Source organism: Zingiber officinale, chromosome 8B, assembly GCF_018446385.1.
Source record: "Zingiber officinale cultivar Zhangliang chromosome 8B, Zo_v1.1, whole genome shotgun sequence".
Taxonomy (NCBI): Eukaryota; Viridiplantae; Streptophyta; class Magnoliopsida; order Zingiberales; family Zingiberaceae; genus Zingiber; species Zingiber officinale.
The window spans coordinates 35,650,265-35,722,353 of NC_056001.1; the positions used below are offsets into that span (position 1 = coordinate 35,650,265).

At 39.2% G+C, this 72,089-nt stretch overlaps 4 protein-coding genes and 1 pseudogene across 5 annotated transcripts; 3 read left to right on the forward strand and 2 right to left on the reverse strand.

The window, feature by feature from the left end:
- Positions 1-22,158: 22,158 nt before the first annotated feature.
- Positions 22,159-31,986, reverse strand: LOC122013671 (pectinesterase inhibitor 10-like). Its single transcript, XM_042569911.1, has 2 exons — positions 31,959-31,986; positions 22,159-22,750 (listed from the first exon to the last, which is right to left on the reverse strand). The coding sequence occupies exons 1-2, from the start codon at positions 31,984-31,986 to the stop codon at positions 22,296-22,298; spliced, it is 483 nt and encodes a 160-aa protein (XP_042425845.1). The 3' UTR covers positions 22,159-22,295.
- LOC122015289 (eukaryotic initiation factor 4A-1-like) lies at positions 31,905-35,664 on the forward strand. Its single transcript, XM_042572098.1, has 5 exons — positions 31,905-32,063; positions 32,947-33,016; positions 33,116-33,222; positions 33,324-33,754; positions 34,874-35,664. Exons 2-5 carry the CDS (start codon positions 32,949-32,951, stop codon positions 35,507-35,509), a joined length of 1,242 nt encoding a protein of 413 aa, XP_042428032.1. The 5' UTR covers positions 31,905-32,063; positions 32,947-32,948; the 3' UTR covers positions 35,510-35,664.
- Positions 35,665-42,298: 6,634 nt separating this feature from the next.
- LOC122014860 (serrate RNA effector molecule-like) lies at positions 42,299-48,030 on the forward strand. Its single transcript, XM_042571341.1, has 12 exons — positions 42,299-42,789; positions 42,865-42,956; positions 43,778-43,832; positions 44,824-44,898; positions 45,082-45,156; positions 45,260-45,307; positions 45,500-45,568; positions 45,674-46,480; positions 46,565-46,613; positions 47,003-47,265; positions 47,386-47,565; positions 47,688-48,030. Exons 1-12 carry the CDS (start codon positions 42,389-42,391, stop codon positions 47,746-47,748), a joined length of 2,175 nt encoding a protein of 724 aa, XP_042427275.1. The 5' UTR covers positions 42,299-42,388; the 3' UTR covers positions 47,749-48,030.
- A 313-nt stretch (positions 48,031-48,343) lies between these two features.
- LOC122017092 (pentatricopeptide repeat-containing protein PPR5 homolog, chloroplastic-like) lies at positions 48,344-51,485 on the forward strand. 2 transcript variants are annotated; one of them, XM_042574590.1, is made up of 2 exons: positions 48,344-48,732; positions 50,128-51,485. In XM_042574590.1, exons 1-2 carry the CDS (start codon positions 48,346-48,348, stop codon positions 51,226-51,228), a joined length of 1,488 nt encoding a protein of 495 aa, XP_042430524.1. In that variant the 5' UTR covers positions 48,344-48,345; the 3' UTR covers positions 51,229-51,485. The 2 variants fall into 2 exon arrangements, with proteins under 2 accessions (XP_042430524.1, XP_042430526.1); XM_042574592.1 differs by having other exon boundaries at positions 48,349-48,732; positions 50,146-51,485.
- A 2,167-nt stretch (positions 51,486-53,652) lies between these two features.
- On the reverse strand, positions 53,653-55,923 carry LOC122013673 (annotated as a pseudogene).
- Between the last annotated feature and the right edge of the window lie 16,166 nt (positions 55,924-72,089).

Genomic DNA, 72,089 nt, shown 5'->3' on the forward strand with positions numbered 1-72,089 from the left:
TTTGGGTTGAGTTCTAATCAAGGTCGTATTGCCCTTTACTTTTGGTAAGAAACGCAACCTTAATCTTATATTATAGATAACTGAGGCTCTTTCTTCTTTTTGCAGCTAGGACCATGTAAAAAACCTCCATGGCTAAGACCCTGAAGCTTGACTAGGATGAGCTAAACCGGCCCGGAGAAGCCAAGATGGAAAAACATGGCCATCAGCTGACTAGCTCTATAAGCGGGACTAATGCAAGTAAGGCGGCGGCTAGTGGGACAAGGGGCAATGAGGCGGTAGCAAGTACAAGGAAACTACAGCCACCTCGGCCTTCCATGGTACCTATACAAATATCCTCGGAGTCCACTGAATCTGATGAGCCCATCAATATCAGACACAAGAGACGCAAATCGGTGACCCCCTCTACTCAATCTTCTCTATAGGTTCCCTCGATGCGCTCACCATCCGTTCGAGGAGAAACCTCAATACTAGCTCTAGAAAAGCAGTAGGTAGGCAAATCGGGCCTCACCTCAACCGATCCCTCTAGTAGCCAACTTCTGGTTGAACCATTATTGCTCACACGATAGACTGATCCTATTGACGCTTAACCACTTTCCATCCTTCCACCTCCTCCAATAGGCCTAGTTTCGAGGGCTTCCACGTTCAGGCCCAATACATCCTGTGGGCCCATCTTAACAAAAATAAGTGTGACATTTGGAGTACCATCCCACAAGGGTCAGTTGTGCCCATTTTAGATCCACTAACACTCCAACACCTTATAAGGTTGAGAAATAAACTTGCCGAGGTCTGGGAGGATGACAAGATACGACAAGGCACCCGATCGCCGAGTGGTTTGGCGGATGGATTTGTTGGATCGAGATCGTGCTAGAGGGGGGGTGAATAGCACTCGTGGCTAAAATCGTTCGATTATCGGAATCGTAAAACGTAAGAGTTAATGCAGCGGAAATTAAAAGAGACACAGACACGAAGGAGTTACTTCGTTCGGAGCCTAAGGCGACTCCTACTCGAAGGCCCGCGATCCTTGATCGCTTTCGGTGGGCAACAACTATAAGTTCGAAAGTATACAAAGATGAATTACAAGTAATGCAGTAAATAATCTTATACCGACAATGGAAAATACTAAATTGAAGCTTCGGGTTGTCGGTGTCGAGTTGCAGCACTTCGGGACGAGTTCGTTAGCAGCTAAATGCAGAAGGAAGACTTGGATGTTCTGTCCCTTAGCTGCTGGTCGAATCCCCTTTATAAACAGTGTTCAAGGCGCCTTAAACCCCTCCAAGGCGCCTCCAGGCTGGCCGCATCACCCGCATGGATCAGAACCGACCTGGTCGAATTCTATCCTGTTCAAGGCGCCTCCAACCTCTCCAAGGCGCCTTCATCAACTTGTTCAAGGCGCCTTGAAGCTTGCTTCGCAGCCAGCTTATGTTTTGCACCCGAGGCGCCTCCAAGCCCCATGGAGGCGCCTCGGACACTGTTCATCCGAGAGTAATTGTGCACTTTTGCCCCTGCAAGATATGTTAATCCCAAAAATACCCTGCAGCACAAAGTTAGCACAAAACAATAATAAATATGAAGATGATAAAGAATATTATGACAGTCTCCGGACTGTCCGGGTCTGACTTCGGATTTCCGACCCGAAAACCCTAGGTCGACCCGACGCCTACTGTTCCCTCTACGGGGAACGCGTCCTCACCTACTCCCCTCAGGAGAGATTACCTGATGCCAGTTCGATCCTCCAGATCGACTGGACTTTTGCTCGGTACTCGAGGCTCCCGGACTTTCTGCTGGACATCCGCTTCCCGGCTAGTCCAGTCTTTCACCTGGTTCGTGACACCAGGACTTTCCACCTAGGGTTACCACCCCCTAGGACTTTTGCCTGAAGCCCTCGACCTGCCAAGACTTGCCGCATAGGGTTACCACCCCCTATGACCTAGGGTTACCACCCCCTAGGGTTTTCACCTTGCCTAACCGCAGTTAGGACTTTTCTCCACCTAGGGTTACCACCCCCTAGGACCTAGAGTTACCACCCCCTAGGGTTTTCACCTGCCTAACCGTAGTTAGGACTTTTGCCTAAGTATCACTTAGGACTTTCCTGCAAGCTCCATGAACTTTGTTAGATAACACCACCACTTAACTTTGAGCCCTTTGCCATAATCAAAACTCAGGTTCGATCATCTGGTGCTCACTGCACCAACAATCTCCCCCTTTTTGATTATGGCAATCTTGGTTCAAAGTTAAGTAAAACATAACATTTAAATAAAGGAATAAGTAATGAAAGTTAACCAGAAGCATCAAATGCATAAATAAAATTTAAAGTTTATGCTCCCCCTTTCATTCTTGATTTCTTAACTTTGACTTTTCTCTCCCCCTTTGACATAAATCAAAAAGAATTAAGAAGAGAGAAATAGTCTAGTTAATTTAAGCTCCCCCTAAAGGGTAGCATAGTTAAGTACTTAGATTTTAAAAAAAATTTAGGTGAAGTACTTAGCTCAATTCATAAGGTGTTTGAAAAGAATTGTTGCATAGATAATTTAAATTTTAAATTAATGCCTTAATAAATTCTTTGAGTTTAGGTGTCCAAGCATGAGTCAGATTAAATTATTTAACTTGATTGAGTATCAGAGCCCTAAAGGAATTTGTTTAGCCTTAAAGTACTAGCATGACTCTGTTCATTCCCCCTTAATTAATGCCAAATTAAATTCTTAGGGTCTTAGAGTACAAGCATAAAAAGAACTTTATTTTATCCTAATTCCAGCTCATCCATTCTAGATTATCAAACATGTGCAGCTTATGAATGAGTTTGAGACGAGATTCATATTTGAAAATATTGAAAATTTAAGTTCCAAATGAGAAAATGCTAAACTTTTGAGAATTTATTGAAAATTAATTAGAGTTAACTTTAGCAATCAGAATTTGAGAATTAAATATTTTTAAATCCTTTTAAATTAATATTTTGACAGTAATTGAATTAATTTTAAAAGATTTTGAAAAGAATTTTCAAAAGATTTTTGAAATGAATTTTCAAAGGATTTTTAAATAAGTTTTTCAAAGATTTTTCAAATAATTTTTAAAAAGATTTTTCAAAGATTTTTCAAATAATTTTGAAATGATTTTGAAATGAATAAAAGAATTTTATAAACAATTTTGAAATGAATTTTCAAATGACTTTTAAAAGATTTTCAAACAATTTTTAAAGGATTTTCAAATGACTTTTAAAAGATTTTCAAACAATTTTTAAAAGATTTTCAAATGACTTTTAAAAGAAATTTTCAAATAATTTTTAAAAAGATTTTCAAATAATTTTTGAAAGATTTTCAAATAACTTTTAAGAGATTTTCAAATAATTTTTTTTAAAAGATTTTCAAATGATTTTTTTTTTTTAAAGATTTTCAAATGACTTTTTAAAAGATTTTGAAATTAAGTTTTAAAAGATTTTTTAAATGATTTTTAAATAATTTTGAAATTAATTTTCAAAAGATTTTTGAAATGATTTTTAAATAATTTTGAAATTGATTTTCTAAAATAATTTTGAAATTAATTTTCTAAAATAATTTTGAAATTAATTTTTAAAAGATTTTTGAAATGATTTTTAAGTAATTTTGAAATTGATTTCCAAAAGATTTTTGAAATGATTTTTAAATAATTTTGAAATTGATTTTCTAAAATAATTTTGAAATTAATTTTCTAAAATAATTTTAAAATTAATTTTCAAAAGATTTTTGAAATGATTTTTAAGTAATTTTGAATTAACTTGATTTAAGTTAATTTTAGTTTTAATTTCTTAGTCATCTCACCCGATCTAAATTTTCAATCAGGTAATCCTATAATTGTGGTGAGATGAATTGTGGTTCAGTTTAAGGGGTTGGTTTAACTTTGTGTTAGATTCAGGTTTAGCTTTGGGTTCAACAAGTAAGCATTCTTTGGATAAACTTCTGGGCTATGGTGAGTCACAAGGAACTCATTAAAGTAACCATGCCTTCGAGGTTTTCCAAATAGTCTTACCCATTGAACTTAATACTAAAACTTGGTCTAACTAGTTAGGATCCATTTAAGGGTAGCTTCGGTCAGTTCCACTTGGCCAAATGCACCAGGTCGAAGCCATATCTTCCTAGACATGCGATGCCCAAGCTTCCCTAACGTACTATCATCCAAAAACTTCACCAGTACCGTTAGTAAAGTTAAACCTAGCCCATTTTATCTAACCTTAATTACCCTGCCGGGTAGTCTACTCTTGTTTACCCATTTCAGGTAGATTAAGTTCGGTTACCCAGTCGGGTAATTTAGTTGGGGGTGCCAGCTATTCTGGATCCTCCTTCTATTGAATTTTGAATTTTAAATTTCAAATTTTGAATTTAATTTTGAATTCGAATTTTGAATTTGTAATTTGAATTTTAAATTTTTTAATTTTAATTTAATTTCGAATTTTGAATTTGTAATTTGAATTTAATTTTTGAATTTTGAATTTAATTGTGAATTTTAGATTTATGAATTTTGAATTTAATTTATTAAAATTGTTTTCCTTCTTGCTCCCCCTGGATCATAGCCTCGATATGGTCTATCGAGGTAGTGGACCTGATCTTTGGGGACCCAATATTGTCCAAGTCCAACTTGATTAACGAGGTTGGACTTGGGGACCCATGCTTGAATTATGTTCCTTTTATTTCTATTTACCAACGACATATATGATCTATATTTAGTTTTGGGCTTGAATCCAAGTCCGGATTTGTTGTAAACAGCACGCTGTTTTCCAAGAATCAGATCCAAATTCTTGGAACCCCACGTGAAACGTTCTAACGTATCCTTGAGTTCTTTAATTTGAGTTTTCAAATTGGAATTTTCTTCCTCAAGTTGTTGGACTTGAGTTGAACTTCCAACTTGAACTGACTCAGTTAAAGAACTCGAGTCACCGCTTCCTTAAGGGCTATTACTTCCTTTTGAGCGACTTAACCCGGATGTTGGATTTAGCCAATTTTTAAGCAAATAAGGAACTAAATTTCTTAAGTCATCTTTTTGAGTTTCGAGAAATTTGATGATCTGGCCCTTCGAAATGGATGCGGATCCGTGGCTTCGCTCGGACTGCTTCCTCGTTCTCGGCTTCGGACTCGAGTTCGGACTCGATTCGTCAATTATGTTAGCTCTGCCGAATGCGAGAAAGCTCGTTGGTTCTTCTTCCTTGTCATCTCGGATTCGTCGACGACTCGGACCAGTTGCTTTCAATGCCTTTCTTCTTTTCTTGTTTGGGCAATCGCTCATAGTGACCTTTTGGTTACTGTAGCAGGTGACATCCGATCCGTCCTTTGTGTTCATTTGAGTTGCCTTCTTCGACTTGCACATCTTCCGTACGAGTTTTATCAACTTGGAAATAACTTCGTCTTCTGCGTCTGATTCATCGTCTTCGTCCTCTGATATTTTAGATTTGCGCCTTGACGTCGGTTCACGCGTTCTGCTAGTACCTGCAACCAAAGCAACACCTTTCTCGACCGGGCGTGCATTAGTCTGCTCATGCAATTCTAATTCAGAAAACAATTCATCTAGTTTTATTGAGGATAAATCCTTGAAAACTTTGTAAGCATCAACCATGGATGTCCACAAAGTGTTCCTCGGAAAAGCACTTAGCGCGTACCTTATTACGTCGCGGTTTTCCACCTTTTGGTCGATCGCATGAAGCCCGTTGAGTAGGTCCCGGATGCGTGCGTGAAGCTGGTTCGCCGTCTCACCTTCCTGCATTTTAATATTATATAATTTATTTAAAATTAAATCACGCTTACTTACTTTAGCGTCTGACGTGCCCTCGTGCAGCTCGATTAGTTTGTTCCACAGCTCCTTCGCACTTGAAAATGGTCCGACTCTATTCAGTTCTTCTTTTGTCAACCCGCATTGCAACATACAGGTTGCTTTGGCATCAGCTTCTACCTTCTTTCTTATACTGGTATCCCAGTTAGTGCATGAAACGAGTTCTCCAGCGCCGTCAAGTGGTAGCTCGAGACCGGTCTGGATGATGATCCACATCTCGACTTGCGTCTTGAGATGGTAGATCATCCGGTTCTTCCAATAGGTAAAGTCTTCGCCGGAGAAGAGCGGGGGGCGAGAAGTGCTAAAGCCTTCTTGGAGGGCCATTTAAAAGAACCTTGCCCACAAAAATTAGCAAAAAAATGTACCAGGACTTGATCCTGGATTAGCAGTGCGGTATGGAAGGATAGAAATAGAAGTTCACCAGTTTCGAAAAAAAATAATAAAATATTATTAAAACAATATTTTAAAAAATATTATTTCAAATTTTGCCAAATTCAATATTTTATCAATACTAATAAACCGTGAAATGATGAAAATGAATTTTTCGAAAATAATTTTGGAGGGAAAAAAATGAAAGGCGTAAGGTTTTATTTTTACCCTATACACACGACAAAGCCACGAAAAATGCTTGAATGGTGGTTGCACCAGTTCAAAGCGACCCCGCTCTGATACCAATTGTTGGATCGAGATCGTGCTAGAGGGGGGGTGAATAGCACTCGTGGCTAAAATCGTTCGATTATCGGATTCGTAAAACGTAAGAGTTAATGCAGCGGAAATTAAAAGAGACACAGACACGAAGGAGTTACTTCGTTCGGAGCCTAAGGCGACTCCTACTCGAAGGCCCGCGATCCTTGATCGCTTTCGGTGGGCAACAACTATAAGTTCGAAAGTATACAAAGATGAATTACAAGTAATGCAGTAAATAATCTTATACCGACAATGGAAAATACTAAATTGAAGCTTCGGGTTGTCGGTGTCGAGTTGCAGCACTTCGGGACGAGTTCGTTAGCAGCTAAATGCAGAAGGAAGACTTGGATGTTCTGTCCCTTAGCTGTTGGTCGAATCCCCTTTATAAACAGTGTTCAAGGCGCCTTAAACCCCTCCAAGGCGCCTCCAGGCTGGCCGCATCACCCGCGTGGATCAGAACCGACCTGGTCGAATTCTATCCTGTTCAAGGCGCCTCCAACCTCTCCAAGGCGCCTTCATCAACTTGTTCAAGGCGCCTTGAAGCTTGCTTCGCAGCCAGCTTATGTTTTGCACCCGAGGCGCCTCCAAGCCCCATGGAGGCGCCTCGGACACTGTTCATCCGAGAGTAATTGTGCACTTTTGCCCCTGCAAGATATGTTAATCCCAAAAATACCCTGCAGCACAAAGTTAGCACAAAACAATAATAAATATGAAGATGATAAAGAATATTATGACAGTCTCCGGACTGTCCGGGTCTGACTTCGGATTTCCGACCGGAAACCCTAGGTCGACCCGACGCCTACTGTTCCCTCTACGGGGAACGCGTCCTCACCTACTCCCCTCAGGAGAGATTACCTGATGCCAGTTCGATCCTCCAGATCGACTGGACTTTTGCTCGGCACTCGAGGCTCCCGGACTTTCTGTTGGACATCCGCTTCCCGGCTAGTCCAGTCTTTCACCTGGTTCGTGACACCAGAACTTTCCACCTAGGGTTACCACCCCCTAGGACTTTTGCCTGAAGCCCTCGACCTGCCAAGACTTGCCGCATAGGGTTACCACCCCCTATGACCTAGGGTTACCACCCCCTAGGGTTTTCACCTTGCCTAACCGCAGTTAGGACTTTTCTCCACCTAGGGTTACCACCCCCTAGGGTTTTCACCTGCCTAACCGTAGTTAGGACTTTTGCCTAAGTATCACTTAGGACTTTCCTGCAAGCTCCATGAACTTTGTTAGATAACACCACCACTTAACTTTGAGCCCTTTGCCATAATCAAAACTCAGGTTCGATCATCTGGTGCTCACTGCACCAACAGGATTCACCTAAGACGTGACTAAGGTATGTGCTCAATTTTAGTATAACATCCATGCTTTTAGGACAACCTCCATATTTTATATGTTTTGCCAATTTTGGACCATGGGAATGATCCTCTGTCATAAGTTGGTGAACTTGGATTGGGCAAACCAAATACTGGAAAAATGAGTGGAGAAGATAGAGTCTACCCAGTCTCCTCCCGGTCATGTCCAGGAGGGGGTTAGCTAAGCTAAAAGAGGAGGTTTTGGTTTAGGTGAAGTTGCTGCTAAAAGTCTAGAAGGTCCTCATCAAGGGGAAGAAAAAGGTTGTTATTCAATTAGTAACCATTGAAAGGCTCCAAGCTAATTAGCAGACCTGTGAAACCCAAATCAAGTCTGAGAGCACTGGGAAGGTGAGGGCCCTATCTGATTTGGACAAGAATATTATTGAGGTAAAATCCCTTTCCATCAAGTTGAAAGAGACCACTACTGCTCATATGGTAGAGATGGCAGGGAAGGCGGCTGAACCAGCGGCCAAGGAGGTGCTGGTCCAAGAGAAGCAAAAGGTTTGGGATGCTAAGGGGGCTGAGCTAGAGGCTCTGAAGGCCAAAATGGCAAGCTACAAGGTGGTAGAAGCTGAACACCTTGAGGCCAAGAAGATAGAATAGCTTCGCTCTAAGAATTCACCGGGCTCCTAGGCAGAAGGACGATAAAAATGTCCTCTTATGGGGTTGATTAACCCATAAAGCAGCTCTATGAGGTCGGATATCTGATGGCGGAGCTCTTTGCAAACTTTACAAGCCGCTAGAAGATCTTTGATGGCATCCCAGGTAATGTCTTTCCCAATTTTTGCTTAATTTGCGTTTCTGCTAACCCTTGTAAACCCATGTAATTTTTGGCAATTTTTGTATTTGAGTTTTTTGTAATAGAAAGTTTGAAGGACATTGACACTTCACTTTTCCTTGTTAAGTTAAAATCTTTGAATGTGAATTGTTGCCATTGAGCGAGTGATTTATTATGGTGTTGAGCGAATGACGGAGTGGGTGTCGAGCGGGCTGCGGAGTATGCATCGAGCGGCAGCGAGTCGTTGGGCACGTTGGGACCACTCTTATAATTCGGTTGAGAGATGTGAAAGTCTAGATTTTTTATAGACTAAGAGGTTATTGGGCGTTTGGGGACCACGCTTATAAATATGTCGAAAGACACAAAAGTCTTGATGTTTTTACAGACTCGGAGGTCATTAGGCGCATGGGGACCATGTTTATAACTCGATAAAGAGATAAAAGAGTCTAGCAGTTTTTGTCAACCAAAAGGTCATCATACGTGGGAACTATGCTTATAACTTGGTCAAGAGACATGAGAGTTTGGATGCTTTTGGGTATGTCAAACTAGTATGCTTATGTTTCTACTAAAGGGTGAGAAAAGATACGTGCAACAGTGCATATTTTTTTAGAAACGCAGGAATACCCTTAAGTGTAGTAGAGTTGCAGATAGTCAGCGCTATATGGTCGATTCAACCGCCTGTCATTGGAATCTTGAAGGTAGTAGGTGCAAGAAACAAACTTTTATACAACTTTATAAGGTCCACTCTATTAATTGGAGTTCCAGCTTGCTAACATCTCCAATCGACTTGATCCTTTTCCACACTAAATCACCTTCTTGGAAAATCGAGGGACAACACGTTGACCGTAGTTTTGCCTCATCCTACCGCTCATCCTCTGTCAGTAGGATGTCAGCCAAGCGACCGTCCTTTTCTAGTTTCACTAATAAAGTCAAGCTTCAAGAGACACTAATCAACATTATCCTAATCATACAACAATCTCTGGGTGGATTCTTTGCCTACCTTGATAGGAACTACCGTTTCACTATTGTAGACTAAATGGAAAGGTTTTATCCCAGTGCTCTCCCGAGGGGTAGTTTGGTACGCCCATAAAGTAGTTAGTAGTTCTTCTACCCAGTTGTCGCCCACATGATTAAATTTGGTTTTGAGTTTTCAAATAATTTCTCGGTTTGTAACCTCGGTCTAACCATTACTTTGAGAGTATGCCACGGAAGTAAAAGCTTGGACAATACCAAAATCTTCATAGTGATTCTAAGACAAACTTATGGGGGATTCTGAACTAGCACAGGTTATTGATCCATATGAATTTGATGACTGCGTGCTCAGTGATTCTGGCTAAAGCTTCAGCCTCCATCCATTTTGAAAAATAGTCCACTGCGCAAGTATGAGAATTTTCTAAGCCGAGACAATCAGGAACGAGCCCACTATGTCCATCCCTTACTGATCAAAGGGACAAGAGACTGAGATGTCTTCAAGGGCTCGGTCGGGCGATGATGAATGGTCTGATGCCTTTGACAGGAAGTGCAAGTGGCTACTAGCCAAGCGACATCATCCTACAGCATTGGCTAAAAGTATCCTGCCAATAATATTTTTTGAGTTAGCGTTCGACCTCTCACATGACTACCACAGTAGCTCTGATAAACTTCTTGTAAAAAGTGGCAACACTGTTTGGTCCAATATGTAGGGGATCGGTAGCCGGCTTGAAGGGGGGTTGGATAGACGACGTCCACAAATCGATTGATCTTCCTTCACTTGTTAGTATGCGCAGCGGAATATACAAAACAAATAAGCTAAAGGAAATTAAACTAAAGACAAGAAAGAATGCAAACCAAGCTACACGATCATTTACGTGATTCGGAGATAAAGCTCCTACTCCACGGCGTGTCCTTGAGGTGGATGATCCTTATCCGTCGGTGGATTACTCCCCGGAAGACCTCCGGCTAGCTCACGTAGCTCCTTGTGGGTGGAGAAACCTCACCACAACTCTCACCAAGAACTCTTTACAAGCTAGGGCATAGGTAGACTACTAATAGAGATTAACCACCTCTATTTCGTCAGCTATAACCAAGCTCCCAAGCTTTGGTTATATAGGTCGCGGATTGAAAACTCCACTTACCAGTCGACTGCCAAAACATGAAGTCGACTGCCCTCTATGGAAATTCGACTGTTACATCCCAACGGCTCAATACCAGTCGACTGCTAAAACTTGCAGTCGACTGGTGCAGTCGACTGCCAAAACATATAGTCGACTGATCCACACTGACCGAACGAACAGAACCATTCTGTTCGCACCCAGTCGACCATGCTGTTCGCACCCAGTTGACTGCACCAGTCGACTGCTAAAACATGCAGTTGACTGCTATAGTAGCGCTACAGTACTGCTACAGTAACGCTATAGTAAAACTCTAAAACTAGGATTTTACTCCGAATACAATCTCTCGTGCACTCGTACCCTCACCCTTATGACTCACTTGATGCTTCTTTGCAGCCTTGACCTCTTGCCTTCAAGCCTACTTCCTTTGGCTCTCGTCCCTCGGATGCATTCAAGCCCGCGGCTTGTCCCAATGTCATCCTTCGTGTATGCCTCGAACTCGCTTCCCTCGGCCCTTGTCCTCGCTGCCTTGTCCACGGTCCCTCGGATGATGCATCATTCACCAGACCCGAAGTCATCAACCTGAGTCACATGTGTATCCTGTAAACCTGCACAATTCAAATATACATATGAAATACAAGGGTGAACCTAACTTAACCCCTTTGCCCAAACACCAAAACACATGATCGCACAGACCATTGGGATTGCTCCAACAATCTCCCCCTTTTTAATGTTTTGGCAATACGTTTAAGTTAGGGAAAACAATAGCAAATAAATATGCTAAAACAAATGGACTTACATTACCAAGACTACACACTTGGACTTACACCGCCGAATAGACTTACGATGTCAAGGCTACACACTTGGACTTACAACGCTGAATGGACTTACGATGCCAAGGCTACACACTTGGACTTACAACTTCGAATGGACTTACGATGCCAAGGCTACACACTTAGACTTACAATGCCGAAACAATGCATCATTATTGGAACTTATCCCAAGGCTCCCCCTACACCTATGCTCCCCATTGAGGAAGGAATTTTTCCATAGGGATTTTTAAGAACCTATCCCAAGGCTCCCCCTACGCAAAGACACTAAGGTTTTCCCAACTAAACCTTACTTCTCCCCCTTTGCCTAACATCCAAAAAGCTTTCGAACAATCTCCCAATTATTGAAAACTTATCATCCAACTGACCCTAAACTCATGTATTTATCCCCGATGGATCTCATACATCTATACGAGCTAACCCGGTCAAAATCCAGTGCCGAAAACACTTTCAGACTGGTATCAGTCGACTGCAAGAAGTACCAGTCGACTGCCCCCATGAAAACGAGCTTACAGAGACATTTTGTGCTCAAAAATACTGTTACAGTCGACTGCTAACTGTAGCAGTCGACTGGTACACTATTCATGCAAAAATCAGTCTTTTGAGCCAACTTCAGAAATACACCAGAAATTCCACAGACCTCCAAAAATTCTCAAATTTTGTGGAGAGGTCTATTATATCAATGTCTACTTGAAAAAAAATATATACAAAAATATATTTATCACAAATCCCAAGATTGACACAAAGTACAAAATTAGCTAAAAAGTTCAATTGAACCTTGACCTAAAGTCCTAGTTTTAGCTTCCTCTTGATGTATTTGCCCATACTAACCCACAATGCATCCCTGACATTGGTTTATATGACATCTATACATCCAAAACCAATTTTCATGCTATATAACCCCAATTGTCATATTTCTTGCATGAAACATAAACCAATTGTGTCAAAACCCTAGGTTTGAGACTCAAGTCCGTCTCCAAACCACTTGGCACATTCCATGGCTTGTCTAGACTCCCAAGTAAAACCCCCTTGAGATCCATTAGCCATGAGCCCCAAATTAACTCTTTGAGCTCCCCCTAGAGCTCTTAACCTTAGTCACCTCCCTAGGTGACTCATCCACAATGGCTAGGCCACATCGGTGCACCTCCGGTGACACTTGGCCTACAAATCTAACCTTTTTAACCTTGGCCACCTTGTCCTTGGTTAGTTTCTCCTTACCTTTAAATGACTTTCCCTTGCCATTTATTGGCTTCTCCTTGTTATAGTCATATGCAACCCTAGCATAAGACTTCCCCTTAGCCTTGGAGACACTAGATCGGTATCCCAAACCCGATCTATCATTGTTGGGTCTTTGGCTACCCAACACCACACCTAAACCCTTAGATCCAACATTGAATCCTTCTAGGATTTTCTCTAACTTATCAAGCTTTGCTTTCAAAGCTTGATTTTCCCTTTCTAGGTTCCTAATCCTAGAATCAACATGTCCACCATGGACATTCCTAGACCTACCCTTTCTAGGCATGTGTCTCCCCTTCTTGAGATTAATGTCTTGGATTTCCTTAGGTCTACCATTTCTAGATTTATCATATATAGACACCTTAGGGTTATGATCTACAATTACCATATTCCTATCATGATATTTGAAATCAAAATTTTGCATGGGTAAATAATAAGAATTATTTCTAGCATACATGGAGGAATTTAAATTTGACTTCAAATTTAAATTAGGGTTTACCTTACCCTTTACCTTTGGAGCTCCCCCTTGACATGAGCCTCTATTCTTCCTCCACTTCTTTTTCCACATCCTTAAATGCCCCAACTTTTTGAGCTCTCTCTTCCTTGGGCATTTGGTGTGGTAATGTCCTATTTCACCACAAGTGAAGCATTTAATGTGCTTCTTCTCCTTCTTCTTCTTGGCACCATCATTCCTACAACCCAAATTAGTATCTAAAATAATTTGAGTGGGTTTAGGAGTTACCTTCTTACCCATTAGACATCTACTTTTGTAGTGTCCCCTTTCATTGCATCCGAAACACATAATGTGATCTTTTGACTTTGCTTCGGTGGAGGTGCTCACTAGGTTGACTTCTTCCAAGATTTCTTCTTTTTCTTCTTCACTTGTCTAGGATTCTTCTTCAACCTTTGAGGATGTAGACGCTATATCTTCCTCATCCACACTTGTGGATGGCCTTTCTTCATCCTTTTCCTCAAATGTGACCAAATTCACTTCCTCTTCTTATTTTGATGTTGAATTGGTCTCCACATCCGATTGATCCTTCTCTACTTGAGCTTCTTCATCCGTTTCTTCAGATTTTTCCTCCTCTTGTGTAGACAAAGGTTCTTCCCATGGAACCTTCTTTATCTTTCTCCACAAATCATGAGTGTTCTCATATTCACCTACACGACTCATCATGTCATTAGGTAAAATATCAATTAAAATCGATATTACCTTTGAATTTACCTTTGACCGTGAGGTTTGCTCCTCCGTCCAATGACACGGTCGGAGTCTCTTTCCCTTCTTGTCCTTCGGAACTTCGAACGGCTCTTGGACCACCATCATGGTGTTCCAATTCGTGTTGAAGAAGACCTCCATCTTCATCATCCAATATGTTAAGTCCCATAAGCCTCCGCCTTCAAACTTTGGCGGTTCTATCAAGCCGGTCATCTTTGCTTCCTCGGCGATTAGTCCGACAGAGAGCGGCCTCGCTCTGATACCATTTGTAGGAGATCGGTGGGCGGCTTGAAAGGGGTTGGATAGACGGTGCCCCCAAATCGATTGATCTTCCTTCACTTGTTAGTATACACAGCGGAATATACAAAACAAACAAGCTAAAGGAAATTAAACTAAAGACAAAAAAGAATGCAAACCAAGCTACACAATCATTTACGTGGTTCGGAGATAAAGCTCCTACTCCACGGCATGTCCTTGAGGTGGACGATCCCTATCCGTCAGTGGATTACTCCCCAGAAGACCTCTGGCTAGCTCACGTAGCTCCTTGTGGGTGGAGAAACCTCACCACAACTCTCACCAAGGACTCCTTACAAGTTAGGGCACAGGTAGACTACTAATAGAGATTAACCACTTCTATTTCGTCAGCTATAACCAAGCTCCCAAGCTTTGGTTATATAAGCTGCGGGTTGAAAACTCCGTCTACCAGTCGACTGCCAAAATATGCAGTCGACTGCCAAAATATGCAGTTGACTACCCTCTATGGAAATTCGATCGTTAAATCCCAATGGCTCGATACCAGTCGACTGCTAAAACTTGCAGTCGACTGGTGCAGTTGACTGCCAAAACATGCAATCGATTGATCTACACTGACCGAACGAACAGAACCATTCTGTTCGCACCCAGTCGACTGCGCGGTCGACTGCACCAGTCGACTGCTAAAACATGCAGTCGACTGCTACAGTAGCGCTACAGTAAAACCCTAGAACTAAGATTTTACTTCGAGTATAATCTCTCGTGCACTTGTACCCTCACCCTTATGACTCACTTGATGCTTCTTTGCAGCCTTGACCTCTTGTCTTCAAGCCTACTTCCTTTGGCTCTCATCCCTCGGATGCATTCAAGCCCGCGGCTTGTCCCAAACATCCTTCGCGTATGCCTCGAACTCGCTTCCCTCGGCCCTCGTCCTCGATGCCTTGTCCACGGTCCCTCAGATGCTCCATCCTTCACCGGACCCGAAGTCATCAACCTGAGTCACATGTGTATCCTGTAAACCTGCACAATTCAAATACACATATCAAATACAATGTGGATAACGAGCTGATCGTTTTTGTTAATTCATTTGTTTTCTGATTATCCGCCCAATCTATCTTGTGTAAGGTAACTTCTAAAAATCAACCTTTAATTTTTCATAGACTTCTATGAACATCCTAAGTCACTCACTGTTGACTTCAAAATTTTCTACCAACTGCTGGGCTGTCAACTAAAAATTTGAATAAATGGTCACCAAGTTATGCCCACATGTTTTTGCTACCTAAAGCTCGACTAGTAGGATTTCATATTTAGCCTCATTATTGGAGGCTCGAATGTTTAGCCAAATGGATTACTACATTACATCTTCTTGGGGGATATTAATAAATTCTCATGCCACTATCTTGCTGAGTGAAGAATTCATCCATATAAATTTTTCATACACCCTCGAGCTCTAGATTATGAATCTCAGTTAGAAAATCGACAAGGGCTTGGGCCTTAATAGTCGTTCAGGGTTGATACTGTATGTCATATTTGCTTAGTTCTGTAGTCCACTTGATTAATCTCCCTGAAGCTTCAGGATTAATCATCACTTTGTCCAAGGTACTATTAGTGAGGACTATGATAGGGTGAAAGAGAAAATAAGGTCGTAGGCGGCGAGAGGTCAAAACTAGCCCATAAGCTAGTTTTTCGATAGCAGTATACCAACATTCAACACCTTTTAATAAATGACTCAGAAAATATAGAGATAGTTGTGCATTGTTATCTTACTTAACTAGCATTGATCATAGCTGCTCTCCAGCCATAGGCTTGGAAAGGGATGGCAGTGTCTCTAAGTATTTCTTGAGCTCGCATGGGCTTTGTCACAATCATCACCCCACTGGAATCTTATAGCCTAGCGAAGTACTTTAAAGAATGGAAAAGTCTGGTTAGCTAACCGAGAAATAAACCTGGAGAGTGCAGTGATCCGGCCTACCAGTCGTTGGGCTTCTTTGAGATTTTATAGAACATTCATGTTTTTGAATACTTGGACTTTTTCTAGATTGACCTCAATTACTTGCTCAGTGAGTATATACTCGAGGACTGAGCTTCTCTTGCTCTAAATAAGCACTTGTTTGGATTCAACTTGAGCTCATATTTCTACAGAGTGCTACAAGTTTCTTTAATATCTAAAATAAAGTCTGCGATTCGAGCGGACCTAATCAAGATATCATCCACATATATTTCAATATTTCTTTCGATCATTGTCGAAAATTTTTGTCCATGAGCCTTTAATAGATTGATCCAGCATTCGTTAGTCTGAATGACATAACATTATTCGAATGACATAACATTGTAGCAGAAGGTACAGTTGAAGCTAATAAAGCTAACATTTTCTTGGTATTCCTAGGTGCGAGGGAACTAGTGGTATCCCTTGTAAGCATCTAGCATGCAGATCAGCTCGCTCTCGAAGGTAGAATCAATCATCTAGTCGATACGAGGGAGAGGGTAACAGTCCTTGGGACTTTCTTTATTAAGATCTCGAAAGTTAATGCAGGCTCGCCACTTATCATTGGGTTTGGCCACCAACACCACGTTGGTGAGTCAAACTAGGAATTGAACTTTTCTAATATTTCCAGCTTCCATCAGTTTGTTAACTTCCATTCAGATGATCTTGTTTTGATTCGCCCCAAGTCCCTTTTCTTCTGCTTAACTGGTCAGGCATCGGGAGGGATGTGGAGTTTATACTCCATCACAACTAGAGCGATGCCTATGATTTCCTGCAGTGACCAAGCAAAGACATCCTTGTTATGGGATAAGCACGCCACCAGACTCTCTTTTATTTCCAAAGGAAGATTGGTTGTAATCCGAGTGACTCCTTCTGGCCGATCGAGGTGGATTTGTACCTCCTCACTCCTCAGTCTGCTAGGATATGTGCTCCTCTTGTATGGCGTGCACGTATGCTGCCTGGGTCATTTGGTCTTTTCACACCTTTGTCTTGACCATATCCACATAACACTTTCGTGTCATTAGTTGATCTCCATTCACCTTGCTCACTTGATCTCCCACAGAAAATTTTACCTTTTGGTAGAAGGTGGAGACTGTTGCTCAGAATTCATATAGGGTGGATCTTCCCAAGATAACATTGTAAGCAAACGAGATATCTACCACTATGGAAGTACTTCTCTGAGTCCTCATCAGGGGCTTGGCTACCAACGAAATGCACAATCGAACTTGGTCGAGTAGCTATACTTCATTTCCTGTGAATCTTTATAAGGTGGTGGTCATAGACTAGAGCTCACCTTGGTCAATTTACATCTTGTCAAAGGTTGTCTTGAAAAGGACATTAACAGAGCTTAATGTATCCACAAAAACTCTGGCCACCTCGTAGTTGGCAATGGTAGCTTTGATGATCAAGGCATCATCATGGGGGAGTTCTATCCCTTCAAGGTCATACTTAGGGCCCAAAGCTGATCTAGGGGTATGTTGCTTGCTCCCAGCTAGAGTCGACCAGATTGATCTCGAGTCGGTGACCATGATTTTTTTCATGCACGGTTGGAATCTCTATCGGAGGGGCCTCCAGAAATCATGCCAACCCCTCCTTATAGCAACATTACTTTGATTTTCTTCCTGCCTGATTTAAGTGGGCTTCGTGTCATCATTAGGGGAGGCTTGGTTACCCTGTAGCTGTCGTGTATTGGTTGGTCAACTGGCTGTTTTAGGGCTTGACGCCGAAAGTTCGATCAACTGTAGAGAAATTTGGGGAGGTGACTCACCTTGGTCAACCACTTGGCGATTATCCTGAGCATACTTATAACAATCTTGAGTATTGTGAGTTTTGGTCCTATGGTAGGTATAGAAAATGGGTATCCAATGGCGAGGCTCGGTAAACGAGGTTTATGTCACTTCCACATGTTGTACTATCATCCCATTCCAAGCCGAGGGGTGAGGACTCGGTGGGTGCTCTTTGTGTTGTATGGAAGGTGGAGGGCCTTGCGCTCGACTAGGAAGTGTAGGTCCAATTAGGTTTGTTAGAGGGGAGGGGTGAATAGCCTTGAAGTAAAAGTTATGCAAATTTCGCTTATTTTTACTTTAGCAAGGATGCACAATTAATTAACAAAATCAATTAACATAAAATAAAAGAAATAAAGTAAGAGGATAAAAGAATTTGACTTGGTTACAATCGGGATGATTGTTAACCCAAGACAATGAAAAAGTTTTACCAGAAGTCTCCTTTGTGAAGGCGGAGTAGCTTTTTACAGCCTTTGAAAGGTTAGAAATAGCTAGGAAGATAAATACAGTGATTGATATCCTATTCTTAGCTCCATGGGGCTTTTTATAGTCTCCTAGGATAAGTTACCGTTGTTTGGAGGTGCTTTGCAAGCTATCCAGGGTTCCTTTAAGTGGATAAAGCTTTATTCACATTCCAATGGTTAAGCCAACGACTCTGACTGGTTGAAGGCACCTTCGCGCCTATGCTTGAGGCGCCTTCGCGCTTGCTCGAGGTGCCTTCGCTCATGGTCTTAAATCACCTTCATGCCTAGTGTTTGAGGCACCTTCGTGCCTAGTCTTGGTCAACTCTAGAGTTGACTTCCTTTCCGTGGGTGATACTTCGATCATTCGTCCAGAGTTGAGCTCACCTGAATCTAACTCTGATCTTCTCGTCGAGCAGGCTTCCTCTCGGCTTCTCATCCCTCGAAATTTCCACGCGCATCCTTCTTGTCAACTGATATACTCTTCAGCATCTTTTTTCCCCTCAGATACTCCGAGCCCTTTGACTCGTTTCCTGTATCATCCTTCATGCTCACCACATCTTCCGCTCGACTTCTTATGTTCTTAAGTTCCCGCACACTTAGACACAAAGTATCAAAAGACACAGAACCTAACTTAACTAGGTTGATCACATTAAAACCAATCCGGGATTCTTACAAAAAAGAGAGGGCCAGAGTCGGTACTTTTTTCAAACGGCTTAAGCGTCTTCAATGTTGATGTATTTAATTGTCCACCCTAACAGACTGTCAAAGTCCTTGGGGAGTTTTCTTATCAAAGAGCGAAAAAAGTCTCCATCAACGAGTCCTTGTGAAAAGACACTCACTAATATTTTAGAAGTGGTAGAAGGAACATCCATAGTTATTTGATTGAACCTTCTTATGTAAGCCTTAAGGATTCCTTGGCTCCCTGCTTTAGGGCAAAGATGCTCAAGTTGGTCTTGTGGTACCTACGGCTATTGACAAAATAGTGTAGGAAAATTCTTTTGAAATCTTTGAAACTTGATCGAACTAGCAGAGAGCTGATCGAACCACCACTGTGCCAAGCCTGATAGAGTTGTTAACAATGTTTGGCATTTCCCATCATCCGTGTACTAGTGCAGTAGAACGAAGTTTTTGAATCAGTGGAGATGGTCTTTGGAATTGGTGGAGCCTCCATATTCTTCGACCGACAAGGATAAAAAATGCTTGGGTATCTTATCTTCGAGGATCTGCTAGGAGAAGGGCATGCTCGGTCGTTCAGGTGAATCATTGTCAGCAGTGGCCTTTCCTCGCTTAAGATCACGGGGAGGCGAATCTCCAATAGAGGATGCTTGAGACCGCTCGACTTTAAAGGAATCTTCTACAAGCATTCTAAGCAAGGCTTTGGGGAACTCAATCTGCTGCCTTTGCTTGGATCTTCTGTTAGTGGTATATGGTCTGTCAGACTATGCTACAAGCTCTTTTGAGAGGTCGGCTCTGCTACTTGTTGTTTTTGTATCAGCGCTTGTGCTTTGGTCATTATCAGTAAATCTAAGTCTTCTTATGACAAGGTGATGGTCGTAAAATTTCTAGCATCGTCCATCTTCACATTCCAAATCAGGCGAAGAATTTCCCACAGGCGGTGTTAAATTTGATCCCGTCTGGAAGCGACGAAAGGTGGACTATCGGCTAGCTAGCTTGGAGGTTGATTGGAAGAAAGCTTCAAACTAGGAATGCCTACAAACAATAATGGAAGGAAAAGGAGGAAGAAGATCGTCAGTAAATAGAACAGGGGGCCCCTGGTGCGGCTACTCTGACGATTAAGTCAATATCTAGGGAGGAAGAAGAACAGTGGAAGGAGAAGTAAGTTTGTAGACTCGCGTATCTGTGTCAACGGATAGAGACCTTTTTATAATGTCTTTGTGATCTCTGTATTTTATGCAACATCACATCACTGTTAGATAGCCTGCCTAATCGTCATGTTTTCACTGTATCCAACAGTTTCATCATAAGTATGGGAGGAGTATTTCGTATCTATGCAAAGATACAGTCCCTCTCTCTTACAAACTCATGTGTCGTATTAATGGTGAAATGATGTTATGGGTTGAAAGGCCTATTGGGATGCTAGTGATTTGACTAATCTATAAGAGGATGGGTTGAAAACCGAGAGTCCAGCCTCTCATGAGGGGTGATTGGACCATGGTAGCCACCTAGTGGAGAGTTGGGCCCTATGGCGTTCAATTAGAGATATCCGATCAGCATGTGATGGGGAGCAAAGCCCTGAAAACATTTGATTGGAGAACTGGGCTCCTGAGACATTCGATCGGAGGTATCCGATAGGTGAGTGATGGGGAGCAAAGCTCTATTAGTAGCTGAGCGGCGAGCTGAACCCCTTGACATGTCCAATCGGAGATAAGAGCCTTGTAAGTAGCTGAACGGGGAGTTGAACCCCTAAGATGCCGATCAACGGTATTTGATCGATGAGTGATGAGAAGCAAAGTCTCGTAAGCATCTGAGTAAGGAGCTGGATCCTTGAGATGTTTGATCGACCTCGGCCGATCGGCATGGTGAGATTTCATTGGGCAAGTTACTCGGGTTTAATCAACTTTCGACTTTGATTGTCACCTACGTCGTTCTGTTGATTTTTAGACTCCACCTAGGGACTCCTCATCATTCGTCGTATCACTGATCAAGGCGATTTTCATCAAAATACACTGAGGGATCCAAGAGTTTGCGATGACTAAAATGGGGCCATAGAGAAGTTAACGGAAGCATCAAGAAATGTATTGATTACTTATTGAATAATTGAGTTATGATTACTTATGCCCACTTGGCAATGTAAGGTTTTACTTGATGCCTAGTGTTTGGATCTCTTTGCCTATGCTGAAGATATACAAGCCAAAGCAAAATCCCGTTAAACATGCAATGTCTTATTTTTGTCACATAACGAAGCAAAATCAAGTTAACTAACTTTTACGGAAAGCCTTCTTTAATCCCTCGTTTTATGAAATGCTTCATCTTTCTGCAAAAGAGACATGAGCATGTGAAATTGCTTTGCGAGGAGTGAGTAGTGATTGGTGTAGTGACGCGTCACTAACAAAGCTGGCTGGTGCGCTTGAGATGTTGCGTTATCAAAGAATGTTTCAGAACCGAAGACTCTGAGAACTTGGAATCGATTCCTTTCTCTTCCTTTAACAACATCCACTATTTGTTCTTAATCACATAAAAGTTCCAGGAATCATGAGTCACACTGCACTTGTAATCTTAGAATAAATGCAAATATTCAATAATTGACCGAGAGGGCATTTAAAATTGTAAAATTTTCAAAAGATGAATTTTCAGATTTCTCAAAATGCATTGTTATTTTCTAACATTGTGATTTTTTTTGAATATGTGACTCAAGGATCAGCTCATAACATTGTGATTTTTTTTTCCTTTGTTTTTTTGAGCAAATTTGTCCCGAGAAATGTGAACTTTTTTGAGCATTTATTTTGAAATGGAGGACAGGAAATTATAACTTATGGTATCTTGTGAATGCATTTCAACACTGCGATGGGAAATTCTGTTTAGCTCCTCCTCCTCCATTTCTAATTCTAGTTATTGAAGAGCGAGACTGCCTTGTGGTGTTCCGATAAGGTGGGCGTGGGCGAGAGCGAGACAGCAGCGCTGCATTCCTCCTCGCGGAGAAACCTAGTTTGCTTCGCGATGAACGCCTCGACAACTCGCCGGAACTCCTCCGCGTCTGATGCCTCCGCCGCCTTCTCGTCTTCGTGATCCTGGACTAACTTCGTCCCCTTCGCCAGTCCTAAATCCGTCGCAGCCCGCCGGAGCCCAGGCCGCGCCCCCCGTCGCCGCCTCATTCTCTCAGACCGGCTCCTTTGGTACGCCGCCGTCTCGATGCAAACCTCCTTGTCATCGTAGATCGCTTCTTCATGCGGCGACGACGACGGCGCCTGGGAGCAGGGTAGGTGGCCGCCGCTACCGCGGCTCTCGAGGAACTCTTGGTAGATATCGGCGGCGGAAGCGGAGAGGGAGTGCGAAGAGTACCGTTGGTGGGATTTGGAAAAGAGGAGGAGAACGATGGCGTTGCCGATGAGGAAGACGAATCGGGGACTGAGGAGGACGGCGGCGAGGCGGCGGAAAAAGTCGGCGGTGAGGCGAGCTGCAGCAGGAGCGCGGTCGGAAGACCAGGAGAGGAGGAGGACGGCAGAGGCAGCCTCGAAGCAGCGGAGCAGAATGCCGATCTGGCGGAGCCAGCGGTGTCGCCGCATCGCCGTCTCCTTTTCCTCTCGCCCCTTCCACATCGGACGACTCGCAATCAATCAATCCAGATCAGGAGAAGAGGAAGAGAAGGGATTATCACAGAGGTTGATGAAAATTTCAGTTAGGGCACTCCGGTAGTGGTCGATTTGGGAGAGTTTTATAGCACGCAAAGCTCATTTATAGGTGCAATTGTTATAAGGATTTATTTTACATGACATAATTTTGCTTTTATTTTTAAAAATATTTTCTTAACCATCTCGTTTCGATACTATTACCTAATTGTTGAGAAATTTTCATTAGATAGAAATAGTCATTTAAAATTAGTTGAATCAAAAAATTAGATATCTACTATCAACTAAAAAAATAATAAAAAAGAACATTTATAATTGCCCTTGCGCTCACACCATTGCAATCAAAGGAGAGAATTATAAAGAAAAGAGAGAAAAGTTGTTGTTAGACTATTTTTTGCAGATCGTTACGGATTGCCTTCGTGTACCTATCATGTCATTTTTAAAAATTTTTTAAATATAATTTTTTTCTCAGCTCCATTTTATTTTCCCTTGTTCTCCTCTCCTCGTCAAAACCACTCGCCCGTGTGCCAATCGTTCTTGCCTCACCGTTGGCCACCCACTGACCGCCCGCCCACTATGCCTACCTCGCTAGGATTCCAGCCGGATCACATCCAGAACCCGGCCACAATCCAGCCAAAATATGGTGCGATCGCGGCAATTGGATCGCGGTCGGATTTTGGTCGGATTCCGGTCACGAATCGGTCGAGGTTTGGCAGCGATTGGATTTCGGTCGTGATCGGGTCAAATTTCGACTGTGATTACGTCGAATCGCTGCTAGAATCCAACAGCGATCATGTCGGAACGTGACCGGAATCCATGTTGCGATCCCCCCAAGGGTTCACCTTCCCCTCAGGCTATAGCTGGGGTGGGTCCAAGCGGCCGGAGGCCACCGATGGTGGGCAGGCAGTCGACACCCGGTGGGCAAGGAGGCATGGTGAGCACGGTGCAAGCAGTTTTGGCTATATATATATATCTCGCAAAAACTGTTTGCGTCTTTTTTTCTTCTTTCTCGCCAAAATATATATATATAGGTAAAACAAATCGAGCTTGGGCTTTTTACTATTCGACTCAGCTCGATTTGATTACACCCCTAATTATAAGCATTTGGATTACATAATTTAGAGAAGTATCAGTTTTATGGCATTAAACAGTGTACTATTATTTGATACTAGCCATCACACACACATACATTGTGTGTATAAAATAAATGCATGAATACGTGTAAATTATATAAAATGAATATTTACTATCAACTAATTAAACAACATTATTCAATATTAGTATGATTTATTCTATAAAAATATTAATTTGAAAATAAAGTAAAAATTAAATTATTAATCATACCTCAAGTTATATAGTGAGAATGATTTATATCATCCTAAGAACCAATGAAATGATCAATGAGATATAAAGATGGATAGATGCGGTTGTGATTTTTCAATGAAAATCGATAAGATACGGATGGATTGATACGACTATATCAATATGTAGAATAGTCGAAACAAATGGATTGATGTGTTGTGATATACAAAGGATAAGAAAAAGAAAGTTGTAATAAAAATTAGAGAGAGAGAGGGGAGGAGAGAACGATGAAGAACGATAATTGAGGCGGTAAGAAGAAGCCTTGAAATTAGGTTATGTGTTGTGCTTTCAGAATGATAAGTTGAAAATACTAATAAATCTTGAAATTATTTTTTTTTTTTAAAAAAAAAAGACATTAACTTAACTTAATTTTGGATTTCACTAAATCAATTGAGAGTTGATTATTAACAAATCCAAATTCTTAATTAAATAGTAAATACACCTCAAGAAAATAATAAGTGTCTAATGCACTTAATCGTAAATAAGTGTATTCAAAATTATTTTAAAATATAAAAGATAAAAATATATCTAATTATTCAAATAAAGAGAAATAACTTTTAAAAAAGAAATAAAATTGAGTAAATAAGAATAATGAAATATGATAATAATATAAAGAATTATACTCTCGTCCTTAACTTATCATCGTCCACAAAAGCAAAAAAAAAAAACAAATAAATAAATAAAAAATACATATACAAAATGACTAAACTCAATACTGTCCTTAAAAATGTGGATCGGATCACATCAATAATTATCATTTATCAAGAACTAAATGAGCTTTTTTTGGCACATAATAAAAGAAAAACAAATGATATTTAATTTTCATCTCCTAAACCAGAATAGTTGTAAATGATAGAATGAAGACAAACGAAAAATAAAAAATTTATGACGGTAAATACATCTAAATAAAAACTAAACTTAATATCTGTCAGAAGCGAAATGATAGAGGAATCTAACTCGCTATTGCTAAACAATAATAAAATTATCCATTTAGATCAAACACACAACGGACGAATGCATCGACATTTGAACTTAATCAAAGGTGGCAAAAGGCGAATACGCTCTCCCCAGCGCCCCCGCCAACTCGTCCCAGAGTTAACACGAAGGAGGTAAATCACGGACGGCTACTAACTTTTGGAATAATGACTAGCACATAAGGGAGACATTTGAACTTAATCAAGCAAGGAGCATAATAATACCAATCGGATCAATGTGACAACATTAGGTACAATTTCTCTTCTCTAATCTCAACAAGTGAGAGAAACACAGAGAGGAGAAGATGGAAAAAGGGAAGAGGGATAATTAAGAAAGATCAGTATTTTTATTTTACATTGTATGGATAAAAAATTTCTAATTCATGTTCTTATCGATAAGAGAAGAAATGTTAAAACCAAAAGAATTAAGATATCTCTAGCATAATATGATATTGTCTACTTTGGGCCTAAACCCTCATAGTTTTATTTTTTGACTCTACCCAAAAGTCTTTATACTAATGAAGATATCTTTCTCTTATAAAAAGATGATATTTCTCGTATGTTTTCAATGTGAGATTATATTTGCAACCTTACGAAATGATCTTTCCCTCCCTCTCCCTCCGATTCTCGACCCACCAGGTCTTCCTGCCTCTTGGTCCAACCAATTAACCTACTAGGATTTCCTTACTTAGCCGCAACTAGGACTTCCTTCCCCACGATCCTGTTGGTTGCTACTCGGAAAGCCTATAGGTTCCACTGTACAAAAATTTTGTACAAAGATCTGAACCTTTTCCTAGCTACCATGTGTTCTTTTAAATTAAATTTTGGATCTCCTGCGGAACTTAACACGTTTGATCCAAAACTTAATCTATTTGTTCTTTTAGGTTTTGACTTGGATCTCCTGCGGAACTTAACACGTTTGACCCAAGTCTCCTTAAGTTATTAATTCCATTAAATATTAATTTCCATAAAAGGTTCCCAGTACTGACGTGGCGAGGCACATGGCCTTCTTGGATATGGGAGCAACCACCACCGACTAGACAAAACCTTTAATAGAAAGCTAATATTTAATTTCCTAAAATAACTTTAGGTTAACCAAAGAGAACAATCAAATCACAAGGAAAAGAAAGAAACAAAAGAACACAACTTCGAAAAACATATTCAAATACTAGAACGTAAGCCTCTTGTATTTGGTATTATTTCCATAAATAACTAGCAGGATGCGGAAATAGAACTTACTAGTTATACCTTGTAGAAAAACCTCTTGATCTTCTACCGGATTCCTCTTCTAACCGCGGACGTTGTGTGGGCAACGATCTTCCAAGATGAGAAACCACCAACCACCTTCTTCTCCTCCAAGCAAGGTTCGGCCACAAAAGAAAAGCTTCACCAAAGAAGAAAACCAAAATACTAACCAAGCTCCAAGAGATGCTAGCTTTCTCCTTCTTCTTCTTCTTCTCCGAGTAGTATCCGGCCACCACAAGAACGCCAAGGGAGAGGGAGAGGTTCGGCCACCACAAGAGGAAGAGAAGGAGATGATGGCCGGCCACACCAAGGAACAAAAGAGGGAGAGGAATAATAGATGTTCTGTCTCATGAAGGCACCCTCACCTTCTTTTATATTCCTTGGCCTAGGTAAATTAGGAAATTTAATTACAATAAATTTTCCTTAATTTCCTTGACATGATTTAATTGAGAAAATAAAATAATATTTCCCCAATTAAACAATGATGGTCGGCCAAAACAATAGGAAGCAAATTGGACAAGTTTCAATCAACAATTAAAACTTTCCTTATTTGTTTCCGGAAATTTTAAAAATAAAATTTCTTTAAAATCTCTTCATGGTTAATAAAAGGAAATATCTATAATTTTAATTTTATTAACATGTGAATAATTTTAAAGAGAAAATAAAACATCTCTCCAATCTATAAATAAGGAAAGAGATCTAATCTCTTTCTTTAATCTTTTGTAAATTTTACAAGAGAGATATTTTAATTTTAATTCTCTTTAAATTAAATCTTCCACATAATAATAAACATTAAAATTAAATTTTCTTTTAATTAATTATGGCCGGCCCTACTAGCTTGGGTTCTGTTAGGGCCGCCACCTCAAGCTTAGGCCGGCCCTAGCTTGGTTCCCAAGCTAGCTTGGCTGGCCCCCTTTAGGTGGGTATAAAAGGTGGGTATATGTGGGTATAGTACTCTATAAATAAGAGGCTACGATAGGGACCGAGAGGAGGAATTGGTTTTGGTCTCCGATAAAATTAAGCATCCCATGTTCGCCCGAACACACAACTTAATTTTATCAATGATAATTCATTCCACTAGAGAACTATCATTGAACTACCGCACCAATCCCAAATTACATTTTGGGCTCCTTCTTATTATGAGTGTGTTAGTCTCCCTGTGTTTAAGATATCGAATGTCCACTAATTAAGTGAGTTACTGACAACTCATTTAATTAATATCTAAGTCCAAGAGTAGTACCACTCAACCTTATTATCATGTCGGACTAAGTCCACCTGCAGGGTTTAACATGACAATCTTTATGAGCTCCTCTTGAGGACATTACCAACCTAGTATCACTAGGACACAGTTTCCTTCTATAATCAACAACACACACTATGAGTGATACCATTTCCCAATTTATCGGGTTTATTGATTCATCGAACTAAATCTCACCCATTGATAAATTAAAGAAATAAATATCAAACATATGTGCTTGTTATTATATTAGGATTAAGAGCACACACTTCCATAATAACTGAGGTCTTTGTTCCTTTATAAAGTCAGTATAAAAGGAACGACATCAAATGGTCCTACTCAATACACTCTAAGTGTACTAGTGTAATTATATAGTCAAGATAAACTAATACCTAATTACACTACGACCTTCTAATGGTTTGTTCCTTTCCATTCTGGTCGTGAGCTACTGTTTATAATTTATAAGGTACTGATAACATCATCTTCTGTATGTGACACCACATACTATGTTATCTACAATATAAATTAAATGAACAACTACAAAACAAATGTAGATAATTAGACCAAATGTGATTCTTTATTCATAATGAATGTTTACAAAGCTTAGGCTTTCAGTATACACTCCAACAGATCCAACTGACTTACTAGGACTTCTTTCCTCTCGGTCTAACCGACCTACTAGAACTTTCAGGAGATATCTTTCTCTTATAAAGACATGATCTTTTTATATGTTTTCAATGTGGAAATATATTTACAACCTTGCAACCCTAACAAGAAAGTGTCAAAGGAGAAACGTAACGAGAGAAAGTTAGGGTTGAAAGATATTGAAGAGAAATAAATTAGATATTATAAAATAACACATATAATTAAAAAATAAATAAAATGTTAAAAAGAGAGATCCTGTATGACTCTATGTCTCTATCTATTGAAATAATAATGAAATTTTTAAAAAATCTGAAGCTTTATCGAGATCATGCAAATCCATTATCACACGGGCCCTATCCTTTTCTATTATATTAAAAAATATATATATAAAAATATGTTTAATATCTTAAAAATAATGAGCTTCAATAAAATTGAGGTCATAGGTATAATGATCCATGCTTAAAGCCAACTTTAAAGGTAAATCATAAGAGTTTCGTTCAACATAATGATTTTTTACATGGAGTTAGGTGACCTACGATGTATTTTACACCTGTTAAAAATTAATCTCATGATCTATTATACTAACACTATATACAAGTATTTACTGTGAGAACCATTGTAAAATTTAATATGAGTATATAGTAGATCAAATACCCAATAAATTAATTGAATATGAATACAAAGGTAAATCATAGGTACTTAAAGAATATCAGGGCTGATGGAAGGTAGAGTACCCGATAAGAATTTTTAAAAATAAATCAATGGCATTATTATTATACAAGAAGGTAGAGTAGCTTGTACATTTCCAATGCTTGAGCCACAATTTACTACTACTACACCCCATATACACTCGCTAGGTTGGCCATATTAGACTAGCCTGCATTTTAATTTTTGGAGGACTTAAATTTGATCATTATTTTTGTTGAGTTACAACTTAAAAGAGGCATAGTGGAATATAATCAAGTGCAAGTGGACAAGATTAGTCCAATTAAGTTTATTGGGCAAAATAGCCGATGTAGCTGATCAAGTGAGGTAGTAATCAAGTTCATCAAACTAATTGAACCTATCAAGTCAAGCAAGATGATCAGGTTGATTAAGTCGAGTATAATTGGTTTAGCTTATATAGACTATTAATGGACTAGTCTAGTCGATGAAGTTCAGATGATCAATCACGCAAAGCACATCTATTAAGATGGTCAAAATAAAATCAATCAAAATGACCTAATTGAGTGAGCTTAGTGACCGAGTTGTTCACGAGCTAGTAGTCCTACAAGGACAAGGGTCGATCCTAGATTTTACAGGGCCGGTGAAAAAAACAAACTCTATTCAATAAAACGAATCAAGAAAACTAATTAAGTTAAATTATGTTTTATTTAATCATGCAGGAAGCTAAATCAATCAGGATCAAGTGAAAAAAACTCTATCTAAATCTCGAAGAGTTTAAGTATGTGCATTACTATATAGTATCGGTAGGTAACGGTGATGACATGATAATGCGATAATGAAAGTCTTGGAAATCACAATATGGGAATTAGGGAGGTGGAAGTGGTGGTTGTTGACATGGGCAAAGAGTTTGAGGGTGAATAAAAGGGGTTTCGGAATATTATAAAAAAAAAAAATAAACCCAGTTAGTCTTATTGACTAACCCTGGGGATGACTAGTCCAGACCCACTGAATTTTTCCACCGGCTATCAGGATAAATCGGGAAGCGTACGTAACGAAAGCCCAATATCTTGTAGTTGTACGCCTCATTTGGTGAAAAAATTCTTATAAATATGTCATAGCTGGGATCGAACCGTGAATACTTAGATGACAACATAGATATCCTACAGTGATACTATAGTCCCGAGGTGGGGTTTCAAAAGATAAGATGGTGGCAAAGGCGACTACGATCGCCCCAGCGCTCCCACAAATTCATTCTAGGCCAACACGGAGGAGGTAAATCACGAGTGACTATTAGCCTTTGGAATAGTGACTAACGTATAAGAGAGATATTTATCTCGGTTATATCGAGATTTGAATCATAAACTTTATGATGATAATATTTTATGCGTTAACCACTAGACCATTATAAGAAGACGGAGTTTGAGAAGATGAGAGATTTTAAAATTCAGAGAGACAGAAATAGGAAATGAAAGAAAGAAATAATGATTGCTTTTATTTATTTTTTCACGGTAAAAAAATCTATAATATTTTAGATTATAGTCAAATTCTTTTTAATTTAATTTTTTTAATGAACATATGAATTATTTTATTAGTATTTACTTTTACAAATTTTTTTATAAAAACCGACCCAGTTTTTTTATTTAATTATTTTTTCAATGGACACAAAAATTGTCAATTAGCATTTGCTTAAAATAAATATAAAAAATTTTTAAAAAAAGGTGGCCCCCCGCTGAAGATGGGGCTTTGTGTGCCGGCCCATCTTGACCACCTAGGGCTAACTCGGACAAACATAGAGTCAGGAAATTCATATGCAGGGGTGACTACTACGCACCCCTCATATCCACATCACAGATCTCTTGGATCATTTTTTTTTGTCCAGGGGATGTGTCACTCCCATTTACGGTCGGATCATGATCGTGATTCGATCGCAAATGGTTGTGATCCCTTCTAGAGTTTACTGTCCCCATTAGGTTATAGTTTTTATTCGGAACGGGTGGCTGGAGGCCGCCCAAAGGCCTCCGGTGGTGGATAAATTGTCAGATTACTGGGTGTCGAGCGAGAGTGTCCTTCGGACGACCTCCGACCGTCCGCTCCGAACAAAAACTATAACCTGATGGGGACGATGAAGCCAAAAAAGGATCGCCACCATTTACGATCGAATCACGATTATGATCCAACCACAAATAGGAGTGGCACATCCTCTGAACTAAAAAAGTGGCCTAAGAAATCCTGCCTCTCATATCCATACCCATACACCTCTCTTGCACTAAAAAACTTGAAGGGAGATAAGATCCATATGAACGACTAGATGGATCTACATGCTCACCCCACAACATGGCAAGTAAACAATTACCATATTCTTTTATTGGTGAATATGAAACCAAAGATAGATAATAAAAGAGAAGGGCCACTTTATTGTTGAAGAGGATATGAAGATATAATATAGGGGATTAAAGAGGAGTATAGTAATTTAAAGGACGAATATAATTAATTAAGAAGAAATTTATCTTTATCTGTCATTATTTTTTTAATGCTACACAACTTAACTTAGAAGTAGTTTGTTTCTTCCACATTAAATACACTATTATATTTTTTAAAAAATAAATACGTATACTTGACAATTGAATTCGCCATCATAATTTAATTAACCGCTACATAATTCAATCAAATTTAATTTGATAAAGTCCAAAGTAATTTAATTTTGATACAATCTAACTTGATAAAAGCCAAAAGAAATTGACACCTTTTTTATATATATATACATATAGACAGTATCCATGATTTACTTTTACAAAATTAAAATAAAAAAGGAATATAACGAGAAATACTTCTTTTATCTCAATTAAAATAGCTAAATCTCAGGAAGAGTTTCAAGGAGGAGCGTGATTGGCGGATGTGAAGTAGCGCTGGCTCTCACAACGTTGATTGCTTCGTGGGCTCAATTTTCGCACGCCTTCCGGCCCAATTAACTTGGTCCCAACGAAACCCTAAATAAGAACCACCGCCGTCGCCTCTCTCTTCCCTTTTCTACGGCTCTTAATCGCTTGAAGATCGACCTTCCCCGCTGTTGAATCCGTGCTCCATCTCGGATTCATCTGCTAATCCAATCTCTCTCTTTCACTCCATCTCCTCGACGTTCCAGCGATCTCTCTGGCAGGCAGGTGAGTATCGCGTCGCTTTGCATGTTTTGGTTCACGTCCTTTTTTTTCCCCATAGTTTTGGTCCTTCTGAAAGATATCGCGTCGCTTTGCATGTTTTTGATCTACTAGTGAAAAAGACTTTGCTTTTATGGAAATATCGATTCTCGTGTGCCCATCTACTACCTTTTGACCATGGTGTAATTGCCAATTTTTTTTTTATGTGTGGTGGCTAAAAATCGAGCTGTCCTTGTGTTTCCGTAGATTGCATGATTTGCTGATGTGATATGCGAGAGCTGGTTTCTCTTCTCCTGTGTAGGTACAACTACAAGTCGTTATTGGGCCTGTGCCGATGCCCTATACAGAGTTCTATTGGCTTCCGGTGGATAAAATTTCATATAAAATAAAATTCGCTCGTTGCACTTCGTTGATGATAATGTTCTGATTGATGTCGTTTAAGTTGGCATTAGACGTTTTGGTTAACTGTTAATCACTGTGATAAGTAGTTTTTCTTTATTCGTCCAACAAAATCTCAATTAGTTGATGTTACGAATGTCTCATTGAATTAAAAGATACGTAGACAGATTTGTAGCTTGATTTTGTCTGATTTCCTATGCTCCATGTTTCTCTGATTCCATGTAGTGCTCTATTGATCCTAAGACTTTATGTTTCAAGCTGATATAGGCAGTCTGATTATACACGATAACAAATTTTCTGATTTTGATATTTTCTTAGGAAAAAACGGATTGTTGTGTTCTAATTGGTTCTGCAGAACTTGAACACTGTGGCTATTATCTTTACTTCTTTAATTTTCTGAGCATTAATTTCCTTGGCCTGATTGCTACATGTCTAATGCATGTTTGCTATTCAACCCATCAACTTCCTACAATTGTATGCTTGTTCTCAGATATGGCTGGATTGGCACCTGAAGGATCACAATTTGATGGGAAGCAATATGATTCCAAAATGAACGAGCTGTACGTCATCTTAACTATCCTTTAGCTATTGCATTTTTGTTCCCAATTATTCACTAATATTTATTAGGTTGTCATGTTTGTTAATCTTTTCTGTTACAGACTAAACGCTGATGGACAAGAATTCTTCACATCGTACGATGAGGTTCATGAAAGTTTTGATGATATGGGACTTCAGGAAAATCTTCTTAGGGGCATTTATGCTTACGGTGAGACGACATGCAACTTTTTCTTTGTAAATTATCATCATATCAATTGTTTTTTTGCACATAAATGGTTTGAAGCTGAACAAAATAATATATATATACAGGTTTTGAGAAACCCTCTGCTATCCAACAAAGAGGAATAGTCCCCTTCTGCAAAGGACTTGATGTCATTCAACAAGCACAGTCAGGGACCGGAAAAACTGCAACTTTCTGTTCTGGAATTTTACAACAGCTCGATTATGGTTTGGTCCAGTGTCAGGCCTTGGTACTAGCCCCTACCAGAGAATTGGCACAGCAGATTGAGAAGGTTATGCGAGCCCTTGGTGATTATCTTGGTGTTAAAGTTCATGCATGTGTTGGTGGGACTAGTGTAAGGGAGGACCAGCGAATTCTCTCAAGTGGGGTGCATGTTGTGGTGGGTACACCAGGTCGCGTGTTTGATATGTTGAAAAGGCAATCCCTTCGCCCTGACTACATTAAAATGTTTGTCTTGGATGAGGCAGACGAAATGCTTTCCCGTGGATTCAAGGACCAGGTTAGCATAATGCTTTTGGAACCAACCTGTGTAACATCAAACATTTGGCCCAGACTATATTATCTTTAGTTTGCTCATTACTATCTTCAATAGTTCCTAGGTTCCTTGTAGACATAATCTTCATTGTCCACCTTGGTCGCCATTGTCTATGCATATCACTGTGAATAACTTTCTTATTCCTATATTCAATCTGTTGTTTGATTGAGCTGCATGCACATCCTAAACTTTTGTAGTGGTGACCATAATAAAAAATAGATTACCTTCAAGGTGGAAGAACATGCACAACTAAAACAGCATCCTAAATGATTCTCTGACTATAAAATTTAGACAATGCTATCTTTTACAGTGTATTATCTCTCATTTGCTCATTGCTTTTAACAAAGGTACCTGTGTGCCGAACTAGGTCACTTGTTTTCATAATTTTCATTGTCTACTGTTTGCTTTGCGTGCTACACCTGGATCTCCATTGTCTATGAGCATCACTGAGTATGAGGGTTACTGAGAAAATTTTTCTTAATATGCTCTTTTGTATTAGTCTGTTGTATGATTGAGCTGCATGTGTATCCTAAACGTTTTTTAGTGGTAACCGAAATAAAAAATAGATTGCCTCTATTCTTATAGATTACATTCATTGTTGAAGAACTTGCCACAAACATTATCATAAAAGATTCTTGGCGTCTAATTAAATTTAATTAACTGAATTGTTTGTGGAGATGTTGGTTTTATTATTTACATCTTTAATGGAATCATGCAATTGTGATTCTTTTTTTAAGCTGTCACACCTTGTCACACCAGTTGATGTTGACTTATCATTGACTGCTTATGAATCCAATGCCATATCAATTATCAAGTGCTCCTGCTTGTATCTATTTACCAGATTTTCCATCTTTCTAAAATTTTGAATTATAAGAATTTTGTTTTAGCTTTTTACTCTTTGATTGATACTTTAATACCATGTTTAGTTACACTGAAAAACAATATTGCCTGGAATGCTTAATATTGCCATCTTGTCATATGCATGCTCATGTTTCTGCTGAATCTATTCAAACTTTTGCCTTGCTCGTCTATAATATTTGCAACATAACGTCTAATCAATTGACTAATTGTTTTCTGTTTCAGATCTATGATATCTTCCAGCTTCTCCCATCGAAAATTCAAGTTGGTGTGTTCTCTGCCACAATGCCTCCCGAGGCCCTAGAGATCACCAGGAAGTTTATGAGCAAACCGGTTAGGATTCTTGTTAAGCGAGATGAGCTTACCTTTGAGGGTATTAAGCAGTTTTATGTCAATGTTGAGAAGGAAGAGTGGAAGCTAGATACACTCTGTGACCTCTACGAGACACTGGCCATCACTCAAAGCGTTATCTTTGTGAATACTCGTCGCAAGGTTGATTGGCTCACTGACAAGATGAGGAACAGGGACCACACTGTCTCAGCCACGCATGGAGACATGGACCAGAACACTAGGGACATTATTATGCGTGAGTTTCGTTCAGGATCCTCCCGCGTGCTCATCACGACAGACCTCCTGGCTCGCGGCATTGATGTCCAGCAAGTCTCGCTTGTTATAAACTATGACCTACCGACGCAACCGGAGAACTATCTCCATCGTATTGGACGAAGTGGGCGGTTTGGGAGAAAGGGGGTTGCTATAAACTTTGTATCCCGTGACGACGAGAGGATGCTTTTTGATATCCAGAAGTTCTACAATGTGGTGATTGAGGAGCTGCCTTCTAATGTTGCGGACCTCATCTAAACCATCTCCTTTCTTGTGTTGTGAGATGTAAACATTTTATGCTTTTGTAGGATTGTGTTGGTGTTCTAACGGTATCAACTTCATCTAATTTTTGTGGTAATGTTTGAACCATTAGACTTTTATTTATTACAAACTTCAATTGTTTTGCAGATTTATCTAAATGGTTTTGTTTATTTTGGATAGGATACATTTTGTTCCAATTGTTGTTCATGATCATATCGTGTTTTTTAATGTTAACATTCTGTATGAGATCATATTTTAAAGATTTTTTCACGGACAATGTTTTCATTGATATTATATATCATCTTAATTCTAAATACTATATACAAAATATGTGGATATGGTGAGTTGGCGATGTAGCTCATTGATTGACTCGGTGAAGACTCTTCGTTAATCCTATAAGTATAAGAAATGTTGGTATCGAGTCGGGAAGGGGTTTCCAGCATTAGTCTTTCGATATTCAAGTTAGTTTTTCGATGAAACAGAATAGTAGAAAAGTTATAATCGGAGCGTGTAAAGAAATAGAGGTTGTGCATATCCCCCCCCTATAAGGCCATTGTAGCGTTTAGGCACGCCTCTCAAAGCACAAGCACACTTTCTCATATGTTTTATGAAAAGACAGTTCAAAAAAGTGTCTTGCCATCCTTCCCTAACTAGTCATACCACTTCTTGACGTGATAACTTGGAAACTTCTAAAGTATGATTCACTTGCTTTGTGTTAGCGGCATCAATTCCCAAAAGGATATACTTAGTCAGATTGGGCATAACCAAGCCGGAGCCAATCGACCATGCGTTGGTCCACTCGGCTGTGCATTGGTCCGTTCGGTCATATCTCCAGTCCGCTCGACCTCTTGTCTTCCTTGATCAGTCGTGCATGGCCCGCTAGGTGATAGAACATCCGCCCGACCATAGGCTATCCGCTCGGCTGTACACCTAGTCTGCTCGGATGTTTTCCCCAGTTCGCTCGGCCGAATCCGCTCGACTGGCTTTAAGAACCATGCTTGACTTCACCTTCCACGTCGACCCATCCCTTTGACCATGACGTATCCTCGGTAGGGTGCCACGTCATTACCAGATTACAAGTCTCTTCCTCAAGTCTAGTCAAAGGAGACTGTAAGTCTGACTGACTAGACCATTAATGTGCTTTGTCGTTTGACATTCTTGGTTTGGATCTGTCGCTTGACAGTCGAAGGCCCAAAGTTTGTGGACATCACACAGGTGCTCCCTGCAGTTCGGACACGTGAGTCTTGGTATTAAACTTGGTCGAATGGCTCAGGCATCTCCGACACTTGGCATGGGGGCATGCTCACTTATAACACGGTCGCCCGGACACGTGAGTCTTTAACACTTGGTGTGGGGGCATGCCCACTTATAACACGACCGCTCGACATGTGAGCCTTGAGTTAAACATAGACGCTCAGTACAGGAGTCTCTGACACTTAGCGTGGGGGCATGCCCACTTATAACATGGTCGCTCGACACGTAAGTCTTGAGTTTAAACCTGGCCACTTGGCACGGGAGTCTCTAACACTTAGTGTGGGGGCATGCCCACTTATAACATGGTCGTTCAGGTGCGTGAGCCTTGAGTTTAAACGTGGTCGCTCGGCACAGGAGTCTCTAACACTTGGCGTGGGGGGCATGCCCACTTATAACACTGTTGCTTGGGCGCGTGAGTCTTGAGTTTAAACCTGGCCGCTTGGCACAGGAGTCTCTGACACTTGGCATGAGGCATGCCCACTTATAACACGGTCGCTCGGGCGCATGAGCCTTGAGTTTAAACCTAGCCGCTCGGCACAGGAGTATCTGACACTTGGTGTGGGGGCATGCCCACTTATAACACGGCCGCTCGGCACATGAGCCATGAGTTTAAACTTGGCCGCTCGGCACAAGAGTCTCTGACACTTGGCGTGAGGGCATGCCCACTTATAACATAACCGCTCGGGTGCGTGAGCCTTAAGTTTAAACGTAGTCGCTTGGCACAGGAGTCTCTGACACTTGGCATGGGAGTATGTTCACTTATAACACGACCACTCGGGCGCATGACCCTTGAGTTTAAACTTGGCCACTCGACACAGGAGTCTCTGACACTTGGCGTGGGGGCATGCCCACTTATAACATGACCGCTCGGCACGTGAGCCTTGAGTTTAAACTTGGCCGCTCGGTACAGGAGTCTTTGACACTTGGAGTGGGGGCATGCCCACTTATAACACGGTCGCTCGGGGCGCATGAGCCTTGAATATTTTTAGAGATTTCTTTCAAATTCTCCTGTATTCATGCAACAGATATTTTTACAAATTTCATGAATTCAATTTCGCACTTACTGACCGACCCGGTAGGGCTATAGATGGTTCGTGCTCCATGACCGCTCCAAATTCCTCCGACTTTCGTCTTGCAACCAATGAGAGTCCAAGTTGAGCTCTCCTTCTCAGTTATCCTTAATTCCCATCTCGATTACAATATAACCAAGGAAGCACTCGCTTTTGGCTCCAAATAGGAACTTGGCTGATCAGCCTAACTCCAAATTTCTCCAATGTTCGACATGTTTTCTCTCCACATTTCTGTCGATCTAATGCCAACACACTTTATTCATCGACCTCTGGAAGGTGGCTCTTGCGCTTTTGTGCCCAAACGGTACAAGTCTTCAACTGTCGGGCGTGCGACTTCCGCGCGATGTTGGAGTCGCCATCAATTGGGCTCCTCGCGATCCTCTAATGTCGCACCGGGCGGCATTCCTTTTATTTTCCTCCTCCTGCGTGGATATGCACGACCTTTCTGAAGATGCCCGAGAAGATCTATCGTCATGCCTCGATTGTGATCGCCTTCGAGATGCCTTGGCATGTTCGCTTTCTTGGCCACGCTGCTCATCTGCTCGACAATAGTGTCGACGCTCGGGTGTTGAAGATTGGCGCTGAACGCCCCGTTGAGAGGGGCAGTGCGGTGGGAGATTGAAGTAGTAGCAGTCCCTCATATTGTGAGTTGTCGTTTTGTGCAACAAGCAGAACATAGAAGTCCACTGCCGAGGCTCGTTGACTTTCTTCCACCCGGTCTCTACATGTTGCACGACATGCGCTTGGTGCTCCATATACTGATGCGTCGTACTCGATCGGGGTCCCTTCGGGGGTGGATTGGTCTATGTCACTGAGCGCTCGTGGGTGGCACCAGACTCGGATGTCACCTCCTTCTTTCAAGTTGCTTGTGCCTTTTCCACGTTGATCAACTTCGTTGCCCGTCTGATCAGCTCATCAAGGTTCTTTGGTGGCTCTATAATGAGTGAGAGAAAAAATTCACTTTCTATGAGTCCTTGGGAGAATGCGCTCTGTAGAACTTCCTGGGTATCCGACAAGACCTCTATGGTCACTTGATTGAACCTCTTGATATAGGCTCTTAGTGATTCCTTGGGCCCTTGTTTGACTGCGAAGAGGTTTACTTCCGTCTTTTGGTAACAACGGCTACTGGCAAAATGCTAAGTAAATGCCGCTCGGAAGTCCCTGAAGCCGCGGATGGAGTCGATTGACAACTACTAAAACCACCTCTACGCCAACCTCGAAAGAGTGGTAAGGAAGACTCAGCACTTGACTCTGTTCGAGTATTGGTGGAGAGTGGATACAGTGCCGAACTCAAGCAAATAGTCCTCGGGGTCGGTTGACCCGTTGTACTTTCCGATTGTCAGCAGTCTGAAGTTCGATGGCAACTCATCATGTGGATTGCTTGACAGAATTACCGGTTGACCCGCTCGGGAGAGTCGCCGAGCCGGCGGCGGGCCTTGCCCTTTCAATTATCCCGAGCGGCCATGTCTTCGCTAGATGGTACCTACATCCTTTTCACTCGATCGGTCTTGTCCTTCTATAGGAGGGCGACTACATAGTCGCCGGTCGGGCGGGTTGTTTGCTCGGGACCCATGGTTAGGTGGCCGACTTGGATCCAACGCTGCTGGGTCCTTGGACACTCGGTCACAACTCGCCGCTTCCTGCTGCTGTTGAAACATTCTCGTTGCTCGGACTTGTATCAACGCCTCCATATCCTCTTGTGTTAGTGTTATCGTGTTGAGTCATCCAACATCTTCCATCTTCACTGTTTGGATGCAGGCTACGTTCCCACAGATGACACCAATATTATCATGTCCAAAATCTGAGGAGATGGCGAGCTGGCGACGTAGCTCACTGGTTGACTCGGTGAAGACTCCTCGCTAGTCCTGCAAGTACAGGGAGCGTCAGTGGCGAGCCGGGAAGGGGTTCCCAGCGTTGACCCTCCAACCCTCAAGTCAGTTTTCTGACGAAATAGTATAGTGGGAAAGCTATAACTGGAGCGTGTAAAGAAATGAGGTTACGCATGCCTCTGCTGTGGCTGGGAACCCCCTCCCCCCTTTATAGGGCCATTGTAGCGTTTAGGCATACCTCCCAAGGTACGTACACACTTTCCCATATGTCCTATGAAAATATAGCTCAGAAAAGCGTTCTGCCATCATTCCCTAAGCAGTCATACCACTCCTTGACGTGACAGCCTGGAAGCTTCTGAAGTATGATTCACCTGCTTTGTGTCGGTAGCATCAACTCCCAAAAGGATATACTTAGTCAGATTGGGCATAACCAACTCGGAGCCGCTCGACCATGCACTGGTCCGCTCGGCTGTGCACTGGTCCATTCGATCATATCTCCAGTCCGCTCGGCCTCTTGTCTTCCTTGATCAGTCGTGCATGGCCCGCTCGGTGATACAACATTCGTCCGACCATAAGCTATCGCTCGACTGTGCACCTGGTCCGCTCGGATGTTTTTCCCAGATCACTCGGCCGAATCCGCTCGACCGAACCATGCTTAACTTTACCTTCCACATTGACTTGTCTCTTTGACTTTGATGTATCCTTGGTAGGGTGCCACGTCATTATCGGATCACTATATATTCTAATTTTTTCTTAGAAAATTCATTTTATAACAATTTTTTTAAAGATTTTTATTATTTAAATTTTTATAATGAATTATAAATTTACATTACTACTAAATTAAACTTTAACAAATAATTAAATTTTAATATTATATATATATATATATATTTATTTATTTATGACATTCAATTAACTTTAAATAATATAAAAATTATTAGGGATGATAATTTTTAACTTGACACAAAAATATGATCGAATATTAAAAAAAAAAAATAGGATAAAGTTTTATTAGGTTCGGGTTGATCTAATTGACATGATTAATAAATGGATCAGATTTATGTTAATTTGAAATGATCCGATTATAATCTGTGAATCCATTTTTAAATATTTTCAGATCAGGTTGAGTCGAATTTTGATTAAATTCAAGTTAAAATAAATATATTTTAATAAAATGAGTGTTTTCGGATATGATTCATGATGAATATATTTTTATAAATGGATCATTTCAGATGAGATCGAATTTAAATTGTGAATCATTTCAGATTAAATTCAGATCAAATATATAGATAAATAAATCAGATTCAATTCAGATGAATAATTTAATTAAAATATTAATCAGATTAAATTTAGATTTTAATATTTCAATCTATCAATCCGTCAATCTCCTGCCAATCTGAACCGACCTGAATTACCATCCTGAAAATTATATTAAGTATTGGAGCAACGTGGATGCCATCCACCTTGATGCCATCAATGAAGGGGGACATTGATAATCTACGGTAGAAATGGACGATGATTAAGAACCGACGGTTGTGATGAAATGCTAGCATGAAAAATTAAATTTGTACTATTCTTTCAGTTTCCCATCATTTTTTTTCGATTAACTGATTAAGATATTCCTTGTGTATTTTAATTTTTTTAATCAGATAAATAAAAATATTTTTCTAATCCTAAAATTTAATAATATTATTTATTTTACAAAAATCTGTGTAGATGAAACATCTCCGATTCAAAACATAACATTTACATTTTTATGACAACACTTCGGAATGCATACATTTATTATATTATTAATTGAGTGATTCAATTGTTTGTTTTTGTGGAATATATATAAATTTGTGAAATTAAATGCTTAGAAATCTATTTCCAAATGTAAAATTATTTCACGAAGAGAATTGAAGTTGAAGGATTTCAGTGTTATATCAAAGCAGAATATTAAATATGATGTTGTATTATTAAATATTTCCTAAATTATAATTATTATTTTGCTTCTTTTCAATTTCAAATATTTAGAATTATTTTTTTCCATCTTAGATTCTCGTATATTTGTAACGAGTTAAATAAAGTCAAACTTTTTAAACTTGTTTGATTAAATTAATCGAACTGTTGAAATAATTATTCAAATTTGATTAGATTTATTTTTATGAATTTAAATTTAGTTCAAATTTTTAAAATTGACTTGAGTTTAATTCAATTTAGATGTTATTAAACTTTAAAATCTAGCTTGTCTAATTGTTAAACTTATTTAATATTATAAATCTATTTATTTTTATCTCTTTATAAATTCGATAAGAATCTTATTAAACTATTATTCATATGATTTATTCATAAATAATTTATAATTTTTATTTAGAAGTTGAATACATATATAATTTATTTTTATTTAATTTAATAAATTGTTTAAATTAATTTATTTAATTATCTTTGTATCTATTAAATGACCATAAATAAATTTTTATTAATATTATTTATAAATATTATTCATGAATATTAGTTATAAATATTAATAAATTATATATATATATATATATATATATATATATATATATATATAATAAAAATAAATAAATGTTTATTAAGTCTAACATCAAATTTGTTTATGGTTTCTAGTTTTATCCTTCCGGACATTATTTTTTTACTCGTTTAATCACGCTTCGTCTCTTCGACGACGCCTACGAAATTCCGTTTTTTAATCTCTTCGCTAGGGTTTCGTCTTCGCCATGGCGGAGGTCATGGATGCGCCCTCCGAGGCCCTTGATCGACACCGGGATAGCCAGCCGGAAAACACGCGTAGCAGATCCACCTCCCCTCTTCTCCCGCCGCCGCCTCCGAGGAAGAGCGATTTAGATTCCAGGGAGAGGATAGATGGCCCACAAGATGACCGTGACTGCTATCCGCCTCTTCTCCCGCCGCCTCCGTCTGGAGCTCCTAAGGACGAAAGGGACCGAGAGTATCGCCGCAGGAGTAGCCCCAGCCCTCCTTCGTACCGTGATCGCAGGCGCTCGCCTCCGCGACGGTCCCCTCCTCATCGGGGGTCGTTTAAAAGAGCAAGGAGGGATGACGGTGGATATGATCGTCGTCGCGGTAGCCCTAGAGGAGGTTATGGACTGGATGACAGAAGGTGAAGTTGAACTGTGTGATATCGCGAGATTCAGTGCATTTTTTTTTTAAGTTGCTTATTTGCTTACAATTCTAGGTATGGATATGATTATGGCGTTGGATATGAACGGGGTGGAGGAAGATACGGAGATGAGAGGTCTCATGGCCGTTATCTAAATCGTTCACCGGGTAATCATGATTCATGAATTGATACATAATTTAATGGATTTAACTAAAAGGTTCCCTTCTAAGTCCTAAATATGCATTCTTTTGGACTATCCACTTTGCGCTATTCTTTCTTTCTGGACCTGATTGAGGTAAAGTTTCAGCGATTTTGTTAGTGTCTGTTCTATTGGCTATCAGCATATAAAAAGTATGAGCTAAAATGATCCTTCTCGGGGTAGTTGTGTCATGACTTGAGTTTCATTATGACAACAAAATTGCCACACTTCATATGGTTCTTACATATAAAGGTTGATATGATGATGCATTGACAAACGTTCAAAAATTTATGCTATATATGATTTGCATAGTATTGTGTGGTAGCATAAAGAAAGAAGGTTTCATCATTGTTTGGTAGATAGGTTTGGTATTGAAAAAAAATATCATGGTCAACTTACAACTTTGAAATTATCACATTGTTTGAGATTGGAAATCGATGAAAGTGTAGATACCTAAACTTCATGTGCGCGCATCATGTTTTGTAAACTCATTGGATAAACAGACTTCTGATTGACTTTATGTTGAATTCAAAGATGACAGTATACATGACATTAAGTGTAAAATTCTTGTTCAATATTTGACATATTGTATTAATGTCAGTGATTGTGCATGTATCAATGGCTTACACACATACTAGCTATGCTAAATAAATTTCGTCTTTACTAATTCACTTTATCTTGTTGCATCAAAAAAGTTGAATTACTATGCCAAGATGCTGTGCTAATAATGCTGGTAATCTCATTAGTGTCAAGTGACTTTTTATGGGCTTTCTTGTGTATGCTTTTCAGATTGGCCTGATTCAGGACTTGGTGGCTATGTTGATGGCCCTGAGGTTACTCAGAGGTTTGCTCTTTTTGTTATTTTACAGTGCTTTCTAAATACCTGTATAACTGGTTTGAAGTTAATATAGGAATGCAGTCATGTGTTTCTTAGAAATGCTGCGCTTATTCTCTCAAGTTGATAGATTAAATTACTGATTTTATATCGGGAAGTTAAAACTTGAGACACTAGTGATTAGTACTTTTAGATGACTAAATAGTTATGCCTACATCTTATGTCAATATTCATATGCTGGTACCTGCGTTTTGTGTTCTATTCTTCTCAGTTTGTTGACTTTATCTTGTCTTCTTCAATGTTTGTTGACATAAATGTACAACAAACATTTAAGAGAGTTAGTATAATGAGTTATTCTATGAGCACCCTCATGATTTTATTCTTTTGATAATATAAATGACTAGTATAATAACCAACTGCCTTACTAGTCCCACTATTTTGGTTGGTTACCGATCTTATTACTCCATTGAACTCTCTGCAGGTAAAATGGGGTGAAATCTTCTAAGCTGGCTCTTTGGTGCTTTCTACTGTTTTTTTTTTTCTTACCCGATACCCTTATCTTCCTGTGACCAAGGCTCCCAAAATTGTTATTTAGATGCTTTGGAGGTGATGCAAATAGTGGGATTCATCATGTGGAGAAATTGATAAAATTTGCTAAAGTGAGAAGAATAGTATACACATGAATTGATTCAGGAAGGAAGTTGGGCTAGGAAAAAGAAATTATCTTATGAAAGGAGGAAATAGAATGCAGAACATATATTAGCACTTGTTTAAATTATGATAAATAAAGACAAAGAAAATGCCTTTTATATATACATTTGGCACTATACCGAGGTGTTTATGTGCTCTATTTATTATTATTATTATTATTTTTTTTTCATACTTTTCTTCCTTTCATTTCAATATGTATTCTCATTGTCAAGATATCTTTGATTTTTTTTTTCCTGAAGAGAACTGAATCTGTTTCTTGCTTTCCTATTTGCATTGGATATTCTTACAGGGGAGGTCTGATGTCATACAAACATTTTATTCAGGAACTCGAAGATGATATTTCACCTACCGAAGCTGAGCGCAGGTACATATCAAAAGGAAAATAATTAGCACTATTAAAAGTGAGATTTTGTGAAGCATTATCAGTGATGGCAATAATTGCTGAATCTCTAGGGTTTTTGTGGTTCAATATTGAATTGATTTTCATTTTTCATATTCTGTAGTTGTCAAGCTAGTATGATGGCATTAGCATATTCTGATCATGCAGGTATGAAGAATACAGATCTGAATACATCTCCACTCAGAAAAGAGCTTATTTTGAAGCTCACAAGGAAGAACAATGGTACAAAATGCTTATTATATAAATAATATTTTAAGATTCATATTGTTATACCTTTGCAGCTCATCATTGCTTTATGAACGAATGTTTTTGCGTATTTGTGTAGGCTGAAAGACAAATATCATCCAACTAACTTGGTTGCTGTGATTGAGAAGTAAGATTTGGTTTATGATTGGATTATCTTTCAAGGTTGTGTCAAGAGAAGAATTTCCTTCCTTTTTTCGTATGTTTCTGCAGTGTAACTCGGTGTTTGAAACTTTGCCACATTGGTCATGATTTTTGTTTATATATATTTTTTTTATCATGGCATCTTCAGTTTATTATTACAAACTGTATGCTGTTGCAGGAGGAAGGAACGAGCTAGATTTATAGCAAAGGAGTTCTTGCTTGATTTGCAGAGTGGGACACTTAACCTGTAATAGTTTTTTTTTCCTTCTTTCTCTCTCTTCCCCCCCAGTTCTCTTGTGTTTTTTTTTCCCCTGAAAGAATACTTATTCCATCAACATTTTCCAATGGTTAGTGGCCCTGGCCTAACAGCTCCCCCATTTAGCAAATCTGGGTATAGCAGCGAGCCAAACTCTGAAGATGAGTCAGACCCTAGTGGCAAAAGGAGAAGATACAATAGAGGAATGGCAAGAGAAAATGATCTGGTTTCTGATGCCCCAAAGGCTCACAAAGTGACCTCTGAGCCTCGGCGAATTCAAGTTGACATTGAACAAGCACAAGCCTTGGTTCGTAAACTTGACCTGGAGAAGAGTATCCAAGATAATATCCTCTCGAGTAGCAGCCATGATATGCTGGATGCAGAGAAATCTCATGGAGGATCTATGGGTCCAATCATTATTATACGCGGCCTCACGACTGTCAAGGGCCTTGAGGGTGTTGAACTTCTTGATACGTTGCTCACCTATTTATGGCGTGTCCATGGTCTGGATTACTATGGCATGTCTGAGACATCTGAACCAAATGGTCTTCGACATGTCAGAGCTGATCCTAAGACTGCTGATGGAAACGATGCTGGAGGTTCTGGCTGGGAGACGAAGCTGGATTCATTGTGGCAAGCACGATTGCAAGGCCAGGATCCCTTGGAAATTCTGACTGCCAAAGAGAAAATTGATGCAGTGGCTACTGAAGCCATAGATCCTTTGGTGAGAAAGATAAGAGATGAAAAATATGGTTGGAAGTATGGATGTGGAGCTAAAGGTTGCACTAAGCTTTTCCATGCTCCTGAATTTGTTCATAAGCATCTCCGTTTGAAACACCCTGACCTTGTTATTGATTTAACGTCAAAAGTTAGAGAGGAGCTTTATTTCCAAAATTATATGAAGTAAGCACATAGATTATTACTGTGCCTGAAAATTATTGTTTTTTTTTGTATGAACCTTTAATGACTAATTTTATCTCAATACAGTGATCCAAATGCACCTGGAGGTACACCTATAATGCAGCAGTCACAACCGGTATTTCTTTGTCGTAAACTGAACCAACGAACCTTTTTATCTTTTTTTTTGGTTCCCTGGCTAGTGTTATGGTCCCATATTAGATATTTAGTGAATGGTATTGTGTTACAGAGACCAACACGCATGCAGTATATGCACATGCTTTGGGTTTTCTTTTGGTGTTAGGATTTGGTGTTAGGATTCAGTGATTCACACTGCACCCTCATAAATCAGAAAAATAGAGTTGGATAATTTACTCCTATGAGTCAAAACAAAATCTATATATATGTATATTTTTTTTTTTAAAAGAAGAAATTCACCATAGAACTCAATGACAGAAGATATTCACACTGAGATTATCTGAATTATGACTTGTGCTTTTATTGCATTGACTCTCTTGTTTTATGCAGAAGGTGAAAATGCAAAGGCGTAGGCCTCCGTTAGATAATCGCCTGAGCGATGAACGTAGCAATCGCCGAGATTTTGACAGGCAGGATAGAGACGCTGACAGGCATGACAGGTTGGATAACTCATCTCGTGATGCCAATGGTGGCTCGGATGGCAGCCATCATGACAAGCCTTCATATGAAACTTACGCGGGACAAGGTGTACATGGAGCTCTTCCTTCGGATGTTCCTGCACCGCCTATCTTAGTTCCTGTTCCTGGTGCTGGGTTAGTCAGCAATCACCCTTGTTCGGTCCAAACTATAATACATTCAAACTTTGTCCAACTTTCTATCTTTCTTCAGGCAACTATAATACATTCAAACTTTGTCCAACTTTCTTTCTTCAGGCCACTAGGTCCTTTTGTCCCTGCCCCACCAGAGTTGGCAATGCGCATGATAAGGGAGGGTGGTGGACCGTCATCATTTGAACCTAATGGCGGCCCTCGTGGTAGGAAAGAAAGACTTGGTCCATCTCCAATTCTTCCTCTGCCCCCAGTGTTCCGACCAGATCCACGCCGCCTAAGAAGGTTTGTTGATCTACCCTTCATTTTTGCTACACCAATGTAAAATTTAGCTTCTAGCTTTTGAGTTTTAGTTATCTTGTTTGTGGAATGAATTTTTGTGCACTTCATTGTCACCTTGCTTGCAGCTACCGAGATCTTGATGCTCCGGAGGATGAAGTGACTGTTGTGGATTACAGGAGCTTGTAGAAAACTAAAACTTAGGAACATCCTATCGGCCACCTCTTATGGATGATGAGATTGTAGCTAGTCGACTACTTGCTTTCAGAAGAGCGCATTGCTCGTTGATATGCCCCTAGTCTGAACCATCGATCATATTTTGCATATTGCCTCCTTTCTTTTGTTTAACTTCATCAACGATAACTGCAAGTGGGAATTTTGATAATGTTCTTCCTTCTGTCACTTGTCTTTCTTCCAAGTGTAATTGAGAGAAATGGAATCCAAACAATATTTAATTGTTAGATTGATCAATTGGTCCAATGGGATGTTAAATAGGGAATTGATTTGAACAACCTAATTAATCAATGCTACTAAATCTTTATGTAATTAATTGATTAAAACGGTTTTCATGCTTTTTTTATGAGTTTATAATTGTTCATCGATGTATTAATCACTATTTCAAAGGTTAGTAGTGATTTATCACAATTAATGTCATTATATTTTTTAAATAATTTTATATATTTTGAAATTTAATCAAATATTGTAAAAAGTTGTGATAATACACCATAATCTTTGTCGAACCGTTTTCCCCTGCGTTTACTATCTACCGTACGATGTAGATACTCCATGCTCCTTATGGACCAATACAAACCCACTCAAATCCTTGCCCCAAACCACACTCCGGCGGCTATCGTGATGCACCCGATCCACACTCAATTCCGATGCCCAAATCCCTCGGCGCTCTCCTTCTCTCGCGCCCCACTCTACTCCCTCTCCGTCCGTGCTGCCAACTCCGTCTCCGCCAGGCCGAGGAGGAAAGCCTCAGCCGCCAAGAGCGGCGACGCGGTCGAGGAGGCGTCGCTGCTCGTTCGCCAGATCCTACGGAAGTCCGGAGACCGGAATGAACCCGTGGTGGTCACGCTTAGCAAGTTCGTGAGGATCATCCGCACCGAGCACTGCTTCCTGCTCTTCGAGGAACTCGGGAAGCGCGACCTCTGGCTCCAGTGTTTAGAGGTGATTCTTCCTTTTGGATCAAATCCTGATTACTCCGATCCATTCAGCATCAGTTTTTTTTTTTTTTAAATAAAGCTAATCCACGGTTGATTTGATAGATAGTATTATAATCTATAGATTTTACCATAGAATAGTATATTTTAATCTTTTGGGGAGTTTATGTACATAGATTCTGTGTTTACCTCTTATCACTTGTTGTCGATTATACTGCTGTTTGTCTGGTGAAATATTTTTCGAAACTGCATTAAGTATCTTATTTTTTATAAAGTTTTTGTTGGTTATAGATTTTGTGGTGGAATATTGCTATTGCATTCCATAGGCAAAGTATGGGTAGTAAATGACTGAGATTTGGGAATGCTTCGCCAATTAGTAGACAGGGAAGTAACTGTCACTTTTTGGGGGGAGGAGAAACATCCACAGCCTGTTTACAAAAGCCGCAAACAGAGAAAAACAGCTTTAAGATGCTTATTATTCCCTAATATATAATAAAAGCATAATAATAATGGTAATTAACATAAATGGAAAATGCATACATGATTGTATTACGGTGAATGGACAAAAAAATTTAAGGTGGATCAGAAAATATTGGGAGACAAATTTGAAAGTGATCAAACCAATTTAGGTTGGTGGATTAGAGAAATTAAGAATAATCGGTTTCTTTTAACAATGAGGACAAGTGATCTTTCTCTCTTCTTTTTTTTTGGGGGGGGGATCAGTAGTAATTTTGTTTGACACTACTTACAATTCATTGAAGCAGCACTATAAAATAGTCAATTTTTTCTACTAGTTCAAGAAATTTCACATTATAGGATAGGACAACACTGTAATTTATGAAGCCTTGAAGCTCAGTAAATTATGTTATTTTCTTGATGAGACTATAGAATTTGGAGAATAATATAATATCATAATAGTTACCAAAACAATTGGCTTGAGTACAATCGCTTACAAGTATATTTATTTACCAATGTGCTACAATGATCATTTTGGGGGGTCACTGTAGGAGCAATGTAGGAGTCGGTTAGCATTTCTGCCAATATCTATAAAGGTTACATGGTCATTTTGATAACCTGCAAATGTCGTGTCATTTGCTAGAAGTGTTCATGCTGGGAAAAAAGTCTGTGGCATGTTTTCTCATCATCTTGAATTCCTTGAGTTTCTAGCAATAATTTTTTTGATTGGAACCACTAATTTCTTTTTTCAACATACAATTTGCTATGAATTATGCTTTACTTTCTGCGGCTGACTAATTGCCAATACATTCATAATAGTACCATTATAACCATAAGCTTTAGTATGTGCTTCCTTTCTTTCTCTTTACTACTGGTGCATTTTTGTTGAGTTAGTATTGAAGGGTCAACATCTTTATATGCTCAACATTGGGTTCCCTATAATTAGGTCTTTAGATGGATGCAGAAGCAACGATGGTATATTGCTGATAATGGTATCTACTCAAAATTAATATCTGTGATGGGTAAAAAAGGGCAGACAAGAATGGCCATGTGGCTTTTCTCAGAGATGCGAAATAGTGGATGCAGGCCAGACACTTCTGTGTACAATGCATTGATCACGGCCCATCTTCATTCACGAGATAAATCCAAGGCCTTGGCAAAAGCTATAGGATACTTTGAGAAAATGAAAGGAATTGAGCGGTGCCGACCAAATATTGTTACTTACAACATCCTTTTAAGAGCATTTGCTCTAGCTGGGGATGTGAAGCAAGTTGAGACATTGTTCAAAGATCTTGAGCAAAGTATCGTCTTTCCTGATATCTACACATACAATGGTGTCATGGATGCGTATGGAAAGAACGGGATGCTCAAACAAATGGAGGCTGTACTTTTGCTCATGAAAAGCAATCAGTGCAAGCCAGATTCAATTACCTTCAATCTCCTTATTGATGCATATGGACGACAACAAGCATTCGAGAAAATGGAGCAAGTATTTAGAAGCTTGTTGCGTTCAAAGGCGAAGCCTACACTTCCTACATTTAATTCAATGATAACTAACTATGGTAAAGCTCGACTCAAAGATAAAGCAGAAAATGTTTTGAAGAAGATGGCTGATTTGGGTTTCAAACCAAGTTATATCACCTATGAGTGCCTCATTACAATGTATGGATATTGCGATTGTGTCTCAAAAGCTAGGGATATTTTTAATGAGATGATAAATACACAAAAGGAGGTGCAGATTTCGACTCTGAACTCTATGCTTGAAGCATATTGCCAAAATGGTTTGCCCAATGAAGCCGATCAGCTATTGGATTATGCAATTGAAAGGGAATTGGTTCCAAATGCTTCAACTTATAAATTACTTTACAGGGCCTATGCGAAAGCTAACATGAAAGAGCTTATTAATAATTTGCTACAGCGGATGGATGCTCAGGGTATTGTTCCAAACAAGAAGTTCTTTTTGGAGGCTTTAGAAGCATTTGGTTCTGAAACAATACATGAAGCTAGTATAACAGATACTTCAAATGCTCAGCTAGTTAAATCCTAGATGTCTTCAGTCATTAAGAATTAGCCTAATTTCTTGTGAGTGTTTCTTGCAAGCCAAAAGGCAATATTGGTAGGAATTCAGTTTATAAAACTATATCATTCTGCTTCAATGGTGATGGTTGTTTCTGTCAGAATCGGTTTATTACACCTTAAAAATTGCCATCAAGTCTACTTTACGATGTTCAAAACACAAGTGGAGGACAGAGAATAGAGTTGTTTTACAAAATACTAAATAAAAAGTTTGTTCATCTTTTTCAATCTTATACTCCCAGCCAGCAGATGGAACTCTTTGATAGTTTTGATTCTGTGGTGGATTTTCTTTATCAATTTCACAACCCTATCAGAGCAGCAATGATAGCTTATCAAAATCAGAAGCATCATCAAGAAGAAATGCATGCTATTCAAATACTTCTCAAAGAATAAAAAATTTAGAACTCTCCGGGCAAAAGTTAACTGTAGCAAAGAAAAGGAGTTTGGTCAAGCTTTATCGATCACATCACATTAATCTTTTTTTTTTTTTTTTTTTTTTTTTTGCAAGTTGGAGGAGTCCCAACAGGTACAGTAGCCTAATTTCTTGTGAGTGTTTCTTGAATGACCCATGGAATGTTCATCATGATCAAGCCCAATTGGACTGATCAACTGTCGAGTTACATCTCTAGCTTCTCTCTGAGATTGCAACTCAGAGTTTGTTATTGGTGATGGTACTCCTGCTCTGCTGTCCGAGCTAGCATGGCTCGAAGCAATAGAAAGTTCTTCCTCTTCGACTTGAACTAGTGAAGAGGTCAAGCTAGGAACCATCTGATCCTGATATCGTCTCCTGCCCTGAATGTTGTGCCTAAGTTGTTCGTGTTCCACTTCCATATTTATATGTGGCAATTATGACGAGTCACTGAGTCAGGGGCGGAGCTAGGCCCCTTATAACAAATGGGGTAATGAATGTCATTGTTGATTATGAAGTTGGTGAACTTTTGATCCTCAATGATCTGATACAAATATAAATAGAAGTTACACTAATGAGTATAGAAAATTTTGATAAATTTGTGCAGTAGTAGAGATCTTTAACGGTTCAACTACCTAAGATTCCTTTAAAAAAAATCAGGGTTTCGCCATGAAAATGGGAACAAAACAAGATATATAAGGATTACGTTAAACATCAAGTGTTAGGAAAAAAATGGTTAGTGAAAGAATAGAATTAGCACTATAAAATAAAACCTTAGTATCGTCATCTATGACATAGTTACAGCAATTCTGGGTCCTGGGACATGTAAAAGGACCAAGTAAGATATTCTGAACTGATGATAAGCGAAAAACAAGCATCAAAATGAGAAGAAATATTTTTAGCTGAAAATCTTAGATAGTTACAAATATGACGGTGTCCACAAATGTAATCACATTATTTATATATATATATATATATATATATATATATATATATATTACCTTTTGGTGGACTTAGTAATCCAGTTTAAGTCCTAGTTCAACAAAAGTAACAACACAATTGTTCAAGCAGAGTAGAGCAGAAAAATAGATAACTGTCGTCCTGTACAATAAGGGGGCAATCACAAAACACAGAAGTCAGTGAAGATTTCTATTTTCTAGTGACGACACCTGCCAAGGAGAAGAATGCGAGAGGAAAATAGATGATTTGTATCCAAAAAGATGAAGCATCATTCACCATGTCATAGTACAATTCTGCAACTTAATTGATTAAGCAACTAAACCCACATGAAGATTTGGTTCATTGTATCACACAATGTAAAATAGCAATTCTGAATCTCAAAATAGAATTTGTGAACCAATTTGGTGATGGATATGAATCTAATAAATTCAATTGGGAAAGAATTGGACAAAGTAAGCTAGTTATATAGTGGTAAAAACAAAGTAAATAAGCTAGTTGGGAAATTTCTGACCTTGAACATATTTTGCAAGAATTTGCATATAACGGAAGATAAATAGCTTTGTATGTGATTCTATTAGATACAGAAGGTAAGTTAAAGAAAAGAAGGAAGCGCCTTAATAACATGATTAGTAGAAACGACAACTCTCAATTGTTATTTTCTTGCATAGATCAAAGAAAATCAGTTGGAAAATTAAGTAAAGGGTTAAGTTCCTGTATTTAACAGCAGCCGCAGTATAAAAGTTTTTGTAGGGTTAAAAGGCCTTACAATAAGCTTCTAGCCATATCTGAAATTTGAATGACTTAACAGACACAATACACAGAATTTTTATTTGTCCAGAATTGCGAAGCTAGGCCCCTTATAACAAGTAGAGCAAAATATTTAAAGCACAATATATTATACAAAAATTACATAACAAAATATTTTACAAGAATTTCCTACGAGTACACATATTTTGAAAACGACATAATATTAATTCATTGTCAATTGTATCAAAAACTTCTTTTTCAATAAAAGTAACCAAACAATCATTCATCCACCGATCTCCCATTCGATTTCGAAGTCGATTTTTCACAATCTTCATAGCAGAAAATGCCCTTTCCACAGTTGCTGTAGCCACTGGTAACACAAGTGCAAGCTTAATAGGCTTATATACCAATGGATATACAATATGTCTTCTTGTTTCAACTAATTCTCTCGCAAGACTTCCTATTCCTTTCAAATTTGCAAACTCTTTACTGGAGTTCATATCCATAAAATAATTATCAAGCTGATTACCTAATGCCAGAATCTTAACTGATGAAAAATCTACAGGATAAAACTTAGCAAATTGAAGCAACTTTTCCTTGTCAAAAGCAGAAAAAAAATTTCTGGACTAAGACATTCCATACAAAGAAGCAATTCGGTATTTACTTCTGTAAATCGATCATTAAGCTCTTAAAGTTGTATATCCAAGACTTCATAAAATAAACTAACCTTGTAGTAGTGTAAATTGGTAACAACTGGAGATTTACGTCTTGATCTACCCTTGAGAACACGAACTTCATTCATGTCTGGAATTACAATATCATGGCAATTACAAAATATCATTACTTCATTCAATAAATCATCCCAACCATTATCTCTCAACAATTGCAATATCTTTTTTTAGATTTTAACTTGTATCATGACATTGACAATATTTTGATTCTTTCTCTGCAAAATCTGGGAAAGTTCATTTGTAACACCCAAAATGCTCTTCAGTAAATGCAAAGTGAAAGCAAAATCAAATGTTTCTAAAGAATCCAAAAGACCAGCAGCTTCAACCTTTTGTTCTGAATGAGAACCATCTTCCACTACATATTCTAAAACATCAAGAACAGTGGAAAAATACACAATTAAACTCATCAATGTGCCATAATGTGAACCTCAACGAGTATCACCAGCTTTTTTGAGCCCAGATTCTTGATTTAAGCCACGACCACTAAAAATTTCTCCATTTCCAAGTGCTTTTTTAACTTCAGCTATTCGTTTCTCTCGAAAGATATCTTGTCTTTTACATGAACCTTCAACTACTTTAACTACAATAGCAACCAAATTAAAGAGAGAAGCAACTTGGAGATGATTTTTTGCTACTGCAACAATAGTAAGCTGCAGTTGATGTGCAAAACAATGAACATAATATGCAAAAGGATTGTCTTTCAAAATCAAACTTTTGAGCACGTTAAACTCTCCTCGCATATTACTTGCACCATCATATCCTTGTCCTCTAATTCTAGCTATACTCAATCCATAATATGAAAGTAGTGATTCTATAGCTTTTTTGAGTGACAGAGAAGAAGTATCATCAACATGAACAATCCCAATAAAACGTTCAACAACAATGCCTCTCAAATTTACATAACGTAAAGCAATATTCATTTGTTCTTTATCTGATATATCGCGTGATTCATCAACTAATATGGCAAACACTTCATCTCCAAGTTCATTCAATATGACATATGTAGTCTTAAGACTAGCAGCATTTACAATATCTTTTTGAATTTCAGGAGAAGTTAATTGATTATTTTCAGGAGCATTTTGTAAAACTACATTCTTTATCTCTTCGTTATGATCTGCAACGAATTTCAAAAGTTCAAGAAAATTACCTTGATTAAATGAACTTTCAGATTCATTATTCCCCCGAAAAGCTAACCCCTGGCATAACAAAAATAATATGCAATCAACTGAAGCAGTTAACCTGACTCTATAAAGATTGTGAGCTTGCTCTGTTTGCCTGGTGAGAGCAACTTCAATGTGTTGACTTTCTTTCATCAAATCTACACATTTCTGCCAAGCTTGATTATGTGCGCTATTTGAACTTCCAACATATTTAACAAAAATCTCTTTTTTTTTCAATTAGTAAACCCAACTGAAGTAAATGAATCTCCACCTACTTGTTTTCCAAAATCTGGTCTGAATAAGTAGCAACACAAATAGAATGCAACATCGTTACTTATGCTATATTCTAACCAATTTCCAAATTCATTAAACCAAGATGGACAAAATCTTCTTGATGCTTTACCAATTTTTCTTTGTGGAAAATTATGATTGCGAGGCTGACAAGGTCCTTTCTACAAGTAAGCTCTTCTCACTTTTTCCCGATCATTAGGATCATAGTTTGAAATCTTTACCCATAACCCAGGATCTGATTGAAGATCATCCAAATTGATTTCAACTCGAGATTTTTTTAAGGGAGTATGTTGTAACTCTAGATTACTTTTTTCTCTTTGACTTGTTTCTTCATTTACCATTGACTTTCTTTTAAGATATTTATCCATTCCTGTTAATGTTAAGAAGAAAAAGAAAATGTCATATGAACAATTATTTGTAAATTTTAATATAATTTACTTAACTTAAATGTAACCCTACAACAAAGAAGCTTCAGTAACAACTTAATGGCAACTGGAAAATTGCAACAACAGCTGACACTAATCGTCCACCACTTATTTTTTCTGCTCATTTATTCACCTCAAGTCCTCAACTGTCTAGTAAATGCAACATCGTAAGCCTATATGATAAGGAAGTTCCTCTACAAGATTAAAATGTTAACTTATTTTCTCAATTTGTATAATCGAGAATCTGATCAGTCAAGAAGTTCGCTTTCTTGGTCTTAAAAATGTGTTGTTTTACTGCATTGTGAGTTAACTAGTAAATTAGTAATGTAACTTATGTAAGGCCAATAATATTTAATCAACCAAAATTACTAAATAATAAGAGAAATCAGGGAATGGATTCCAACTTGCAAGCAGTAATAAGTGAAATAGGGGAAGATACCAGGCTACCAGCGGTCCTCGAAGTCTTGAATCCGGTGGACAAAGCAGTGGAAATTAGGGAATGACGTCCAACACAGTGGATGGTGGAGGCAAGCACAGTAGTGTCGTCGAATCCAACGAGTGGCGGCGGGGACAAGGCGGAGGGAAGTCGGCTATCGACACCGTAAAAGAGAGTCTTGTCGAGTCATCGATGACGATGAGATTTTGCTTGGAGAAGCTACGGAGGCGGCGGAGGGTAGAGACTAGAGAACCGGAGCGGAGGAAGAGGAGGGCGGAGAAAATCTCAGAGTCACCGTCGATGAAGATGGATAGGGATTAGGGGGTCGTCTAAGGGAGCACAGGCGGCGCGCAGTCGCGCAGGGAGAGGGCAGCGAGGAGGGAAATTCAGGACGAGGGTTGCAACTTGCGAGCCCTACTTTTATTTTTTACTGGGGCAAGATTGTAATTTTCTAATATCTATGGACATTTACAAAATATTGAGGTGGGGCAGTTGCCCCACCAATCATCAACATGGCTCCGCCCCTGCACCGAGTCCTTCCTTGATGCCATTCTTAAGCGCAACAGCTCTTGATGCAGCTTCTAGCTGCCACATCTCGGCGAGGGCCTCTTGCAGTCTGGCTTTGGCTGCATCAATTTCAACAATGGGAAAGGGTAGTTGAGTCCAATTGTTCAACTCCTGCAGCTTGGAGTACAAAATCAGGTGCGCCCAATGGATGGTGTATCCATTGAGTCGGTAGCCTTGTGAGCTCCGAGAGCCAGCGCCTCGCGTATTCTCCATTCGGATCACATTTGTAGCCTTCAATCTGTTGTTCAAACGAGAAGTGAGTCATTAGATAAAGAACCTTACCTTGGGAGGGAATTTCTAAACAAACAACTGTATTGTTTGGATTACAATTAAAGTCCTATGTTAGAAATACATGAAAAAGATCATGAGATTATAAGATGATAGATATCTTGATTGATATGAGATTATAAGATGATAGATATCTTGATTGATATGAGACTTTTTGGATACAACCAAAAACAAATCCATGAGGATGATTCGATCCAAATGGCAACCATCAGGAAGAATCCCAGAGATGTACTGCCAACCCAGAGCATCACTTTCAATATCGATCAACATCTAATAGAGTGTCCCAAAAGTATCGAGACATTCATGAAGAAGCTGGCTGCGACTACCCGAATCCGATTAGGTATCCATCCAGTGGCCCAAAGTTCCCTCACGCCCGCCTCGACAAGAAGAAGGGTAACCAGTTCTACCTTGCCTCAAATCTCGCCTGAACTATATTAGCTATACTAATAGTTTGGTTACTGCTGCCACTGCTATCATGCATCCTGCTCAGCACAAAATTCAATTCCCTCTTTTTTCCTTGCTTACTTAATTCCTCCTTGCTTGGTGCAGATAATCACGAGTCATCCTCAAAACTCTCCGTCTCTCCCCTTCTCCATGGCTAGCTACTGCTTCTTTCACGTTAATTATGTTACTGAATCAAAGGAGACACGAATTTAGCGAGGGCGCCTTAGGACCAGGCGCGAGGACGCCTTAGGACCAGGCCCGACGGTGTCTTCAATCACATTTAAGGCACCTCCAACGCAGTAGAGTCGTTGGCCGACCGTTGCCAAGCGGATAAAAGTTTATCCGCTTGGAGGTGCCCTGGATCCTTTTAGAGGCACCTCCAAGAAACGATAGCTTTTTCTAGTAGGTTATAAAAAATCCCTTGGAACTAGGAATTTCATATCAATTCTTGTATTCATTTTCTAGATAATTTCTTGAGCTATCAATATTTATAAGATGCTACTCCTCCTTTAACGAAAAAGTTTTTTTAGTGAGTTTTTCATTGTCTTGGATTAACAACCACCTAGGTTGTAACCAAGTAACTCTTTGAGCTTTCTTACCTTTTCTAGTTATTTCTTTTATGTTAGTTATTTATTTTTACTAATATTATGTCCTTTGCTTAGTTCGAATAGCAAGAGATTTTTCTAACTTATTTTCAGGGTTTCCACCCCCTCTAATCGGCACGACCTAGACGTACACTAATCATTCTATTGCCAAATATTTGTCGTATCATATGCTTTCCAACAATTATAGGGTCTTTGTCTTAAATATTACTCGCATGTTTGTACCAAGAACATCCAAGAAGCTCTAGATTACCCGGATTGGAAGTTAGCAGTTCTAAAAGAGATGAATGTTCTTCACAGAAATGACACTTGTGTTGGGACCTTGACGCCCGCTAGAAAGGGGTGAATAGCGTCTCACCCAAAACGTCGTTTCCTACAATGGTTAGTATGTACAGCGGAATACAAAAACAAATACTAACAATAGAAAGCAAACCTAACACGTTGATTTAACGTGATTCGTAGATAAAGCTCCTACTCCACGGTTGTTTGTAAGGTGGACTATCTTGATCCGTCGGTGGATGATTCCCCGGAGAACTTCCAGCTAGCTCGCGTAACTCCTTGTGGGTGGAGAAACCTCGCCACAACCTCGTACAAGTACGCTAGATCACTTTGGCACTTGGAGACTCTAATTAGGGTTAACCACCACTAATTTCGTCAACCTTGGTCAAGCACCCCGAGCTCTATTAAATAGAGCTCGGGAGCAAAACATCTACTATTTTCCCCGGCACCAGTCGACTGGTCATAAGTGAAATTCGACCGTTACAAGCTAACGGTCGGCTACCAGTCGATTGATGAAAACACCAGTCGACTGCTACAATACTACTACAGTACTACTACGGTAACACTACAGTAACGTTGCAATAAAACCCTGATCCTAGGATTTAACCCCCGAGTACATTTACTCAACACTCGTCCTCTCCCGACCAACCTAGACCTAGCCTTCTAGCCTCCTCCATCAGTCTTGCGTCCCTCGGATGACTCCCCATCCTTCACGTCTTGTCTTCTGGAGCTTCCATCGACCTTGCCATTATTGTCGGGTCTTCCTTTGCCAAGAGGTTGCGCCTCCGAGAGTTCATCCATTGCCAAATCAAACTTGGACTTACATTGCCATGACTACATGCTTGGACTTACACCGACAAGACTCATCCTTGGACTTTCCTCCTTTGCCAATATCACACTTGGACTTTCCTTATTGTACCTATATCTTGCACACTCACAATGTATATCAAATACAATAATAAACCTAACTTAAACCTTTGCCCAAACATCAAAACCTAAGGTCACTAGATTGCTCCAACAACTTGGGAGGTTGTTGACTTACCAGTTAGAAAGAAAATAGTGGGTTGCAAATGGATGTTTACCATTAAGTGTAAAGCTGATAGTAGTGTAGAAAGGTATAAAGCTAGATTCGTAGTTAAGGGATTTACATAAACACATGGAATCAACCAGTTACAAAAATAAATTCAATTTGAATTCTTATCTCTTTGACAATACATTTTGATTGGCTTTACACCAATAAGATGGAAAGAATGCCTTTCTAAATGGAGACTTAGAAGAGGAAGTGTTCATGGAGTTTCCACCGGGATTCAAGGAAAACTATGGCAGAAATAAAGTAGGTTGCTTAAAGGAATCTCTTTATGGACTTAAGTAGTCACCAAGAGCTTGATTTGAGCGATTTAGAAAGCTTATTAAAAGTCAAGGCTACTACCAAAGTAAAGTGGATCACACCATGTTTTTTAGACGCTTTAAAGGAGGAAAGATTACCATCCTGATCATCTACATGGATGACATAATCGTAACTGGAGATGATCATGTTGAACTTAAAAGATTGAAAGAAGTGTTTGCTAATGAATTCGAGATTAAGGAACTAGGAGTATTAAAATACTTTCTTGGTATGGAGTTCGCATGATCCAAAGAGGGTATATTTGTTATACAAAGGAAATATGTTCTAGACCTTCTCAAGGAAACAAGTCCACTAGGTTGCAATGCAGCTGAGACACCCATGGAGTCTATTATTAAGCACCAACTAGCCAAACCTGAAGAAGTTTGTAGAAGAGATCAGTACCAATGGCTAGTTGGGAGGTTTATCTACCTTTCACATACTTGTCCTGAATAGCTTTTGTAGTTAGTGTTGTAAGTTAGTTTATGCACTTCAAGTCCAAAACATTTTGATGCAACTCACAGAATTTTAAGGTATTTGAAGGGAACTCTAGGAAAAGGTCTATTGTTTAAAAAACATGGGCATTTTCAAGTCGAAACTTACATTGATAAAGATTGGGCTGGAAGTGTCTTTGATAGAAGATCAACTTCCGACTATTGTACATTTGTTGGGGGTAATTTGGTTACATGGCGTAGCAAGAAGCAACTTATGGTGGCTAGAAGTAATGTCGAGGCTGAGTTTCGAGCTCTTGTTCTTGGTGTTTGTGAGATAACATAGATCAAGAGATTATTGGGAGAATTGGGAGTCTCATATTCATTGCCTATAAAAGTATACTGTGACAATAAAATAGTCATCTCCATTGCACGCAATCTAATTCTTTATGACAGAACGAAGCATGTTAAGATTGATAAGCACTTCATCAAGGAAAACTAGATAATGGTCTGATTTATATGCCCTACATTCCAACTACCGAACAGGTTATAGATATACTCACTAAAGGATTATCATCGAAATAATTCGAGTATTTGATTGACAAGCTGACTATGGGAGATATCTTCAAACCAGCTTAAAAGGGAGTGTTGAAAATAAAATCAATTGGTCAAAATATTGGCATGATCTTAGGAATATTCAAAATGTACACATATGTAGCTTTTAGGGAAGTTAATTAATTGTAATTAGTGTTGGTGCAATTTGCACTAATGGTCTAACTCAGGTTTTGATGAATGACAGGTGAGTTAAGTTATGTGTTGTTTGGTCTAATTGTTTTACTAAGTGTATAGGAGTTGATAGGTCTAGAGAACCTGACACCAAGATAAACTCAACTAGGTTTGAGGACCCGATAGATGGTACGAAACCCAGATAAGTCAAAGGGCCGACCTGATATCTGTTAAGAAGTCCAGCTGTGTCTGTGGGGCTTGACAGGTGATCGAAGTCTAATTGGGTCTGCGGACCTGACAACTAGCATGAAGACCTAGTGGGTCGAGTGGCTAGTCAACCATAAGTTGGTAAGTGAAGATAAGTCACTGGAAAATAGTCACTCGGTGAGGACGCGCCTCGGTAGAGGGACAGTAGGCGTCGGTCCAGTTAAGGTCCATTTTGAATCCCTAAACTAAGACATTGACTAGTTCCTAGTCCTGGGAGACCAAAGTTTTATACTAAATTCAGTGGACGAGACTATTTAAAAAATTTCGAAGGCGTGATTCCTCTAATGATGTCCAGGTGACTCACCGTAGTTTATAAGTTTATCCAAATAATGTATGTTTGTTGAACCCAAAGCTAAACTTGAATCTAACACAAGTTAAATCAAACCCTAAAATTTAACCTAACTCATCTCACAAAATCATAAGATTTCCTGATTGAAAACATAGATCAGGTGAGATAATTAAGCATTAAAAATAAATTAAATTTTAAAAAATAAAATAAATCTAAATTAAAATGGATTAAATATAAATAAATTTAATTAAATAGAAATAAATTTAAAATGTTTTTTTTTAAATCTTTTAAAAATTATTTTAAAAATCCTTGTAAAAACCTTTTAAAAGTTATTTTAAACCATTTAAAAATTATTTTTAAAAATTCATTTAAAAATTATTTTAAAATCCTTTTAAAAAATCTTTCAAAAAATTCTTTTTAAAAAATTTATTATTCTTTTAAAATTATTTTATAATAATGCTTATAAAAATCTTTCAAATTATTTTAAAAATTCCTTTTATAATCTTTTTAAAATTATTTTAAAAAAATATTCTAAAAAACATTTAAAAAGTATTTTTAAATTATTTTAAAAATTATTTTTAAATTATTTTAAAAATTCCTTTTTAAATCTTTTTAAAATTCTTTTCAAAGATCTTTTAAAATTCTTTTACAAGTTCTTTTAAAACTCTTTTAAAAGATCTTTTTAAATTATTTTATAAAAAATCTTTTAAAATTATTTTATAAAAAATATTTTAAATTCTTTTATAAAAATTCTTTAAAAAAAATTCTTTTCAAATTCTTTTTAAAAATTCCTTTTAAAATCTTTTTATTTTTTTTAAAAAATATTTTAAAAATAATTTAAAAATCCTTTTGAAAAATTCCTTTAAAATATCTTTTAAAATATTTTTTCTAAAAAAAATAAAAAAAACAACAATTATAGTTACTTAAAAATTTAGTTGAACACTTAGTTAAAACTTATTCTTAAATTAAAACATCATACTAAATTCAACTCAATCTTATTAAAATTTAACATAATCTTAACTTTAATTAATAATCTAACCTTAATTTAAAACCTAATTTAATTAAAGCTTAACCTAATTAAAATATAAATTTTACTCTAACTCACTTTAAATTTACTGTACTTCAAATTTAACTTAAACTTAACTTAATTTTAATTTAATAAATTAAAATGTTTATCTTAATTTAACTTATCATTAAACCTTGATAAAATGTTTACTTATTCAAACTTGCACTCTAACTAACTCTAAACTTAGTTAATCCTAATTTAACTTTACTTTAATTAATAATTTAACTTAAGTTAAATCTAATCAAAACTTAAACATGAATTAAAATAAAATTAAAACTAATACTCTCATTAATCAATTAACTTAGTTAATTAAATAGAAATTTAATTTGATTAATCAAATAAGTGAATTAAGAGTTAATCAATAAACTTTTACTGAGTTAATAACAAATCATTTCATTTAATTTGAAATTTAATTTTAACCTAATTAATTACATCTAAGGTTAATTTTTGATTAATAATTAATTTAAATAATCTTATTTTATTTAATCAAACTTAAATTATAATAAGTATGCAGAAATACTTATATAAATAATATATTTGCTGAACATAAGTCTTACTAATACTAAATACCCTCAATATTTGGGTAGAACTTTTTATTGCTAATAAAAATAATCAGAAGGTGCTAAGTTAAGATGAGGAAGGACCTTAAAAATATGTTGTAAAATTTAACATACTCAAATCCTAGTACGAATTAAGGGGGAATGTTAACTTAAGGGGGAGAGAATTCAAATACTTTGAAAAATATTTTCACTTTATTCTGAAATATATTTTATTTTTTTTTCTAAAAATTAATTTACTGAATTTCTTTGGAACATTGACTTGAAAAATCCTTTTCAAAATCTACTTTGAACAACTTACTTTTAAAACTGGAAAAATTATTTTCAATATGTTCTCTTACAATTATTTTGAAAATCTTTGAATTTGAAAGTTTCCTTGAAAAAATATTTTGGAAAATATTTTGAAAATCTCTTTGAAATATATTTTTAAAATATTTTAAAAAATTATTCTGTTTAAAAATTATCTTCAAACTCTGCTTGCAAAAATTCTTGTAAAAATTATTTTTGAAAAATATTTCTAAAAAATTTAAACATTTAAAAAAAATATTTATAAAATTTTGAAACTCCTTTCAAATTTTTCCTGATAATTTCTTTCACAATATTTTTGCAAAGTAAATATTTTCAAAATCATTATTTTGCTTGAACAATATTGAAACCACTTTCAAACATATTTTGTAAAGTAATTTTAATTATGTATCATGACAACTAGTTTGAAAAATTTAGTTGCAAAATCAATTTTTTAAATGTTGAAAATCTTTCGAACTCTTTAAAATTTATTTTGAAACTGTTGCAATAGGTACTCTAATATTATTTTACAAAAGTACTTTGCAAACCACTCTTCAAATCTTTTGACAAGTTAGTTATTTGAACACTACTTTAAAAATATTTTGGAAGCTATTTTAAAACTTTAGACTTTAAATTTATTTTGTAAAAGTTAGGGTGCGTTTGGTACGCGTGTTTTCCATTTTCATTTTCTAGAAAACGCACGTTTTCTAGAAAACAGAAAATGACTTTTTATCATTTTCTATTTTTCTAGAAAACGTTAGCTATTTTTTTAGAAAACAAGCACGAAAAACGTAAACCAAACACCATTTTTCAGAAAATGCACGTTTTTCAGAAAATGAAAATGAAAAATGCACGTACCAAACGCACCCTTAGCTTTTCCAAAATTTGTTATAAAATTTGAAAACTTCTTCAAATCGAGTGATTTTTTTAAAAAAAAACTCCTCCCCCAAGACACCTGTGAGTTTTGTAATTCTTTTGCTACAGTTTGATTACCTTTCATATTTACTTTACAAGACTTACTACATTTTTCATATTTTGATTCATTTATCTACGCTTTTTTTTTTTTTTTTTTGATGAATATCAAAAAGGAAAGAGTTAGAATTTAAGTAAAAAAAATCAATCTTAATCTTAAAATGATAAAGAGAACAAAAATTTACCTATTTATCTTTATTTCTCTTAAAGTCATTTTAGTTTTGTATATCATTTCCTAATTTTAACACAGATTGTCATTACATCAAAAAGAGGAAGATTATTGGTACAATTTGTACTAACGATCTAACTCAAATTTTGATGAATGACAAGTGAATTAAGTTAGGTGTTATTGTGATTTAATTGCTTTACCAAGTGTGCAAGAGTTGACAGGTCTAGAGGATCCGATACCAGGATGAAATCCAACTAGTTTTGAGGACTCGATAATTGGTATGAATCCCAGATAGGTCAAAGGACCGATCTGATATTTGGCAGGAAGTCCAGCTGGGTCCGCAAGGCCTGACAGCTGGCTGAAGCCTAATTGAGTCTACGGACCTAACAACTGGCATGAAGATCTGGTGAGTTAAGAGGCTAATCAACTGACTACAAGTTAGTAAGTGAAGGTAAGTCATTGGAGGAGAGTGACTCGATGAGAACGCATCCCGATTGAAGGACAGTAGGCGTCGGTCCAGTTTATATCCATTTTGGATCCCTAAATTGAGATCTTTATTAGTTCCTGGTCTTGGGAGGGCAATAACTAAGTATTATTGCTTATTACTGTGCTAACACTGTCTTACAGGTTATTATTTAGTGTGTTGGACTATTGTAGGAAAAAAAGAACAAATAAGACCTCGGGTGAACAGTACTGATCTTTAAATATTGGAAGGCACCTTTATACTATTCATGGAAGACGCATTCTGATGGCTGGAATTTGACTTCTTCGGCAATAAGAATCAGCACCTTTCGAGATCATATATATGCTGGAGGCACCTTCAACTCTATGGAATGCACCTTTCACAGCTTATAAAATGAGCGTTCGACCAAAAGATTCCAAATACAACTATCATACAAGCTTCTATGCGTTCGATTGATGTTCTGGCTGCTCTAGCTTCCTACTGCTACCCTGCTACGACTCTGCTATGCCCGACTGACGTTGAGAAGCTGTCCAACCACTGAACTCAAGCCGACCGACTACAAATAGTGTTGGGTAACAAAAGTTAATTTCTGTAATTTATTTCTACAATCGGGAAGTGTAGCGTGTTACACTTCTCCGAATGTTTGTGTACTCGATCCCTTTTTCCTACGATTCTGAAAGAAATTTTTAGTGAATTATCCGTCGATAGCTCCGCGGAACCTAGGTCTTAGAATAGGAGTCGTAAAAAGCTCCGAACCAAGTAAAACTGCTTGTATTCTTATACTTTCTTATTTCTTTCTTTTCCGCGCATACTTTGTTTTTAAAATTACGTGATTCATCCCTCCCCCCAACATGTGACTCGATCCAACAAATTTTTTTTAATTCCTTTATATATTTTTAAATACAGGGCATGTAAACGGGTTTGAAATAGAATAAAAAGATAGAACAAATTTTTTTTTTTTTTTTTTTTTTATAGAATTACAATTCTCAACAGATTCTGGTTTTGTGTCATCTAACTAGTGAACGAGTGTCAACCTATGTGTTTAAACATATAGAAGTGAACTTTTAAAAATTAAGTTATACAGACAACTCGGAATCAAGTGGCTCCAATGAGTTAAATGATATTCTTCAAGATTGGCCAACATTTATAGTAAAAGAGTCGATCAGTGAGTCTACCAAGCTGCAAACAGAAACTTGTATAAGTGCCTCAAGTTGCAGATGGACCACATGTAGGATTTCAACAGATAATTGAATCTACTGTCATCTAACAAAAAATACAAAATCATCAAAACAAATACCACTTATCTCTAATATGTTATGCTGCACATCATCAACAATACTCATATTTTGTGATTGTTTGGTCCAAGGAGAACCATATAAAATATTTTCCATTTCTGAAATGAATCTATCGAGTCCATGTTCAAGAATTTCAAGGGCATCTTTGGAAGGAGTACTTTTACTGCAACAGAAACTGCCTTGTGACATATGAATCTGATGGTGGTACACTATACACTGCCATCTTTGGCATACTTGGTCCATCTCAAAATATACTGAGGAGGTAGGAAGAGAATGTTATTATTATTAAGAACCTTCAAAGCATGCATACACAGGACACCCATTGATTCAAACTTCTTGCAGCTACATTTAATTGTAAGATTGGACGGACTAAACTCAAATCCCAGTGCACTTTTGAGGAACTGAGACTCTGAAAGTATATATTGTCCCATTCATCGTGATAAGTTCATACAGGCAAGCAAGTTGGCTCTTTCAAAATTCATATATATTCTCCTCGTATATTGATCCTGTCGAAAATCTGAGAAGACGAAACTACCGGTGTGACATGCCTGGAATGTTGATCGCATTTTCATGATCCGGATGGTAAGTTGTCTTCTGTGTTGATCAAGTCATCCAAAGTCCTGGTCAACAGTACCTGTAACAGCGATTGAGTTCCCCCGGTCCCCTGACCCCGGTGCTCGAGGCGGGTCCCATGAATATATAAGCAACCGAATAATAGTAGAACAATTAAATAAATACAAGATGAGCACAGTGACGTACCCTGGCCCCAGGGGCGCCCTCGGATGGATCGATAAGCTGGTCGCGATGCTGATCGAGTCGTCGCGGCCCTGAAGGGTAGATGAATGTGGGTTAGCTGAGGAGCCGAATCTGGGAGCGACGACATGAAATCCGGTGCAGCATGAATCCAAAAGGCGGCATGTCGATCAAAATATGACGACGACTCTTAAGCTGAAATACCGCAGCGGCTTGCAGGTCGGGACACGACATGCAGGCCGGATAATACTAGTAATTCACAATCATAATAGCAATATGAAATACAGTGGCTCGGTGGCCGAAACACAGCACAGTGCAAAATGCGAGTCACAAAGGTAGAGTGAAATAGCAGTAACCCGAAAACCGGATCAGCGGTGGCTCGAGAGCAGGCTCATCTCCCGATAGGAGTGCCAACAGCGACGATGGTGTTGTGCCCTCGACGAAGGTCGTGGGTCGGTTGGTGGCTGTCACTAGAGGGGACATCGGAGAGCGGCAACAGGCACTAGAGGTGGCGGCAGTGGCCGCTGGACTCGGCGACGACCGCTGGACTCGGCGGCGGCAAAGGCCACTGGATGCAGCAGAGCCATCAGGGAGGAGGAGGGGAGAGGGGTGGTCCTGTCCCGGCGCCGGCAAGCCTATATTGCGAGTGACACTGGAGACGACATGCGCGAGAGCGAGGCGGCATGGGCGGCGACAGTGGTCCGTACGAGGAGGGTAGCGACGTACGTGAGGGAGAGAGGCATCGAGGGAGATGGCATAGTGGCGCCGGCGCGGATAAAGGAGATGGCCCAGAGACGGTCGTCGCCGGCGGATCTCTTCGGCGGCTGCGGTGAGGGACCAAGAAGAAACCTTTGCTTCGGTCCCTGGTGGTGGCGGCAGATCCCCCCTTCACCGAAGAAACCCTCCTCCTCACTTAAAGCCCTAACTAGTGGAGTCACCAAAATGCCCTCACCCCTCTCTCTAATTACCATGGCCCCTATGACGCATCCGTATTATAAGCCTCCTCCTAAAGTCCAGTCAAAGGAGGCGCAAGTCCGACTGACTAAATAGGCTGTCGCGAAAAATGAATCGCTCTTGATATCAGGGTCAAATTGCTGAATCCATTGTATAATGCCTCGCAAGCGGTCGCTATAGTAATGGTGTTGTACGAGAGATAGTAGCGATGTCGAGCGAGAAATAATACTGAGTCAATAACCGGACCGATACGGAACAAATGGAAAAACGTCAAGTGAGCGACGAGTAAAATGATAGTCGACCGAGTGACACGAGAGACGCCGAACAGACCGAACGAATGAGCAAGCGATGTCAAACGGGTGACCTAGAAAGTATGACCAGTCGACCGTAAGATGCTGACCAGACCATCGAGAGAATGTCGAGAGTTCGACCAAGTAGTTTAAGTGTGTGGCCGAACGGACGGTTGAGCGATACCGGTCGGACGAATTCACAAGTGCTAACAGAATGACGTGCGTTTGGTAGAGTGGCGAGAAAAACGTGTCGATCGAGCTGCGAAAAATAGTGCTGAGCGGATGCCACGCAAGCTATCGGGCAAACGCCAAGTGAGCACCTGGGCGAATACCGAACGAGTTATGAGGCAATGCCGGGCGGAAGTGGAGCTCGAAAACGGAGCGGAAGCATAGTCCGCAAAATCACATGCGACCCCGAACAGGGGAGATAAGCTGCTCTGATATGCTCCGTGACCAATGAAGACCTCTCGACTCCGAACGGGGGAGATATGAGATCCGATGAGCTGGTCCGAGACCAGTGAAGATCACTCGACCCTGAATGGGGGAGATAAGGAAATAGGATATGCTGATCCAAGACCAATGAAAACCGCTCGACCCCTAACAGGGGAGATAGGAGATCTGATATGCTGGTCTGCGACTAGTGAAGACCACTCGACCCCGAACGGGGGAGATAAAGAAATATGATATGCTGGTCCGAGACCAGTGAAGACCGCTCGACCCTGAACTGAGGAGATAGGAGATCCGATATGCTGGTCTCCGACCAGTGAAGACCGCTCGACCCCGAACGAGGGAGATATGAGATCTGACGAGCTGGTCCGAGACTAGTGAAGACCGCTCGACTCCGAACGGGGGAGATAGGAGATCCGATATGCTGGTCTGCGACCAGTGAAGACCACTCAACCCCGAATGGGGGAGATAAAGAAATATGATATGCTGGTCTGAGACCAGTGAAGACCGCTCAACCCCAAACGGGGGAGATATGAGATTCTATATGCTGGTCTGCAATCAGTGAAGACCGTTCGACCCCGAACAAGGGAGATATGAGATCTGATGAGTTGGTCTGAGACCAGTGAAGATCACTCGACCCCGAACGGAAGAGATAGGAGTTTAACGTCGCCACTCGACGGTTGGTGAAGACCTGAGTTTAACGTCGCCACTCGACGGTTGGTGAAGACCTGGGTTTAACGTCCCCGCTCGACGATTTGATGAAGACTCGGGTTTAAGGTCGTCGCTCGACCGTCGGTGGACACCTGGGTTTAACGTCGCCGCTCGACGATTTGATGAAGACTCGGGTTTAAGGTCGTTGCTCGACAGTCGGTGGAGACCTGGGTTTAACGTCGTCGCTCGACGATTTGATGAAGACTCGAGTTTAAGGTCGTCGCTCGACCGCTAGAGCTCGTGGCTTTAATATAACTCAAACTTGGTCGATCGGCTCGGGAGTCTCTGACTCAAGGGTTTATAGTCATCACTCGACTTCTAGAGCCTATGACTCTAATGTAACTCAAACCCGGCCGATCGACTTGGGAGTCTCTGACTCAAGGGTTTATAGTCACCGCTCGACTTCTAGAACCTATGACTCTAATATAACTCAAACCCGGCCGATCGGCTCGAGAGTCTCTGACTCAAGGGTTTATAGTCGTCGCTCGACTTCTAGAGCCTATAGTGTTGGTGCAACATCCCTCAGGTCAAGGTTGACCTGGTTGACCAAGCTGAGTCTTGGTTTGAGTTTAGATGTTTGACAATAGAAAATTGATTGAAGAAGAGTCAAGTAGGTCAAGGTTGACCGGATACTTGACTGGGAAGTCCTAACTGGGATGTTAGGTAGAATGGAAGTCCTGGTGAGTGAAGCCAGGCAGATGGAAAACCCTAGTGAGTGAAGCTAGGTGAAAGTCCTGGTGAGTGAAGCCAGGTGAAAGCCCTAGTGAGTGAAGCTAGGCAGATTGAAAATCCTAGTGAGTGAAGCTAGGTGAAAGTCCTGGTGAGTGAAGCCAGGTGAAAGCCCTAGTGAGTGAAGCTAGGTGAAAGTCCGGGTGAGTGAAGCCAGGCAAGGGAAAATCCTCAAATCAAGGATGATCGGACATCTGGTGTTGGGAAGTCCAAGTAGGTCAAAGGATTGACTGGATACTTGGCACGAGGAAATACAGATAGGTCAAAGAGATTGACCAGACATCTGATGGAAGTCCAAGTAGGTCAAGGGAGTGACCAGATACTTGGCATGAATAGAAAAGTCCAAGTGGGTCAAAGGGATTGACCAGACACTTGGTGGGAAGTCCTAGCAGGTCAAAGGAGTGACCAGATGCTAGGCATGGTGTACCAACAGGTCAAGGTTGACCGGATGTTGGTTTGAGAGGCTTGGAACTTGGTTTTGGGCAAAAACCAAGTGTTGGATCGATCAGTGGATCGATCCAGGCCTTTTCTAGCGAACAGAGAGCCTCTGGATCGATCCGTGGATCGATCCAGATGTCCCAATCGATCAGTGAATCGATTGGGACGCGGCTGCTTCGCGCGATAAGCGCTGGATCAATCCATGGATCGATCGAGCATTTTCGCACAGTAGGCGCTCGATCGATCCGTGGATCGATCCGAAGCCTCCCGATCGATTGGGAACATTCGAATCGATCGGATCCACCGTTAGCGTCCGATAAAGGCCGCAGCGCACGATTCCTTCGCATCTCTTCTCCGATTCACCTCCGGATCTCTCGCCTCCTCCACAAGGCACTCACAAGCTCGGATCGCTTCTTGAAGGATCTTGGAAGTTCTCCAAGTCAAGAGGCGGATCAAAGCCAAGAAGAGAAGCTAGGGTTAGGGTTTATACTCATTGTAAGCTTGTATTTCTTGTATCCTTTCCCTCTCTTCTTGTATTGAGTCTTGTAGGGCTTCTCCGCCCTTGGTAGTTACCATAAAGGAGAGTTTTATTTAGTGGAGGGTGTGTGTGTTGGTGTGGATCCTTGGATTAGTCACCTCTTGTGAGGTGGATACCAAGTAAACCAACCGTGTTAGCGTTGTGTGATTGTTTCTTTGTATTTCCGCTGCACATCTTTGAAGAAACAAGCAACGCCGAGCAACGAGCGAACGCGACGAGCTATTCACCCCCCCCTCTAGCTACTTTTGGTCCTAACAAGTGGTATCAGAGCAAGGTTGCTCTTCACCGGAATCACCGCCGGAAGGGGCAAACATAACAAGCAAAGCTAGAGGGTGAAGAAGTTGGAGCAAATTCATCAAAGTCAAAGAATTCAAGAAGCTCAACTTCAAGATGCAATTCCAAGATGGACTTGGATTTGATACAAGGGTGGCTCCACCATACACATCCACAAGCTTCGATTCTTGGAGATAGAGCAATGGTTTGCTCTAATGGAAGGTTTTAAGGCTCCAAGGAATTCAAAGGGCAAAGTTCTCGAAAGGAGCAAATGGAGCCAAGAACAAATCCAAAGATGTGAGGCCAATGACAAAGTGACCAAGCTTTTGGTCAATCTATTGCCGAGCAACATCTTGGAGAAAATTGGAGAAGTTGAAGATGCCAAGAGCTATGGAGCAAATTGGAAAAGGCTCATGAGATCCCCTCCACTGTACCTAACCAAGAAGAATCCAAAGAGGG

Excerpts from the sequence above, each read along its gene's own strand:
- LOC122013671 (XM_042569911.1), bottom strand. The coding sequence starts at position 31,986 with ATGGAGCACGGATTCAACAGCGGGGAAG. Across the intron at positions 22,751-31,958 it reads CGGATTCAACAGCGGGGAAG|TCGTCCGATGTGGAAGGGGC; the intron begins GTCGATCTTCAA and ends ATTGATTGCGAG.
- LOC122017092 (XM_042574590.1), top strand. The coding sequence starts at position 48,346 with ATGCTCCTTATGGACCAATACAAACCCACTCAAATCCTTGCCCCAAAC. Across the intron at positions 48,733-50,127 it reads TCTGGCTCCAGTGTTTAGAG|GTCTTTAGATGGATGCAGAA; the intron begins GTGATTCTTCCT and ends CCCTATAATTAG.
- LOC122014860 (XM_042571341.1), top strand. The coding sequence starts at position 42,389 with ATGGCGGAGGTCATGGATGCGCCCTCCGAGGCCCTTGATCGACACCGG. Across the intron at positions 42,957-43,777 it reads TTATCTAAATCGTTCACCGG|ATTGGCCTGATTCAGGACTT; the intron begins GTAATCATGATT and ends TATGCTTTTCAG. Across the intron at positions 47,266-47,385 it reads GTTCCTGTTCCTGGTGCTGG|GCCACTAGGTCCTTTTGTCC; the intron begins GTTAGTCAGCAA and ends TTCTTTCTTCAG.
- LOC122015289 (XM_042572098.1), top strand. The coding sequence starts at position 32,949 with ATGGCTGGATTGGCACCTGAAGGATCACAATTTGATGGGAAGCAATAT. Across the intron at positions 33,017-33,115 it reads GATTCCAAAATGAACGAGCT|ACTAAACGCTGATGGACAAG; the intron begins GTACGTCATCTT and ends TTTCTGTTACAG. Across the intron at positions 33,755-34,873 it reads CCCGTGGATTCAAGGACCAG|ATCTATGATATCTTCCAGCT; the intron begins GTTAGCATAATG and ends TTTCTGTTTCAG.